The 72,089-nt window shown below is 36.6% G+C and overlaps 2 protein-coding genes across 2 annotated transcripts in view; one reads left to right on the top strand and one right to left on the bottom strand.

Annotated features, from left to right (window-relative positions):
* GPR65 (G protein-coupled receptor 65) overlaps positions 1 to 880 on the bottom strand; it is a 7,927-nt gene extending 7,047 nt beyond the window's left edge. Inside the window, exon 1 of the mRNA XM_010371316.2 lies at positions 793 to 880. The gene's annotated coding sequence lies outside the window, so the exon portion shown is untranslated. The remainder of the gene's footprint in view (positions 1 to 792) is intronic.
* A 10,755-nt stretch (positions 881 to 11,635) lies between these two features.
* On the top strand, positions 11,636 to 70,901 carry GALC (galactosylceramidase). Its single transcript, XM_010371317.2, has 17 exons — positions 11,636 to 12,219; positions 16,688 to 16,756; positions 17,003 to 17,066; positions 18,628 to 18,741; positions 22,131 to 22,270; positions 24,458 to 24,496; positions 30,256 to 30,386; positions 37,936 to 38,091; positions 40,845 to 40,969; positions 42,883 to 43,010; positions 53,118 to 53,207; positions 53,935 to 54,021; positions 56,003 to 56,153; positions 58,155 to 58,335; positions 62,306 to 62,469; positions 63,881 to 63,957; positions 69,033 to 70,901. Exons 1-17 carry the CDS (start codon positions 12,025 to 12,027, stop codon positions 69,177 to 69,179), a joined length of 2,058 nt encoding a protein of 685 aa, XP_010369619.1. The 5' UTR covers positions 11,636 to 12,024; the 3' UTR covers positions 69,180 to 70,901.
* The last annotated feature ends 1,188 nt before the right edge of the window (positions 70,902 to 72,089 follow it).

Raw genomic sequence — 72,089 nt, 5'->3', positions numbered from 1 at the left:
ATAATTCCTATTATAGTATTCATATATCTTTTCAGATATTATTTTGGCTCCTTTAATCAAATTTTGAGAAAATTGTTTTTAGAATCAGAATTGAGAAATTTTGGTGAGTTTTTAAGTTTTAAATTTTTACCAGATGTCAAAAAAGACAATCTACAGTATATTAAAGTGTATCTATTCTTGAACAGCTCTAATAATAGTACACATCATTGATGATGATCAAAAGTAAAATATTTTCCTACAGTGTTATAAAAAATGCTTGCTTTCATTTATCAGTTTAATAGTTACTTATTAAGACTCTACTATATATTTCAGGCACTGTGGTAGTCACTTATTAACTAATAAGTATTACTTGACATTTATTAATACTGGAAATATCGTTCCTAACATCACATTTTTTTCTGATGGATATAAAAAATATTTACTGGACCATTGTACAGATGAGGGATTGGTGCCAGATAGCTCTAAAGCCAGGAGGTGGTAGGCTTCTTCCTAAATACTGAATCAAGTTTGCCAAAGCACTCTTTCCTGAAAAGAAAATAAAGTATGAACAACCCCCTTTTTCTATATCTATAGTTTTACCTAATTAGTTCTAAATTTAAAGTTTGGCCCTTTACCACTGCTCAAAGTAGAGGAAACCATGTGTCTTCCTCACTTCTTTCTCTCTTATAATAATTTGCATTACTACATTTATACAGCCTAAACCAGGTAGAATGTTGCGAACATCGCTGACAATTATGCCAAAGCATGTTATCTATTTTAAAATCTTATTTTATTTTTTAATCTTATACTTACCCATGTTTCTTCGGGTGATGCGTTTGTTGACCGAGGAGCTTGATAAATCTGTGCCTGCATCAAGTCAAGAAGAGAAACCAACACTGCTGAGGGGACAGGAAATTGCACTCATATTTCATCACAAACCAATGAGGAAGTAGCATCTCAATGAGAAGGACGTGCATTATCCAAGTTTGAAGCAAAAACTCTCTTAAATACTTTTAAAGATGTTTCTATTTATTGTTTACTGTACTGTAATTTTTATAACTCACTTGTCTCATTCCATCTTAATTACAAGTGTGTACTGATATTATATGCCCCTTACTTAATGGAATATATGTTAAATATTTTATTTATTTCTTCATTCATTAATTCAATCATTCATTCACTCATCATGCCAGCAGTGTGCGGGGAGATGTATAAGAACTGGCTATCAACCAAAAGGAGTTTTTTTTTTTACCTAGTAAAGGAGAAAGACATGTTTAATAATGATTGTAATGCAATGGCAAAATGAAGAAGTACTTCAAGAGGGGTACAGATAAAACAGAATGAGCCATTTGGATGTGTGAGATAGGGGAGGATATTGTAGACAGATTCAGGGTGATGAAGTTCCTGGGAGAAAAGGGAGAATTGAGGTTGAGGGGTTTAATGATGGCTATTGTGCTGTTTAAGGCTGGGGTTAAGGTAGCCAACTTCATGCAGTCTTTTTTTTTTTTTTTTTTTTTGAGACTAATGGGATTGGATATATAGTATTTGATTGTAGAACTATTTTCTCCTTTGATTCTCCTCTTGGAAACAGAGATGGCTAGGAGCAGTTGAACTAACTAGCTGAGACAAATAATTTTATGAAACTTGAAAATTTTATTTGAGAAAGATTTTTATTGTTATTACAAAAACTCTTGTACTTTAGCAAGTTAAAGTTAATGCCAAATCTATAAGCGGTTTAATATGAAGTGAAATTAGCTCCTATAACTTTCTTGCTATTGATATATAAAAAAGTCAGAAATATCACTTTTGAATCTTGCCCTCATAAACTTTTATTATAAATGAAGGGAAAATATTATTTAAAAGAACATAATTGATTTTGGATGAAAACATTTGACCTAATTTTAAAGATGTAATCAGGACATTTTGAATCTGTGTTTGTAAAACGACATTAAGGGTTGTTGTTGTTGGTGGTGGTGGTGGTGCTTTTTTTTTTCTTTTCTTCTCCTACCCGAGATGGAAGAGATGAGCCTGTATATAAGCAAGGCTTTTCGTATTGAAGTTGATCAGGGTGTATCAGGAATGTAAAGATTTTCAATACTTCCTTTGTAGGTCTTTCTTTAAGAATAATAAAACTAATACCTTACATTTATAAAGTACAGGAAAGCTTATAAAGTAATTTAGCATATAGTAAATCATAAATCAGAATATGTTATTGAAATAATAAAAATTATAAAGTAAAAAATTAATAATAAATGTCTTGAACTTTTACAAAAATGAAAGTAATGATTTCAGTTTACTCGAGACTCTAATTCAAAATTCTCATTTTCGCTTGGTTTTGTACATCTGCTTATCTGTGGTTTCTATACACGGGATATCTTTTTTTAAGTTCGGGGTACAAGGGCATTGTTATGTAGGTATTTCATTACTCTCATAATCTCTTATTTTATCTGAATAGACTATACTTCTGCTTTTAGGGAAAGGATATTTTTTCATGTCCATATCACATATGTATGTAGTTTGCTTTTCAAAAAAAAAAAAGGTTGTAGTTAAGAAACATAAGAAACACAAACTTTCATTTCTCCTGATTTAACAGGAGAAAAAGCTGGAGCTGAGCTATGCTAACACCTTGCCAATTCTATACAATAAGAAATTTACCAGCTTTTAAGAAATTTGCTTCTTAATATGGAAAATATGGCAATACTGTATTTTCAATGATAGGGCTACCTTTTATAATGAATGGTTACAAATTTTAAATCATTGAGTCACTGTGACATTTTAACAATGTAACGATGAGATAAAGACAATAAGTAGTTATTCAGAACACTGCCTTAAAGGGGTTGGCATTTCTGACCAGTCCATTATTTGGTCTTCTTGTGGTCACAAACTGGGGACCCAACACTGGCCAGTTGGGCTACTCATTGTGTAATGGGGAGGAGATTGTGGATCTACCTGGTTCCAACTTCTCCATGGGGCAGACAGTGCAAGAGTGTGTTCTACTGATGAAGGCGTCCTTTGTGAGACCACACTATCTGCTAGGTGTAGTTTCACTAGTTAAAGCAGCAACTAAATATGGCAAGGTAAGATTTTGAAATCATGCTATATTTTCCCAGCCACATTTCTTTTCACTCTAGCCCTACCCTGACACTATCAGTGAACCATTTTGCATTTATTGCCTCGAGGAAATTTCTGGCACAAGCAGGGAAAAAAAAAAAGACAATGTGAGTTTTGAGTTTCAAAAGATTTAGGGAACTCAAGGCCATGGAAAAGACTGAGGCACAGACACTACGCTTGGGAGAATATGGGTTGAAATAAAGTAAAACTTCCCAGCCCCCAAAACTGAAAAAGATTGTCCTGCTTGGTGGGGGTTGGGTTTACCGTTGTGAGAGAGGAAGTATGTTCAAAAGCTTAGATGTGGTCAGTGCTTGAGAATGGGGCCCTGCATCTTGATTGCTGTCCTCACTTCCAAGCAAGCCCTGAGGTAGGGGTGGGTGACAAACACCCTAGATGAGTTGTGTGATCTGCGGAGGAGAGTGAACCTGTTCCTCATTTCCAAGGAGAGACTCAGGAGTATGTACCTGAGAGACCTCACTGTTGTAGTTGGGTATGGTTTGTTTGCTTTTACAAAGCTGGTGTTGATTTGATTCCCAGTGTGGCAGTAGTAGGAGGTGGGGCCCAGTGGGAGATGTTTGGGCAATGGGGGTAGATCCCTCCTTAATGGCTTGGTGCTGTTCTGAAGTAGTGAGTGAGTTCTTTCTCTGGATTAGTTATCTCAGGACTAGATTAGTTCTCCAGAGAGTGGGCTGTTGTAAGTGAAGGGGTGGCCTGCCCCTCCACACCTGTGGGCATTTCTCGTTAGGTGGAACCAGAGACTTGAGAAAAGAAATGAGACACAGAGACAAAGTATAGTGAAAGAAAAAGTGGGCCCATGGGACCGGCGCTCAGCATACAGAGGACCCACGCCGGTACCGGTCTCTGAGTTCCCTTAGTATTTATTGATAATTATCTTTACCATCTTAGAAAAAAGGGAAGTAGCAGGATAATAGGATCATAGTAGGGAGAAGGTCCGCAGTAAGACATATGAATAAAGATCTCTGTGACACAAGTTTAAGGAAAAGTGCTGTACCTTGACATGCACATGCAAACATCTCCATAAACCTTTTTAGTGCATAAAGAGCAGCATTGCGCCAGCAAGTCCCACCTTTCGCCCTAAGGCGGTTTTCTCCTTTCTCAGTAAACAGAACATACAATCAGGTTTTACACGAGATGTTCCATTGCCCAGGGACGGGTAGGAGACAGATGCTTTTCTCTATCTCAACTGCCAAGAGGACTTCTTTCCTCTAATACTAGTCCTCCTCAGCACAGACCCTTCACGGGTGTCAGACTAGGGGACGATTAGGTCTTTCTCTTCCCACGAGGCCATATTTCAGACTATCACATGGGGAGAAACCTTGGACAATACCCAGCTTTCCTAGGCAGAGGTCCCTGCGACCTTTGGCAGTGTACATGTCCCTGGGTACTTGAGATTGGGAGAATGGTGATGACTTTTCACAAGCATACTGCCTTCAGGCACTTGTTTAACAAAGCACACCCTGCATAGCCCAAAATCCTTTAAACCTTGAGCCACCACAGCACATGTCTCTTGCAAGGACAAGGTTGGGGGTAGGGTCACACATTAACAGCATCTCAAAAACAGAACAAGATGGAGTCTCTTATGTCTACTTCTTTTTACATAGACATAGTAACAGGCTGATCCCTCTTTCTTTTCCCCACAGTAAAAGCCTGGATACCTCTCTGGCCCTCTTTGCATGTGTCCACTTTCCTTTGGATTTTCTCTGCCATGCTGTCTCACACCATATGCAAAAATTAACTCAAAATGGGTTAAGACTTAAATGTAAGACCTGAAACTGTAAAGCTGGTAGAAGAAATCATAGAAGAAAACTCCATGACATTGGTCTGGGCAATGATGTTTTGAATATGGCCCCTAAAGCACAGGCTACAAAAGTGAAAATAGACAAATGGAATTACATTAAACTAAAAAGCTTCTGCATATCCAAAGAAACAGTCAACAGAGTAAAGAGACAACCTACAGAATGAGATAAAATATTTGCAAGTCGCCGGGTGCGGTGGCTCAAGCCTGTAATCCCAGCACTTTGGGAGGCCGAGACGGGCGGATCACGAGGTCAGGAGTTCGAGACCATCCTGGCTAACACGGTGAAACCCCGTCTCTACTAAAAAAATACAAAAAAAGCTAGCCGGGCGAGGTGGCTGGCGCCTGTAGTCCCAGCTACTCGGGAGGCTGAGGCAGGAGAATGGCGTAAACCCGGGAGGCGGAGCTTGCCGTGAGCTGAGATCCGGCCACTGCACTCCAGCCTGGGCGACAGAGCGAGACTCCGTCTCAAAAAAAAAAAAAAAAAAAAATTTGCAAGTCACATATCTCAGGGGTTAATATCCAAAATAAATAAGGAACTCAGCTCAATAGCAAGAAAATAAATAACCTGATTAAAAATGGGCAAAGGAGCTGAATAGACATTTCTCAGAATACATATAAAAGGCCAACAGGTATATTAAAAAATGCTCAAAATCACTAATCATAAGGGAAATGCAAATTGAAAACATAATATCACCTCACACTTGTTAGAATTGCTGTTATCAAAAAGAGGAAAGAAGATGTTGTCAGGGATATAGAGAAAAGGGAACCCATGCACACTGTTGGTGAGAATGTAAATTAGTTTAGCCATTGTGGAAAACTTGCAGTTCCTCAAAAAATTAAAAATGGAACTACCATGTGATTCAGCAATCTCACTACTGGGTATATTTCTGTTGGAGAGCATTGTAATAGATGTTTCAAAAATATTTTGAGTGGTGAGAACCTCTTGTACAGTCATTTTCTTCATGCCTGGGGCCTGGAGCTAGGTGGATTCTAAAATTCTTTTCCTGGCAGGAGTGCAATAAAGTAGGTATTTGCAATCCAAGGAGGAGTAGAAATATTATAGGTAAAGCATAGGAGGACAATACAATTTCCTGGAATTCCTTTATTTGAGCAAATCTATGCTGTAACAATTACCAGCAAAAGGACTACAGGTGGTGAAGGCAGTTTTTACAGTGGAGAAATGCAGACAGAGACTGACACTTCTTTGCAATTATCACATCAGCTTTGGATCATAACCTAGTGTGTCCATCAGGGTTCCTTGCTGCAGGTAACAGAAACCATCTGTGGGTAACCTGAGAAGAAAATGAATGACTCAGAAAGAAAGAAATCAGGATATGGAACAAATCGATGCAGAAACTTCAGAATAAGACTTGTAAAATGGGTTAGAGTCAAAGGACCAAAAGACAGCCAGGTCACTCTGTCTGAGCATTCAGGTAAGAATGGCACTGCTTGATCACGCTGCTTTAGGTATCTGAGGCCACCACTGACGAAGCCTCTATGCAGCTGCCTCTTCTGGACTCTGATATGGCTCTTGTGGGATTTCTCAACTGTGCATACATCTAGTTAGTCTTCCAAGGTCAAATTTGCAGGTTCAAGGAACTGATTGAGAAAGCCTGGTCATTGTCAGAGCCTGTACTGCTAGGGACAGTAAGAGAGAACATCTAGTTCCTTTACTTCTGAAGGAGGCAGAATTCTCCTTCACATCAAGATTCTCACTATGAGGAATCAGCCACACATGACATGGATTTGGATGACTGTAGACAACAACCCAGAAAAAGAAAAATTGAGACCAATAGAAAGACAGGAATAATCTGTTTTTGCAGAATTAATTGTGGGGAAAGCAGTAAACTCAAAAGTTACACTATAGTTACATAGGTATGTCATTTGTTATTATTTATATAAGCACTCATATAACACATAGGATGTGTGGGTCACTCTTCTAAGTGCTATATAAATATTAGCTTGTCCAATGTTCACATTAATGTATTGCCATCATTATCTCTATTTTATGGATGGGTAAATTGAAGCCCAAAGAAGTTATGTACCTCAACCAAAATTGCACTGCTACAAAGCCATTGGAGAAAGATTTGAAGCCAGGCAACCCGGGGCTCCAGGGCCAATATTCTAACTACTATACTACATTGCTCTTTGCTATAGAAGTTTTTATTTGTAGTTATACTTAAGAAAATGTTCAGTAAGCAATTTATAATTTATTTTATTAGGTGGATTCTGTCCTCTGAATTATTTTCATTTTGTTTATATAAAATTCTGAATTAATAGAGCCTTATAACAAATTTTAGAGAGAAGTCACTGAACAGGGCAGTGTAACTAACAGTTGCAATCAAGAAACATGTCCAGAGTTGAAAGACCAGACAAATGGCAGATGTTGAATATATACTGAAAGGAATATAAGTCATTCTCCCATAAAGACACATGCAAGTGGATGGTCATTTCAGCACTATTTGCAATAGCAAAGACATGGAATCAACCTAAATCTCCATCAATGGTCTATCAGTGAATAAAGAAAATGTGTTACATATACAACGTGGAATACTCTGCAGCTATAAAAAAGAATGAGAAGCCGGGTGCTGTGGCTCACACCTGTAATCTCAGCACTTTGGGAAGCCGAGGCGGGCAGATCATGAGGTCAGGAGTTTGAGACCAGCCTGACCAACATGGTGAAACCCTGACTCTATTAAAAATACAAAAATTAGCCAGGCGTGGTAGCAAACACCTGTAATCCCAGCTACTCAGGAGGCTGAGTTAGGGGAATCGCTTGAACATGGGAGGTAGAGATTGCAGAGAGCCGAGATCACACCATTGCACTCCAGCCTGGATGACAGAGCAAGACTCTGTCTCAAAAAAAAAAAAAAAAGAAAAATTAGATCACGTTCTTTGCAGTAACATGAATGGAGCTGGAGGTCATTACCCTAAGAAGACTAACACAGGAACAGAAAATCAAATACTACATATTCTCACAAGTCAGAGCTAAACATCGAGTACATAAGGACACAAACAACAACGAAACAACAGGCACTGGGGCTGACTTAAGGGTGGAGGGTGGGGGGCAGGGGAGGATCAAAAAACTACCTATCGAGTACTATGCTTATTACCTGGGTAATGAAATAATCTGTACATCAACCCTAGGACATACAATTTACCTTTGTAACAAACCTGCACATGCACCCTGAACCTAAAATAAAAGTTAAAAAATATAGCAGATGTTACAGGACAGTTCGAGAAAACACTATACACTCTTATGTCCCAGGGGATTCCTACTTTAAGAACTCAACTATACTTGAAGGTCAAAGCTCTGGGCAATCCAATAAATATGCACATCAGGTCCTCTGATAACCCTGGGTTCTTAATGTACATTAGCTATGATTTGTCTTTAGTTCAATTCAACTAAGCATAGTTAGCATAGTTTGGGCACTGTGCTTAAGATGTACAAATAAGAAATAAACCTGGCCTCTGCCCTAGAATTTCTGACAGCCTAATACCAAAAACATGGAATCAACCTAAATGCCGATCGATGGCAGACTGAAGGGGAGATAGACTGATTTATAAAAGGAAAGCCTTTTCCTGAAGTGAGACAACAGACTACTATCCTACTGTTTTATGACAGTCTTGGGGAAAGAAAAAAGAAAAAAAATATCCAGACTGCTATTAGAGTTTATCAATACATTTTCATTAAAAGGCAAGATCTCTGATCCCTCTCAAGAGACTATTTGATTTTGGTCACATTATTTTATTTAGACAAAAGGAGAGATGTGGGGTGGCCGAGGTGTAGTTGTGATACTTAGAAAAATCATCGTGTTTCCTTTGGCAGACCATTTACGAACACTGGAATGGTACAGAGGTCGGGGTGGCCCCTGAGCAACGATAACATGCAAATTCTTGAAGTGTTTCAGATTAAACAGAGAGACAGAAATACTGTCATTTAAAATCTGAAAACCGGGACCTTCCTTTCTTACCATCTTATCTCACTGACCCTGATCCACAGATGCAAGGGAAGCTAAGCATATGATCACTTGTGGGGTAACTGTCATTTTTCTTTATCTCACATCGTGAGCACATTTGAGGGCTGTGCCCAGCACTCCAAGGATCTCTGTCAGCTTGTATTTATCGGCCTTTTATTAGAAACTTTCTTGCCTCATGTCTGGTCTCATGAATATAGATCAGAAATTAGAAACAAAAAATATTTATCTGGTAAGCAATTTCTTTGGTAACTGAACTAACAGGAACTACTGGGACTTCCTGGGAGTGAGGCTACCTTTTCCCTTAGAGTTTGTTTCCTCTTTTGTAGATTTCACACATTGCTCAAATATTTGTGGCATGCATTCCAACTACAAGGTGCAACTGAGGGCGGAGAAAAGGGAAAACTTAGTTGGGCAGACAGCTAAATCTGGTCTTTGGTAAAATTCTTTTAAACAGAAAGACAGCCTGAAAAATCAAGCTACAGGCACAAATAGAGTGGCCTGGGGAAAACTCAGGCAACAGCTGCACTGATAAAGAAAGGAAGGCCCAGCATAGAAGCCTTTTGTTCTTTGTGTGATTAGCAGGTTCCCAGGAAAAAGTTTCTACCCTTTTTCAGGCACACACATGGTGGGCTCTGTGGGAACTTGCATGGGGGTGGAGAGGGTGCTTACCTAGAACCCACCACAGTCACACAAAAAAGAGAAGCTGAACTTTATCCTTGCCCAAGACATACCCACAGCTGCACAGATAAGGGGAGTTGCACAGATAGCTTTACAGTAAGTTACACGAACAGCTACAGAGATGAGAGGAGTTTCTTATAAAAGCTTTTGGATTCAACTGTAATAGTGGCAACCCATCTGGGACCCCTCTCCACTGCAGACAGCTTTCTTCTTTCATATAATAAACTCTCTCTTCAACATCACTCTGGTGTCCACCTCCTTCTTTTGGTTGTGAGACAAGAAGCTTGGATAACACCTCAGACAACGAGACCACTGACCACTGACCCGTTTGACAATGATGTGCTACAGGATGGTGTATGCTGGGTATTCATACATCATCATGCAACTTCCTAATTTTATGTGTAAGGTAGTTTCCTCTGTTATCACCTTGGTATTTCCCATCTAGTCACGGTATTACATGGGTCTTATGCGCTTGTTAAGAGCTGGTAAGAGAAGCTTAACATTCACTTGATCGAATGGTTACTATGGCTTGTATCCACAGGAGCTCCAGCTCATGCTTAATATATTGTGTCAGAACAAATGGATCAGAGTGAATTCTGTAACAGTAAATCCACAGAACTGGAACATTACTGACTTGCATCATAAACTGGTTGCAGTGGGAAGGCAGAGAGTTCAGATTCGTGTTGTACTGGGGAAAGAAGAAACCAAAGAAAATAAGTGGTTCATACACAGGGGACTATTTAACTGATTCAAGCCAGAAGACTACTGAGGGTGAAGGGAGCATTATCAATAATTACGTTCAGACAAAAGTTGTGACTGTCCTTAGTAAACCAGGATAGATGTAATTTACAAAGAAAGAAAGAACAAACATAGCTAATGTACATTAAGAACCCAGGGATATCAGAGGACCTGATGTGCATATTTACTGGATTGCCCAGTGTTTTGACCTTCAAGAATAATTGAGTTCTTGAAACTTAGATTTAGGTTTGTGGTTAAGGGGCAAAATAATCAGATTCCAAACAGGGTTCTGCAGACAAATCCCACAGATCCTAAAGTCTCTGGGTCTTTTCCTTGCCATTGTGGTATCTCAGGGGCTTGTGCAGGCAACGACAACCAGCTCCATACTTCTGCTAAGAGAAATTTGGGGATCAGAAAATCTTTCTCTGCAGCTCTTCAGAGTCTCTTTAATTTACTTCAATAACAAGGAAATCAGAAATCTCAGGACAGTGCTGGATGTGGCAAAAATTCCAGGGCAATTCACAACTTTCCTACCAATTTAGAGTTACCTGTCTGGAATCACTTCAACTGACAGTGGAAGATAGTTTATAATATTGTAGGGGAGGCAAAATTTCACCTTCATCCCTGTAGGGTCCCAGCAGGGCCCTAGTATTAAATTGATTTAAGATATTAATAGACTGACAGGAGAGAACCACACGAATTTATTTTAAATGGCACGGGGGGCCTCATTAAAAAAACCAAACCAAACAAAAACAAACAAAAAAACAAAACCTAAAGCAGCAGTTAAGAGTCAATTGCTTATAGAGTGAAATGGACAAAAAACAATAAGTTGTGAAACATAAGGCAAAGGGGCTTGCGCTAGAGTAATTAATTGGGTAGAGAAGTGACTAGAAAGATAGGGATTAACAAATTTTGTTTGGACAGATTTCCCTCGACTTCAACTTTCTGTTCTTGAAGATAAGAATGTTATTTTATAGGGAAGACATGTTTCACATGGGAATTTCATCTCCTCCTTTTAAGACACATAATATCCATGAGAGTGATCTTGCACCTGCTGTTTTTAAGTGCCTTTAATTTAAAATAGTCAATATGCCACAGCAGCATATTTTGAGGTGGTATATTATTAACTCCTTCAAGGCTAAAAACCTTGAATATGCCGGGGTAGTTTCCAGACTGGAGAACCTTCTCAGCTAACATTTGCCACTTGTGGAATGCATTCAATGTACTGAGTGCTTATTAACTTTTCTCTCAGTCCCTCACTGCTGCTCTTCTCGCCTCATCTCATATAAGGGAAAACTCAGGCTCCAAAAGCAAATTGATTTCCACCAAGATAACAATGGAGCTGGGACCTGGGGTCCAAGCCTGGTCCTCGCACAAGGTAGATACTCCCTGAGATGCTGGGCAAGAGCCATGGTAGAGCCACTCATTGCCCTCTTCCCTGGGCAGACCTTGGACATCCACCTTCCCTGCGTTAAAGTGCCCCACCAGGTGACGTCGGAAGAGAAGTACATGTGAAATCCCGTGGCTGACCACAGACAGGCGAGCAATAAGAAAAAGCTCGCCGCTTCCTTCCTCAAACCTGCGCTGGCTGCGTCAGTGGCCCTTGACCCGCACTCAAAATGGCGGCGGCGGCGTCAGCGTCGGCGGCCTCTCGCCCGTATCTATCGTGGCGGCTACGGGACCCGCCTCCCTGGGCGCCGGAGTCATGTGACCCACACAATGGCTGGGTGGCTACTCTCGGCTTCCCGGCAACGCCGAGTGAAAGCCATGACGGCCGCCGCGGGTTCGGCGGGCCGCGCCGCGGTGCCCTTGCTGCTGTGTGCGCTGTTGGCGCCCGGCGGCGCGTACGTGCTCGACGACTCCGACGGGCTGGGCCGGGAGTTCGACGGCATCGGCGCGGTCAGCGGCGGCGGGGTGAGCGGCGAGTTGCGGGGATACGCGGGGGGCGACAAGAGCCCGCCCCGTGAGGCCCGCCCCACAAACCCCCGGGGCGTTGCCCTGCGTTTCGACCCGCTCCACCTTCGGCCGCACTCTCCTAGGGTGCCCGTCAGCAGGCGGTTGGGGCTTGTGCGCTGCGGGGCTGGGGCGGGTGCTTTCTCGTTTAACACGAACCACAGAGGCAGTTAGGTTTGAACGAATGAGGATCCGGAGGTCCAGAGAGTAAAGTGACAGGTCTAAGCAGTGAAGAAGCCGGGGCTGGAACCCTAGTCCCAGGCAATGGGCCCCAGGCTGTCTTCATCGCGGAGATGGCAGTCGGGCAGCGTCGCTCCAGAAAGGGCCAGGGAGTGCGGGAGCGTCCGTGTGCGGAAGAGAACGCTCCAGCGGGATTCTTTGGCTGTGTCTCTTCCTTTTGGGGGAGTTGGTGGGTGGTGGAGTCGTAAGTCTCGGGCAGTTGTTAGTGCAGGGTAAGGATGGGCTTCTCCAGAGAGGGTAGCGCCGAATAGGATGTTGTTTGGAGGCAGGACTGGTGCCTCAAGGTGTCTTTAAAAGGAATATAAGCGAGCGGCCTGAAACTACCAGGTACTCCCTCTGGGCCCACGGGCTTCACGGTGGCCAACCTTTGGGTGAGAAGGGTTTTGTTTTTTGGTTTTTGTACCCGAAATTACATCTAGGGCTAATTTTTTTTTTTTTTTGAAAATGTTAACGTTGAACTCGGGTTTTTGGGGTTGAGATGGATGGAGTTTGCATCCTTACATTCAACTCAGAACAAGCTTGAATGCCTGCTGCAAGGATGACCTGGTCGGTAGTCTGACCACATGATATAACTTGCTAGGGGAAATTTTTTTTCCCCTGGAGTTAGCTGGTCCTTTTTGATTTTTATGTTTTTTTTTTTTTTTTTAATTTATTCCCTAATTTGCAATCTCTCCAGCAGTGCTGATGTGTGTTTCAGGGGAAACCTGTGGGTCGATGAGCTAATGCATTTATTCTTTGCTACTACTATTCTCCTTTTTATGTTTTTGGTCTAAACCTGAAACAGCCAATATTTCATGAAATGGGGCCCCATCTTTTTTATAGCTTTACTTGTGATACTAAATCTAGCGTGAGAGCTTACCGAAAAATGGAAGTCTTTGTTTCCATTAGATTTATTAAGCCCAGTTTAAAATTACTAAGATGAGAAGAATCATTTCATAATTCAGAATAGGAAACTCCTATCCAATCTGATAGAATATACAACAATTATTAGTATCCCTGTATAGTGAGTGCATTACTCCTCGTAGGAACTCACTAAATAATGAAAATTCTTGTAACATTATATTTGCATACCACATTAAACTTCTTTGTGGAGTCCTTGGTCCCTAGCCCAATTTATGGCAGTAAGTGTTTAGAATGCTGTCATTTAATCTTTATGTCAGAGAGGGAAAGCAGTATGGTACAGTAAGTAGTTAAGAATGTAGGGCTGGGCGCGGTGGCTCACACCTGTAATCCCAGCGCTTTGGGAGGCCGAGGGGGGCGGATCACAAGGTCAGGAGATCAAGACTACACTGCTAACACGGTGAAAACCCGTCTCTACTTAAAATACAAAAAATTAGCCGGTCACGGTGGCATGCGCCTGTAGTCCCCAGCTACTTGGGAGGCTGAGGCAGGAGAATCGCTTGAACCGGGGAGGCAGAGGGTGCCATGAGCCGAGATCGCACCATTGTACTCCAGCCTTGGCGGCAGAGTGAGACTGCGTTCATAAAACAAAACAAAACAAAACCCAAAAACCCAAACCAAACAAAACGTAAAGAATATAGACTAAAGAGAAGATTGCCAAGAGTGTATTCTGGGTTCTGCCAATTCACTGTAGGACCTTGGCAGGTTATCTATTATAACTCCTCTCTGTCTCACTTTCTTTTTTTGGGATACAGTTATACTTGCATGGTAGGAGCATCGTGAGGATAGACCTAAAGTACTTAGGATGATGTCTTGCACATTACTGATTTTGGTTAATAACCAGTTTCAGGGATTAGGGAAGAGGAAGTTATTTCAAGGCCACTGGGTGATGAAATGTTCCCAGGGCTTTTTTCCTGGGCCTGTAAACAGTTCCAGGCCTCATTCAGGCAGTGTGGTTGGTAATCCTATGATTTGTTATTGCTTGATGGTGCATTTTAACATTTGGTTATATTGCCTTTGACTTATGCTGTTGTGTTAGGTGTGGCTATAGGTTTGTAATAGCATAATTGGTGTGTTTGCCTAAAGCCGATACTTTCTCTGTTAAATGGGAGTGCATAGAGGGCAAAATAAACCCTAGACAGCAAAGCGCACAGTTTTAATGGCATAGTGCAGGTCAGGAAGCATTGTTTACCTAGGGTCAAGGATATATTAATGTGCCTATACAGTGTTCATTTAAAGATTGCCTATTTTGATATTGGAGCCCCTGCTAGGTTGTAAGCTCTTTGAGAAATATTTATTTTAAAAATCTGTATATATAACACTTGCCTTTATTGAGAACTTACTATGTGCCAGGTAATGTGACAAGTCCTTTACATACATCTAAGTTTAGTCTTACAACAGCTGAATGAGTAAGATAGCCCACTTTACAATAATTTGCCTATGATTACATAGCTTATTAATGATGAAATCAGGGTACAAACGCCATTTGACTTAAAGAGTCAAATGGAGTTGTTATGTTGCCTGTACCAGTGCAACAAAAGACCTACAAAATATTTAATAAGTGTTTATTGAATAACAAAGAATGAGTGTACGAACTTGAATAAGATTCAGTCCATGTCCTTAAGGAACTAAGAGCTGAGTCAGAAAAGTAAAGGAGTGATGAGGATGCAGGGTTCAAAGTGTTATAATAGAGATATGGATCTGGTGCCAAAGGAGCCCAAAGGAGAGGCACTTACATCAAATCAGTGAGCAGGGTCAGAAGGCATCCTTCCTTGAAGAGGTGGAATTTAAGCTGAAAGGTGAATTGGAGTTGTCCAAGAGAGGATGTGGGGTGCATTCCGGGCGTAAGAATAGAAAACATTGTTTGATACACCTAGATAGAAGGTGTGAGAGTGATAAGGGTTAAAGTATCAGGGTTAGGAACTGAATAATTAAGGGATTTGGGTGCAAAATTGAGCAATTTGAACTTTATCCTGAAAGCTTTTAGGGAAGGGAAGATCTTAGCATGTTTACACAGAAGAGTTTCACGATTACATTTGCGTTTTGGGAAGCTTGCTCTCGTAAGTAGCATGGGAGATAGAATAGAGGGAGAGGCAGAGGGGATGCCCTGAGACCACTTAGGCTTTTCTCATAAGTGAGGAGGGCCTAGGTAAGTCAGTGGGGTTGAAGAGAAGAGGAAGGATTTGAGAGCTATTAAGGATATCTTGGTGATTGAGGGTGCATGGGAAGTTTGGACAAAAGGTGGCCCAAGTTTATGGTGTAGGCAAGTGTTCGTTACTGAGACAGCAAGCTCAGGAAATGGAGCAGATAGGTGCAAAAATGCTATGTTTGGTTTGGGATATATTGAGGTAGATGAGTGACTAGAGAGCAGCTCCATGGGTCTTTGCCTCACTGGTAGGGACTGGGGATGTTTTGGATGTGAGAACAAGTAGATATGGGCACTACCAGAATGTCAGTGGTAGCATATGTGAATATAAAATAGAAAGTTAAACCCCATAAAAGGGAAGTATTTTGTCCCTGTCATCATACACACACCTGGCAAAGTGTCAGCAGTTTGAACCTAGGACTGTCTGGTTTACAGGCCTGAGGATGTGCTACTGTTTCATGCCAAAAACCGGCCTCTTTTTATTTATTTTTTGATTATATTGCCTGCCAAAGGATAGATTATAGGTCAATTATTGGTTTTGTGATTTCTTTTTTCAAATAGTTGTATGCCATGGTCCAGGCATGATCCAGTATTGGTCCCTGCACTGTCCACTCTTGTCTTTCCATGCATTCTGATGCCACTCTTGGGTTAAGTTTCCTTAGTACAGCCTGGTCTGGAGATTATTGCTAGTTATTCTTAATAGTAACAGGTAGAATTTATGAGGATGGGGAAAGTGGTGCTTCCTTTCAGCACTGCTGCTTGTGATGTTTTTCTGGAAGATGTTAAGGGGCAAAATTTCCTGACATTCATCCCTCTCATCTTAGCCCTGAGATATTGTTGCCAGTTGGTTTCAAGATAGAAAATCTGAGTGTCAGGATAAGTTTGTGATTATGAGGTTAGCAAGTTTACCTCCCAGTTAACCCTCATCCCAGAAGAAGAGAACCTTTTAGCTGTTGGACAAACAGCAGCCCTACTTGCCCAGTGATTGGCACAGAAAGGCCAGATAAGCAACTTGTGAGGTGTTTTTCCACAGCCTGATCTTGCCTGAGGCTAAATATGTGTATACCAGGTGGTGTGCATGAACACAGTAGACAAATATTCATGATTTCTTTTATTCATACTTTTAAAAACTTATTTTTTTAGGCAACCTCCCGACTTCTAGTAAATTACCCAGAGCCCTATCGTTCTCAGATATTGGATTATCTCTTTAAGGTAATGAAAATATAATTATTTCTTGATACCTGTGATATTTTAGAAACTGTAGAGTGAATTTCACCTATAATTTATTAGCCTCAAAATTCTAGTTTTTGAAAAAATGGCTCATTACTTTTGGAATAAATTGCTATTTGAAGTTTTACTTTTGTTTTTGCGCCTGTAAAACCTAAGGCAGTAATTAGTAATTGTCTTGAAGCATCATACAATACAGTACTATGTTAATACTGTTAATTCTTTTCACAGCCAAATTTTGGTGCCTCTTTGCATATTCTAAAAGTGGAAATAGGTGGTGATGGGCAGACAACAGGTAGGAGAATTTGGGACATAGGATTTCTCCCGTCAACATTTTAATCTATACCTCACCATATGGACTGTGATTTCAGAATATGTGTAAACAGTACCAACACTTTTGAGATTGATTGTTGCTTATTAGAGTGTTCCTCATTTTTAAACTGTAATTATTTTAAAATATTATATAGAATATGGTCCATCTAAAACAACATTCAGACTTTAAATTGCTTATTTAGTTGAAGTAATAGGTAGTAAACAAATCCACAGTTTTCTAAAATCTATATATACAGGACAGAGCATAGGGACAATTTTGAATTTTATTGAGAAGTTAGAAAGATTTTAATTTTATGTAGAGCATATAAAGTGCTATTAACTTAAAATATGTGGTAAAAATGTATGTAACCAGTGTTTCAGAGATACAGGTTTTTTTTCTTTTGAAAACAAAACTTTAATCACTAAATCTTCAGTCTTCGTTGTCACTATTTTGATTGGCTTTGTGTAGTCCATGTTATCAATTGGCAGTTTATAGGCCTTTTATTTTTCAGGAAGAAGAAAAAAATTCTCTCTATGATTAGATATAGCTTATTGTTTATAGATCAGATTCCATTATAATGAACTCTAGTGTATCTCCTGCATACTTGTATTCCTGCTAGTGATCTGGAAGTAATTCTTTGTTGAACAGATATGTCTATGTAGTGGTATTAGTGTTTATGTTGAAATAAAAAATACAAAGCAAAAACAAAAGAAACCCCTATAACAGAAACTTTCCCCAAGCTATTGCATTTTACTGTTAAAACCTTTTAGGCAGAATTGACAATGATGGGCTAATTTCACTTGCTGAAGCTAAATTAGAGGTAGAGATACATAAACAGGCAGTTCTTGTGAATTCTGATGTTTACCTTTAAGAAGAAATGTGCAAGGGCCTCTCGGAAGGCCCAACTTAGCAGGGGCAGATATTTGTGAACTGTGGGAATATATGAGGACTTTAATAGCAGTTACCTACCTCAGGGCTAAGATAATGTAACCTCTACTAACTGCAGATGTTAGGATAGAATTTTGTTATTCTTAGATTGGATATGTATACTTATTCCTTTTTTTTCCTCAAAACTCTTCCTATATCAAGAATTATTATAGGCTAAAGGTGTGGGTTCTGAGAACAGGGCTCAGGAGCCTGGGGATTCATATCCAGCATTGATAAGCTGAAAGTTGAGGTAATGAGAACTTAAAGTTGGACATGGGGATTTGAAAACCAGAGAGAGATCAAAAGCCCAGAAGAATGAATACTGGGAATTTTTAGTTATATGAGGTGATAACATTTCTCTCAGTACTGCTTATGATAGAAGGTTGTGGTTTTATTAAGACTTTTACAGTGCTTAAGATAATGAAAAAAGGATGAAGTAATGTGCTTTTATCATCCATCCTTAAGTTGTGTAAGATTACGATTTGCCCAACTTCAGGATTAGAACTGGAATACCGCTTTTGTGAAGTGGGTGTCGCGGGTGGGAGTGGGGAGTGAGATGGTCCTAGGAAGTACCATTCATGGATCATTACTTCCGTTTTTGCTCTCCTCTATTCAGATGGCACTGAGCCCTCCCACATGCACTATGCACTAGATGAGAATTACTTTCGAGGATATGAGTGGTGGTTAATGAAGGAAGCTAAGAAGAGGAATCCCAATATTACACTCATTGGTAAGAAATGAAGTTTGCAATGCTTCTTCAATCTCTTTTTCTTTAACTTTTAAATTCTGGATCATGTTGGTGGAATCTCTATTAGTATGGAAGTGCTCGTAATGTCATTAATACTACCAGTATGCTACCAGCAGCAAAGCATGTGTCAGGGGTGATCCTTTCTTTGCCCTTGTATATTATGTTGAATCCTTCTAATACCTGTGAAGTAAGGCATGATTCTTTCCATTTGGCAGGAAGAAGCAGGAGAGGCTTAGAAAAATTATGCCACTGACCTAAGGTCATAGACAGTTAGTAAATGGCAAAATCAGTTTTAGCACATAATTCCATGTTTCTATGATGCTAAACTACTTTTCTTCACAAAATCTGTCATCAATATTCATAAAAGGGTAATAGTATTCACAAATCTGTCATCAGTATTCGTAAAAGGGTAATACTATGCAGTAGTACACTTAACTAGTTACACAATTGTATATTACATGTAGTAGTAAACCCATTTTTAGAAAAGGTACATACAAAAGTGTTTTTTGTTTGTTAGTTTTTGAACTTCAATAATGTGCTGGTTACTGTTCTAGGGACTCAGGAAGCCAATCCCATCCCCAATCCCTGCACCTGTGGAGCTTGGGTTCTTTTGGAAGGATCATTGGCTAGTTGCTTCAATGGGACTATGTACATTTCACAGTTCTGTGAGAATGCGTACAGAGCCTGTGAAGTATTTCAAACATCAGAGTGATGGATACTTTCATCACTTGAAATGAATTTGATTTTTTGAAACAGGCTTAAATTCAAACTAAGTTAAATGAAATTAATGATTCATTTTAAAGACCTGATTTCTAGTTATTTAAAAAATAATTTTCTCAGCAATCAAATTAAAGGATAAGAGTAATATTTTCTAAGTTAAAAGAAATTAGGAGTAAGTATGTTCTTTGTAAATGGGCTTTTGTAAGATTCCAGAAATGCTGTTTGCAGTAAAAGCATCACTGAATTTAGTAAATATCCGCCAGACTGCTTCCAAGGTCAGACCTCATTTAAATGTAGAGAATATGGCAGGCAAAACCATGTCCTAACAAAGACTTACACATGGTAGGCCTTCAGATTGCATTTAGCATTTCATTGTTTTCAAGAATTCTATTACCTCTGGTACCAAAACAGAGATATAGACCAATGGAACAGAACAGAGTCCTCAGAAATAATACCACACATCTACAGCCATCTGATCTTTGACAAACCTGAGAGAAACAAGAAATGGGGAAAGGATTCCCTATTTAATAAATGGTGCTGGGAAAATTGGCTAGCCATAAGTAGAAAGCTGAAACTGGATCCTTTCCTTACTCCTTATACGAAGATTAATTCAAGATGGATTAGAGACTTAAATGTTAGACCTAATACCATAAAAACCCTAGAAGAAAATCTAGGTAGTACCATTCAGGACATAGGCATGGGCAAGGACTTCATGTCTAAAACACCAAAAGCAACGGCAGCAAAAGCCAAAATTGACAAATGGGATCTCGTTAAACTAAAGAGCTTCTGCACAGCAAAAGAAACTACCACCAGAGTGAACAGGCAACCTACAGAATGGGAGAAAATTTTTGCAATCTACTCATCTGACAAAGGGCTAATATCCAGAATCTACAAAGAACTCAAACAAATTTACAAGAAAAAAACAAACAACCCCATCAAAAAGTGGGCAAAGGATATGAACAGACATTTCTCAAAAGAAGACATTCATACAGCCAACAGACACATGAAAAAATGCTCATCATCACTGGCCATCAGAGAAATGCAAATCAAAACCACAACGAGATACCATCTCATACCAGTTAGAATGGCAATCATTAAAAAGTCAGGAAACACCAGGTGCTGGAGAGGATGTGGAGAAATAGGAACACTTTTACACTGTTGGTGGGATTGTAAACTAGTTCAACCATTATGGAAAACAGTATGGCGATTCCTCAAGGATCTAGATCTAGATGTACCATATGACCCAGCCATCCCACTACTGGGTATATACCCAAAGGTTTATAAATCATGCTGCTATAAAGACACATGCACACGTATGTTTATTGCGGCACTATTCACAATAGCAAAGACTTGGAATCAACCCAAATGTCCATCTGTGACAGACTGGATTAAGAAAATGTGGCACATATACACCATGGAATATTATGCAGCCATAAAAAAGGATGAGTTTGTGTCCTTTGTAGGGACATGGATGCAGCTGGAAACCATCATTCTTAGCAAACTATCACAAGAACAGAAAACCAAACACCGCATGTTCTCACTCATAGGTGGGAACTGAACAATGACATCACTTGGACTCGGGAAGGGGAGCATCACGCATTGGGGCCTATCATGGGGAGGGGGGAGGGGAGAGGGATTGCATTGGGAGTTATACCTGATATAAATGATGAATTGATGGGTGCTGACAAGTTGATGGGTGTAGCACACCAACATGGCACAAGTATACATATGTAACAAACCTGCACGTTATACACATGTACCCTAGAACTTAAAGTATAATAAAAAAAAAAAAAGAATTCTATTACTTTAATGTCACATTTCTTATGTAATATACTTGGGTGTTCCTCCTGAGTTTAGAAAATAAGCATTTTGTCATTTTTATTTTTATTTTTTTCAGTGGTGAACTAGTTTGGTAATATATTTATTGCTGAGGAACTTAACTGTTGAGCTTATTTTAAAATTAGTAGCAATTTAAATTTAGAATTTTAATACGTACTTTTCTACTCTTCTCACTTTTTTACTTAAACATAATCAGGGTTATTGGAAGAATATGGACTTATTTGATGTGTATCACTTAACAGGGGTATATTTCTCTATGGATTCACTGTCATTTATATTGATATAAGAACAAACTAGTTTTGCTACATTACATTGCCTGACTGATTAATATTTTAAGGACCCTTAAATTATAAGAAGATGTACAAGTGAATGATAAATTTGTGTTGTACATAACTCGAAGGAGTGAGTAGTTTGGAATAAGCCTTTTAGAATTCTTTGGTTTGACCTTAAAAAACAAGTTGAATATTGAACATTCCAACAATGAGTGGAAATGTTAAGTTAAAACATATGGTACATTTCTTTCTATTGGTAAGGGTCTTGGATAGAGGTGTTTGTATTTGTTATTTTTCTTTTGCCTGGAAGGAACATTTGAAATTGTGGGACCTGACTCTAGGGATCAATAAGGAATTATAGTGTCTATAGATTGGAAAGGATTTCAATAATTTTTATATGGTATATAAACTTTCCTTTAGTCAGATCTGTGTTGGTTTTTTGCAAGTTGAATGCTTTTCTTAAAAAAAATTTGTTCTATTTTCAATAGCGCCAACACCGTTATACCTCCTCTACCTTTGCCTCCTCCCTTCTCTCTGCAGGGTTGCCATGGTCATTCCCTGGATGGCTGGGAAAAGGTTTTGACTGGCCTTATGTCAATCTTCAGCTGACTGCCTATTATGTCGTGACCTGGATTGTGGGTGCCAAGCGTTATCATGATTTGGACATTGATTATATTGGAGTTAGTAATATATTTAAAATATGATTCAGTTTTGGACATGTATTTGTATTAAAATATGATTTGGTTTTAAGGTACTTTTTGACTAACCATTTTATGTCATGAGACTAATTTGTTCTACTGGTGTCTGATAATAACACAAGCTAAGTATATGTGACCTTTAATTGCTCCCCTTTGCCCATCCCAATGTTGCCACTTTTGAAAACTGTACTAAGTGTATACCTCCTTCCTCTGAGCTGGTTTTTTTTTGTGTCAACCCAACTCAAATTCTTCAAAGCTTTCCCTGTTTTCTCTGGTTCCTACAACAATGTTGTGTTTCCTAGACAGCTTATGGGTTAGTCTCATTTTATTCTATTGTTGTCTTAAGCCAAAGATTGGCAAACTTTTTATTAAAGGGCCAGAGCATAGATAGTTTTGGGTTTGTGGGCCAAAAGGCAATATTGAGGATCTTGAGGTAAATATATAGCCATTTAAAATGTAACTATTTAAAACTAAAAGCACTTTTAGCTCTCAAGTTGTAAAATGACAGATGATGGGCCAGATTTGGCAGGCTGGCTGAAATCTGTGTCCACCTGTCACAAACTGTTATTTAACACCTTAACACCTTTTAAGGATTTAAAAAGTATGGAAAATGATATCATGTCCAGCTTGTCTGTTGGCTGGGTGGAGGCATGCCTCAGGCTGCATCATACCCCACAGAGCCTTAACATACACATATTGGGTCTCCATAATCAGTTGCTTATTAATATACACCATCAGTTAAAACTAATACTTAAACATTTTCATGCAATCATGACTTAGATTATCAGCAAACAATTATTGACCTCCTACTGTGTTGCAGGAACTGTGACTGTAATATTTTAGGGCTACTAAGATTAATAAGCTCTTGTATTCAGTAAGAGAAGTAGACACTGGAACATATTAACTGCAATACTACATGGTGATACAGGGCATGAGGATGAGCCAAGGGCATGAGGATGAGCCAAGGGCTGGAGGAAGCCAGAAGAAAGAATATACTAGCTTTTGCTATCCTCTTCCAAATTATGACTGAAAATTAGTTTATATTTGAGAACTTTCCTCTTTTTTTTTTTTTTTTTTTTTTGGCACTATCGCCCAGACTGGAGTGCAGTGTTGGGATCTCGGCTCGCTGCAACCTCTGCCTCCTGGGTTCAAGTGATTCTCCTGCCTCAAGTAGGTGGAATTAAAGGCACCTGCCACCATGCCCAGCTATTTTTTTTTTCTTTTTATTAGAGACGAGGTTTCACTATGTTGGCCAGGCTGGTCTCAAACTCCTGACCTCGTGATCTGCCCACCTCAGCCTCCCAAAGTGCTGGGATTACAGGAATGAGCAACCATACCTGGCCAGAGAACTTTCTTAAATGTCAGTACATTTATAACCTATAATGAAACTAAATGTAGGTTTGGTCTAATAGCTTTCTCTTATGGTAAAATCACAAGTAATGGGTGATTCACATCTTGTTTAGACTCATGATAACACATGCTATGGTGAGGAGCTTCATTGATAAACTCTTTCCTGTATCATTGGAGTAAAAAGACCTGCACCTGGATTCTAGAATCATCTCTTGTTATTAACAGTTTTCTCCACTGTGGAGTTACGGAAGTTCTTTCAATTCTAAAACCTCAGGCTTCATGACTCTAAACCTAATAGATATATATGTTCCTTTTATCCATCCTCATTCAGAGTTTGCTTTTGTGACTAGCGTATTACTGTGATTCTCTGTGTATGCTTAAAAATATGCCTTCTATACAGTGTACATATTAATACTTGGCTTTCAGGTGTGCCTATAGGGATCTTGTCATAATTGTTGTAACAGTTTCCATATCTATTAGTTCTCCAATGCCTAGTATAGTCTGTGGCACACATTGCACTGTCAACATGTGTTGAATGAATTAATGAATATTCCATTGTTGAAAATCTTTGGAATAAATTACTTTTTGAAAAATACCCATGAAATATTTTAAGGTTTTTAAAAATTATATTTTAATTCTAAAAAAGTTATGCTATCTTATAAGTATCTATAAATTCTATGGCAGGATATCCCATAAAGTTAAAAAAATGGCTTATCAGATAATATGAAAGATGATGAGAGAAATGGTATCTTAATGATAATCTACTTTCTGACATTTCATAACTTTCAATTCATACTTTTTTGACTTTTTGTTGTGCAGATTTGGAATGAGAGGTCATATAATGCCAATTATATTAAGGTATGTACAACTTTAGTATCTTTCTGTCTTTAACTTTTTAGTGAATAATTCCTTGTAGTTCCAAACACAGAAATTAGTAGGAAATTTGTGTTGGAAACACCATATTTTTTATACTACAGTTATTTATTTTGCTGGTTGTGACATAAAATTCAAGCAAAATCTTAACAATGTTTATATTCCTGATATTAAAGCATGTGTAATTCTTTGTGAGTCCTTAATTACCTTTGTCTAAAGAATTGTGTTGAATTTTTCTATTTTAAAACTCATTGGTTTTGCAATTCTGATGAATTTTATGAAACAATTATATCATTTTAGACTTTTAGGACTTCAAGAAATGTAGCTGTTTTTTCTTTGTCTTTTATCAAAATTTATGGCATATATTCTAATTCTTGTTTTCTATTGGAGTGTGTTATAGTACATGTTTCTCTTTGTGATTAGCAAAGAGGTGGCACTAACATCTGCCAATTGTGTTATTTTTGAGACACTTTTCCTAACTATTTATCTCCATTTAATTCTCACATCCTTACCTATGAGGTAACTACTATAATTGTTATTTTCCAGGAAAGGAAAAACAGAATAATAACTTCTGCCATTGGAAAAAAATGGTAGTTTTACTTTTCAGGTGGAGCTATTCTCTAGTTTACTTTTCACTTCCTTTTGTCTTGTTGTATGTATCTTTTCTCCAAGAAATATAATTTTGGGACAATATTTTATTTCAGGTTTTTAAAATTTTTTATATTAAAAAAATTTTGTTTTTATTTCCATAGGTCTTTGGAGAATAGGTGGTATTGGTTACATGAGTAAGTTCCTTAGTGGTTATTTTTGAGATTTTGGTGCACCCATCCCTGGAGCAGTATACACTGAACCAAATTTGTAGTCTTTTATCCCTTACCTCCTTCCCATCCTTTACCCCTGAGTCCCTAAAGTTCGTTTTATCATTCTTATGCCTTTGCATCCTCATAACTTAGCTCCCACTTATGAGTGAGAACATACGATGTTTGATTTTCCATTCCTGAGTTGCTTCTCTTAGAATAATAGTCTCCAATCCCATCCATCTTGCTGCAGATGCCATTAATGCATTGCTTTTTGTGACCCAGTAGTATTCCATTGTATACGTATACTGCAGTTTCTTTATCCACTCATTGATTGATGGGCATTTGGGGCTAGTTCCAAATTTTCACAAATCCATCAATCCTGCTACTGGGTATCTACCCAGAGGAAAAGAAGTCATTACACAAAAAAGATACTTGCACATGCATGTTTATAGAAAAAAATTTCTTTAAATTGGGTGTTTTATGTTCTTAAGTAGATAAGGTTCAATACATTTCTTTCATATCTTCATTCAGTTAATCATAGAGCATTTATTTGCTCAACACTAGTTTGTCAGGCATTGTGCACATGGTTGTAATATAAGGATAGAGAATGTGGTTTTCTGCCCAAAAGGATTTTTTGTATTGGGGAGGGTGGTATAGAGTCAGATATACACCTACAGTTCTTAGAAGGCACACAGAGGAGATGACAACTCTGCCTGGGTTGATTGGGAAGTCTTTTAGAAGAGGTGATGTATAATTTGAATGTTCAAGAAGGGATGGATAGGAACTCTCCAGGTTGCTAAGGAGGGGTATAGCATGTGCAAAGAACTGAAGATTGAGAGGTAAAGGGATATGGGAGAAAAACAAGTCATGAAAGATGGTTTAAACAACGGAGGAAGAGTGGGGGCACTGACCCCCATCAGTAAGCTGAAGTATTCACTGGAATAATGGCTTTTTTTTTTTTTTTGAGATGGAGTCTTGCTCTGTCGCCCAGGCTGGAGTGCAATGGCGCCATCTTGGCTCACTGCAACCTCTGCCTCCGGGGTTCAAGCAATTCTCTGCCTCAGCCTGCTGAGTAGCTGGGATTACAGGCGCCTGGCACCACGCCCGGCTAATTTTTTTTGTATTTTTAGTAGAGATGGGAATTCACCATCTTGGCCAGGCTGGTCTTGAATTCCTGACCTTGTAATCCACCCGCCTTGGCCTCCCAAAGTGCTGGGATTACAGGCATGAGCCACCGCACCCAGCCAGTAATGGCATATTTTAATTAATCTGTAGTTATAGGGGTGAAGAAGGCATAGGTTGAGAAGATCTACTGCAGCCAGAACTAGGTAACTCAAGGTCAATTCCAGTCTGAAGTATGCTGGTGAGACTGTGCTGGTGGGAGCAGAATGGGTTGGGGAGATGGGGCAGTGGAGCTATTAATAATATTGGAGCACAGGGATTGTAAGTGGAAAGTCATGTCTGCTATGAGCACAGGTCTGAGAAGAGTAGTAAGTGGACAGAGCAGAAGCCAAGTTGGTGCATGTATAGAGGATAACTCTGTAATCAGGTGGATGGCATTGCTACAGTATCTTCATAGTGAAAGGTGATGAACTTTTTAAATACCCAAATTTGACATTTCAAAGCTTATGTTTTATTTTCTTGTGATTATACATGTGTCTCTCTTGTGTTCATTTGAAGGAAGCATTAAAAGTATTAGTTTCCATTTTCTTTTAAACTAATGAAATAAGCCAGGGCTGTATTTTATTTTATTTTAACTTTTTTACTATTAAGAATCTGTTGCTGACTCCAGTGCATTCTAATTCAACTAACCTGATTTGAAAGACTAATTGTTGCTCTAAAACACATTTTCAGTGTTTCAGACACTTCAGACTTCATTTCCTTTTCTCTGAACCTTTAGTTTTCCTACAGTAAAATCTCTCAGGATACAAAACCTTTTACTTCGTGTTTGCCATTTTTTTCCAGCAAGATTTTATTGGGATCTGTGTTCCGTTTGTTGAAATGCCTATTGCAGGCCAGGTGCAGTGGCTCACGCCTGTAATCCCAGCACTTTGGGAGGCTGAAGCGCTGGATCACCTGAGGTCAGGAGTTTGAGACCAGCCTGACCAACATGGTGGTGAAACCCTGTCTCCACTAAAAATTCAAAAACATTAGCTGGGCGTGGTGGCAGATGCTTGTAATCCCAGCTACTTGGGAGGCTGAGGCAGAAAAATCGCTTGAACCTGGGAGGCAGAGGTTTCAGTGAGCCGAGATCGCGCCATTGCACTCCAGCCAGGGCAAAAAGAGCGAGACTCTGTCTAAAAAAAAAAAAAGAAATGCCTATCACAAAGAGTTCAATAATGACAGATGAATGTAGGTGCTCAGATTGGATAATTTTAATGAATATACATTCTTTTTGGGATAATAAGATGACCCCTGGAAAGAATAAAGATTTTTTTTTTCCTTTCCTTTTTTTTTTTTTGAGATGGAGTCTTGCTCAGTCACCCAGGCTGCAGTGCGGTTGCGAGATCTGGGCTCACTGTAAGCTCTGCCCATTTGTTTTTAATAGCAGAAATAAATATAATACAAAGGAGCAATTTATATAAAGATGACAAGGGTATTGTTTCTTTAAAGTTTTTTGTTTGTTTGTTTTTGTTTTTTGCTACTAGTATTTATGATTTATCCTGGTTTTCAGTGGTGTTCTTAAGTTTTCTAAATTGTGTCTAGAAAATCTCATCTAGGATCTGAGGATAGTGGATGGAAATGGAAGTATGGGTCTTTGGACCTTCATTCAGTTCAACCAGAAGAAGTTCCTTTCCATTTATCTTATAGAGCTTCTATTTAAGCTTTTTCTGGAGGAGAAAGTTCCAGAACAAAAACATAATCTGAAAATATATTAGATAAAACTGCTCAAAAGAATGCTGCTATTCATAATGACTTTGGGATGGAAACTTATTTAGAAATCATAGCATGAGACTTGCAAATTTTGGAATGTTATTCAAATACACTGTATAAAAAAGTAAGCAGTCTTACTGGGATTTTCTAGGACTAGGACTAGAAAGACTAGATCCATCCATAGTGAAAAATGCAAATTTGACTAAGTTGCTCTTCCTCTTCTCTGTAAGAAGAAAGAGGCGGAGCTCAGTGGCTCACGCCTGCAATCCCAGCACTTTGGGAGGCCAAGGCGGGTGGATCACCTGGGGTCGGGAGTTCGAGACCAGCCTGACCAACATGGAGAAGCCCCATCTCTACTAAGAATACAAAATTAGCCAGGCATGGTGCCTGGCTGGGATTCCAGCTACTCGAGAGGCTGAAGCAGGAGAATTGCTGAACCTGGGAGGCAGAGGTTGCAGTGAGCCAAGATCGCGCCATCATACTCCAGCCTGGGCAACAAGAGCGAAACTCCCATCTCAAAAAAAGAAAGAACTTCAGGGTGATGAAATTCAGGATTGATCTCCTGCTACAGGGATAGGGATTCTCAATCCTACTTAATCTTGAGAGTTGGTCTTGGTTTGCTATGAAGGATCTGTTCATGCTGCTTCTAGGGTGTCCTAGGACTCAACTGATCTGGTTTGAAAGATGAAATTAGATTGCCACCTCTAATTTTCACCACGTTTTCTAAAATCCTATAATATACCTGTTTTAAGAAACCATCTGTTGAAAAGTATACCATGAATTTAACTGGAGCTTTTATTATTTGCATCCTAAAAGAGCACATTATTTGGAAATTCCCCTAGGTCAGAGAAGTTGGAATGTGAAGAGAGAGCTTGTGAAATTCTTTGTTCTTTCTTAATTTCTTCAACCAGTAGTATTGGGCATCTGCTGCTATGTGCCAGAGATTTCCGAGTCCTTGGGGGGTATAGTGGTGGGTTTATTTGTATCCATTCATCAAGAACTGCTTATGGTATGAAATCTGATCTTCCTAATCCTGAGTAAAATGATGTCTCCTTTTCTCTGCTCTTGATTTACGTATAGGCAATCCATACGTTTTGGTATGTTACCTTCCCTTTGATTTTCTAGTACGTCCTGTTAGTGTTGGTGTCCTGTTGACTGTGTTTGCCACCTAAGGGTGAGGACTCCATCTCATACTTCTTTTAGAGTCTTCTTGGGGTCCAAGTATTGAGTACTAAAATAGGTGCTGTTTGTTTGATTTTATTTCCCGTTAGAATTTATCTTGTTACTTTTAATTTTGTGGCTGGACAGTCCTACAGGTAAATTTTATGTCCTCTCCTGTTTAATAATGGCAGAATATTTGAAGACATTGGAAAATACTTAAAATGATAAGTTAAAGCATTTTGCCAAATGGTATGATTAATATGTTACCCATTTTATTATTGTGTCTGCATAGGAAACTTCCTGGAAGAATGCATAGCAAAATAATAGTGGTTATTTCAGGGTAGTACTACTTGATTATTTTTGTTTCTTTTCCCCTGCATATTTCTATGGTTAAATGTAATTTTAAAGTTAAAGTGAAAATCCTCTAAAACGTTTTACCCCTTGTGTTTTTTTTCTTTTTACATTCCTAGTGAAGTAGGTTATCTTAATGATAATGCTTTTATTTTCCGTAGGAGGCATGTTTCTATTGAGAAAATATAGTATTGAAATGATCGTCCATGAGGTCAGGAGTTCAAGAGCAACCTGGCCAACATGGTGAAACTCTGTCTCTGTTAAAAAATACCAAAATTAGCTGGGTGTGGTGGCGCGTGCCTGTAATCCCTTTTACTCAGGAGGCTGAGGCAGGAGAATCATTGGAGCCTGAGAGACAGAGGTTGCAGTGAGCTGAGATCCTGCCACTCCAGCCTGGGCGACAGAGTGAGCCTCTGTCTGAGAAAAACAAAAACAACGACAAAAAAGCTATTATCCAGAATGCTGATTTGTAAAGATACTTTATCTATCTTGATCATAAATTCAACAGCTAAAAATCCATTTGTATCCTTTCATATTTTCTGTTTATTACTCCAAAAGATATTAAGAAAAATGCTGAACTCTCAAGGTCTCCAGCAAGTGAAAATCATAGCAAGTGATAATCTCTGGGAGTCCATCTCTGCAGCCATGCTACTTGATGCCGAACTTTTCAAGGTGGTTGATGTTATAGGGTAAGGCATGTTTTACTTGGAAAACTAGCAGTTTCTGATTGCTTGCTCTGTGTATTGACTGTTTCTTGCCTTCTCCCCATTTGATTACATTCTCAGAAGGTAGCTGTCCTGTATTTACTTATCTGAAGCATGCATGGCTCATGATTCATTACTTTCTCTTTTAAATGTATTTTAGGATCTTTCTGTGACAAACGTGTATTGATAACTTTTAAAAAATATACTGATGTTTGGAATCATAAAACAGAGCTTTGTTTTAGATTAAGGGGCAGAGTAATACCTGTGTTTAATTTTAGAAATTATAAAGGCAAAGTTGTGAAATTAATTTGTAACTCTCAGATATTCTGTGGCTGGAAGTTCTTACATGAACACTTTTGTAAGTGGTTCATTATGGTCACTGATGATAACTTTTGTCATGCCTTCTTAGTAGTATAGTTTTGACCCCTACCCCTTATTCCATTTCTGCCTTTTAGCCCTCTGGGCCCTGACCTCATTGAGTTCATTTTTTAAAAAAGTGAATTTACATTTTTCCTACCGTGACACAGGATATAAACATTTGAAAAATAGAATATGTGTGTGTGTGTGTGTGTGTGTATGTATATGTGTAGAATTTGTTCTTTATCCAGTATGAACATTGATTGATCTCTCCATATGCTTTATTTTTTAATGAAGAATTTTGAATGTACACAAAAATAGGCAGAATAATACAGTGAATATCTTTGTTCTTACCACTCAGCCTCCTGAACTGTGAACCCATGGCCAGTTCTTCATCCATGCGTGTATCTACTCCTTTTCCCTTCCTGCCTACATTACTTTGAAGGAAATCCCAGACATTATTTCTTCCATAAAAATATTACTGTGTGTCTCCAAAGATAAGGATTATTTTTCTACTTACCATAAACAATACCATTATTATACCTAAAATGTAATAGTTTTTTATATTAAATATCCATTATTATTATTTTATAGTTTTCTTTGATTGAATCTGGATCCATTTAAAATTCATACCTTTTGATTGGTTGATATTTAAATCTGTTCTATAGGTTCTTGCTCTTCTTTCTCTTTAATTTGTTGAAGAATAGGATTGTTTGTCTTATAAACTTTGTGTCAGTCTGGATTTTACTGATTTCACCCCTACAGTTTAATAACTTGCTCATCTCTCCTTTTTCAATGGTTTTTGAAATTGGTGAAGGTGTGATTAGGTTAGATTTCGGCTTAATTTTTTTTTGCAAGATAAATAAAATTTCTTCATTATATTTAAACATTTTATACATTGAAATTAAAATTAAAGTTTTGCTGTTGTTAAAACTTTCATAAATAGTTGAAATCTTGAAGGAAAACAAAGTTGTGTTCATCTAAATGTATTTTCTTAATATTAAATGAAAGTATGGGTTTTACTGTATCTTCATGAAGGACTTGGATATGTACTTCATTTTTTATTGATATGGGTATTTTAATGTAATGAATTTTCCTCTGAGTACTGCCTTAGTTTTATCTCATAGGGCTGTTTTATCATTAATTTCTAATTTTATTGCATTGTGGCCATTTAATACCAAATGTGTTATTTACAATTTTGGGGGAAATTTCTCAGGAGCTTATTTTTAAAAATCTGAAAAAAAACTTTCACATTTTTCTTGACTATCTCAAGAGCATATTTTGACTTATTGAGATGTATTATTTATTAGGATACAGAATTGAGTTTATACCATCTACCTTTTTGATTATATTGTTCAGGTGTTTGGATCTTAACTATTTCGTCCACTTGAACTGTTCAGGGCTACCAGGTGTGTTTGTTTCCTTGCGTTAGTGAGGTCTGTTTCTCCTTTCAATCTTAGGCAGATTTTGCTGTGTGGAAGCTTCTGCTTTGTTATTTGGTACATAAATACTGATGAATGTTTTATCTTCATTCTGATTTATTTCTTATCATTAGAAAATGCCATTCTTTGTCTTGTTTAAAGCTTCTTGGCCTGAATTCTGCTTTCTGTGTGATTAAGAGATCCCTGCTTTCTTTTTCATTAGGATTTGCCTAATATATTTTTGCCCTTCTGTTCTTTACCTTTCAAGGCCATTTTCTTTTATGCATTGCTTGCAAATAGCATAGAGTTAGATTTTGCTTTTTTAAAGCTCCTCTGAAAATCTTTATATTTTAATCAATGAGTTAAACTCATTTTTAAATATAACTGATGTTTATGTTTTCTATGCTATTTTGTTGTCTTTTGTTATTGAATAATTTATACTCTCCATGTACTAATACAAGCTATTCTGCTATGTGATTTGTTTACTTTGCACTTATTTAAGGAGATGTTTCTTTTGTTATTTAGCAAGTTTTGTTTTTTGTTCTATCAATTATATTTATACTGATTAATACAAGTATTTTCAACTGAGAATAATTTTGCCTCCCCGGGGGACATTTGGCAATGCCTGGAAATATTTTTAATTGCCACAAATAGGTAGGGTGGTGCCACTGGAATCCGATGGATGGAGGCCACGAACGTTTCTAAATATCCTTTAGTACACTGGATATTTTTCCCATAACACAAAATGATCCAGCCCAAAATATTAATAGTGCTGAGGTTGAGGAACTGCTTCATACTAATACTCTTGGTTTCCTCTTCATTTAGTTATTGTCTATTGGTTTACTATGAGCAATACTACAATTATTTGATAACTTCTTCCTCCCCTTTTCTCCCCTACCATGGAATTTTAATTACTAGAATTATCTTAGTTTTAATTTTTGTACTCTTAACATGAACTTACATGAACTTAAGCTTCTACTATATTGATTTGACAGCTACAAGTTTTAACTGTTTACTCCCAGATAATCTGCAAACTTAGTTTACATTTCACCTTCTTTCCCTCTTGTCCTATTTCATGTAGCTATATTAACTGTACTTTAGCCAAGTGTGTAATATTTATACATAATTTAATTACTATTTCTTTTAATCTAGCTCTACCATTAAACATATTAAATGCTTACCTTCAAGTCTTTTGCCGAAGTTTCTCCCTCAGTTTCTTGGATGTCAGAAGTGTTAATTATCTATTAAATGTCTCAGAAAGTGCTAATGGAAACAATATTTCTTCATGTGTTTAGATGTTTATTGATGTTTATATATGACCTTTATACCTGAAGGACAGTTTGACTGGATATAATCTTTTTTTAATCCTTGAGTATCATAAAATTTGCTCCATTGGTTATTTACATAAAACATTGCTATTGAGAATTTTGACTCCAGAGATATTTCCTTTTCCTTATAAGTAACTTGACACAATTCCTTTATGTCCAAAGAATATTTTTATTCATCTTTAAAGTTTAGTTGTTGTATACACTTTACCATTTCCAGATATATAGTATATGCTCTCTTAATGTCTATATTTAAGTATTTTCTTAGTAAGGTTTATTTAAGTTATAAGCTAAATCATTATTCCACTCCATTACTTTGGTTTTCTTTTTTGATGCCCCAGTTATACATCTTGCTCTTATTTGCATAGCCTTTATTTTGTATTTCTCTGAATTTTTCTCTACCTCTTTATTTACGTTTTCTATTATTTTATCCTTACTATTCTATATTCCTTACTGTGTTTTCCACAGTGTCTGTTCTGTCTAATGTTCCTTCTAGTTTAGCCTTCATGTCTAAAATGTGTTCTTTAAAATTATTCTTCTATAATTCTCTCATTTTAATTTCCTATATCGCTAACAATTCATCTTTAAAAAATTTTTAATTGAAGTATAGCATACAAACATACATACATAAAAGTACAAAAATCATCAGATTATAGCTTAATGAATTATCACAAAGTGAACATACCTATGTAACCACTACCCAGAAAATTATCAGTGCCCAAGAAGCTTGGTTATTGATATCTCCTCTTGGAAAGATTTTTCCTTGGAAATCTTTCTAATCATTAACCTCTGTTTTTGCCTTAAAGATAACTACTAATCTGACCTCTAACACCGTGGACTAATTTTGCTGGTTTAAAAACTTTATTTAAATGGCATGTTATAGTAGCTGTTATTTCAGTCAATATTATATAAATGAGATGAATGCATGTTGTTATATATAGAGGTAGTTCATATTTATTGTTTAGCATCCAATTGTTGGACGCTAAGTGTAGTATTCTACAACTTATCTGTGTATTATTTTTTAATGGTCATTTAGACTGTTTCCAATTTTTGGCTGTTGGAATTTTGTTCAGGAGATATTTCTTGGCTCACGTCTTCACAGGAAGACTATTCCTTCCTGCCTCATTCATGTTGTGCTTGGCCTGTGCTATATCTGAAGATTTTTCATGTTGTGCTTGGCCAGTGCTATATCTGAAGATTTTTGTTTTACAGTTACAGTACTTTCTAGAGTCTGTTTCTGCTGGGCCCCATTCTTACTGACTGAAAGTTGTTCTCCTTTACACGAAGTGTTCCTGCCTTATTCAACTTGTATTCTACTTCAAACAGCTTATTTTCATGTTGAAGCTCTGTCATTCCTCATTATTTGCTACCTTCTCCTGAAATTGTTATTGCTTAAACCTGTGTTGTTCAACACAGTAGCCACTAGACACGTATGTTTAGGAAGCACTTGAAATGTGGCTTGTTTGAGTTTAGGTGTCTTATAAGTATAAAATACACACTGGGTTTTGAAAATTGAATATAAAAATATTATTTACAATTGTTTTACACTGATTACATGCTACATGATAATATTTTGGGTATATTGGGTTAAATATATCATTAAAATTATGTTCTCCATGTTTTTCTGCTTTGTAAATTAAATTTTTTTCATTTATGTATTTTATTGTGGTAAAGACCTTTGCTGGTTTTTAATGTGGCTGCTAGACAATTTAAAATTATAATGTATGTGTGGTTCATATTATATTTCTACTGGACAAATCTAGTTTGAACTCTTACGGTATTGGGTTTGATCTCCTAGTGAATTCACTGTTTTGAGCATTCTCCCCTAACTTCAAGCCTGTGAAGATGTTCCCATCTTCCTGAGTTGGTCTTCTATTCTCCCACTTAGGATAGGGTCTACTCCTTTTGTGTGAGTACCAGCCAGTCCCCTTTCACTTCCAGTTTCCATATACTATCTGCTGATCCCGGGCCATTTCTGATGCTGTGTGGCTCCTGGGGAGAGTCCCTGTCACCTGGTTTGATGGCAGTGTTATCTATTTTTCCTTTCCCTTATCTGGTTGGTCTGTTTGGTTTCAGGAGGAGTACTGAGGAGCTTCAGAAACTGGCCTGCTGTCATGTTCTGCCTTGGCCCAAAATTCTAATTTTTTAAAGTACAAATATGTTTCTCTGTTAGGATAAACTATGAAGTTGGTTTACTTTCAATGATCTTAATTTTGTCTGTAATTGAAGTTTGAAAAATAATGCTGTGAAATGATGGAGAATGTTTGCCTGCTTATGTACATTAAAAATTTATATTCTTAAAGAGCCTTTACATTTTGTTGCACTAGGAATAAATATATACATAGAGAAAGACCCAGATTTTAGCATTAGTTCTGCCTTTCTTTGCTCAGATCATGTAATAAATCATTTGGGTTTTGAATGTAGTAACAGTTTCATTTTCTGAATGAAGGATATACCACCTATTCCTATAACTTCAGTAAAGTTACTTTTTCATTTTATAAATATAATATGCTCATTATAGAAACTTTGGAAAATGTAGAAAAGTATAAAGATAGAATTTACTCATAATCCTAACATCTACTGCTTATTGGTAACATGCTAGCATATTGCTTTCCAGGATTTTCTTTAATATAGAAATATATTTTAACCAAATACACCAAACATGCATTTGGCAACTAGACAACTGGATGACAACTAGATGAGTATTAAAAATTAACATTTGGCTGAGGTAACAAAGCTGAATTTCATGGAAACAGAATGAAGTTGTGGGATAGAAGAGTAAATCTAAAAATGTAGTTTTTTGAATTTATATTAGTTAAAAGACTAGTAGCCAGATTTTTCAGGTTGGGTGTTATAGTGCCAGAACAATGATTGCTTAACCCTGTTAGATGCTAGATTTCTGTTGGTATCTTTGTAGTGTAGATTTGCAATACTGAATAGATGCCTCTTTTCACCTGAGTTTAGTGACTCAGTAAAATCTTAGTGGAACCTCGTTTTTCTCTAATACTTCTTTTTGTGTTCTCCAGTATATATTGTATATTATTTTCTTACTCATGAAATCCTGGAATGCCAAATTGATATTGTGCCCTAATTCATCTTCACTAGGTATAAAGAATTACCAAATAGGATTTTTTTCCTAAAAGATTTGTGACCTAAAATGGAATTAAATAACTAAAAAATAACACAAGTATTCACAATCATTTTTTTGATGTTATAAATACTACTATACCAAACTACAAAGATCAGAATTATGGTATAACTTAATCTCCATTATTTTGCTTGTATTTTTTTTTTTTTTTATAAATAATTGTTAAACTAAAAAGTAGATGCCCTTATTCCTACAGTTATTTAGCTAGTGTGCTCTCTTATTGGATTGTCAATCTATTTTCTATTTTCTATTTAAAATTTATTAATTGTCCTTATTCTTATAATCAGTACTTCCACAGTCATCATTATGGGAGTATTTTACTCTTGCTTTACTTTATACTTTATACTTCCACTGACTGACTCCCCTCCCATCGAATGATAGGATGAAGGAGGCATTCATTTTCTGGGGCAGTTTCTCACCTGCTGCGCTATTGATACTTTTAATGACCAATTTTTTTGTTGTAGGGGTTGGTCCTATGCATTGTAGGATGTTTAGCAGCATTTTTGGCCTCTCTTCACTAGATGCCAGTAGCAAATATCCTCGACCCCAGGTGAGACAGTTGAAAAAATGTCTCCATATAGTGCCAAATATTCCCTCCAGGGACAAAAATCATCTGGGTTGAGAGCCACCTCTGCTCTGATACAGTAATTTCTAGTTTTCCCAAGGTAGTTTATTCTTTTTATACAAGAAATAACCATTTGTGGGTATTGTTTTTTGTTTTGTTTTGTTTTGTTCTTGGCCTGGGAGTAAATGCCAAGCTATCTTTCTGTGTTCTAAGGACAGGAGTAGAGGGGAGAGTACTACTTTATATAAAGGTTTCACTAATCTTATTTTTGGCCTCCTCCTCACTCATTTACTATTGCCCCAAGCTCCTTAGGTTCCCCTGGGAAGTCTGAATCTTATCTTTACTTCATTCTTCTCTTGGGGTGTTCTAGGCTGTGGCCCTCTCTGCTACTTCTATCCTTCAACATGCTTCCATCCACTTTGTGAGTTCCAGAAATAGACTGAAATTTCCTATCTATTGATGATTTTCCTTCCTATCCGGTATGCTGTTGTAGGTTTATCCCCTTTTGTTTTATTTGCTGTCATTTTAATGGCATGCTGAGACAGAAGGGCATAAAGCAGATGCTTACATTCATTATCTACCTGGAAGCTACCCAACTGTTTTGAAATAGAAAACCTTGGAGAAGACTTGTGTTTTTATACACTCAACAAATATGTATGTATATAAGTGCCACATTGTGACCTTTTGTCATTGACTCCCACCCTTTTTTTTTTTCTAGGGCTCATTATCCTGGAACCCATTCAGTAAAAGATGCAAGGTTGACTGGGAAGAAGCTTTGGTCTTCTGAAGACTTTAGCACTTTAAATAGTGACACGGGTGCAGGCTGCTGGGGTCGCATTTTAAATCAGAATTATGTCAATGGCTATATGACTTCGTAAGTTATTAAAAACCTTTTAGAGTTTTTATCACAAAAAATTTTAAAACACAGGAGTTAGAAAAAAGTGGACTTCCTTATTCTTCCAGCCTAGATTCAATGATTGTAAACATTTTGCCTTGTTAGCATCCTCTATTTTTATACCTGTACTTAATCTACATCTAATTTTCTATATTTGAATATGGTCTATATTAAATAAAGTCTGGTTTATTGAGGTATAATTTATATGTAGCAAAATACATGCAGCTCTCTGATTTTTGACAAGCTACGTATATTTTTAATAATTATATAGTAAATAGTGTATGTAAGGACACTTTATCTCTAAATATTTTAGCATGTGTCTCCAAAACATAAGGATATTCTTCCACATGATCACAGTATCATTTTTTCATACATGAGAGTGTTTTTAATACTCAGTCTATATTCACATTTTCCTAATTGTTCCTCCAGAATGTCATTTGTAGCTTTTTTAAAGAAAAGGAATAATCAAACACACACATATTGCATTTAAAAGTTACGCTCCTCAAGTCTCCTTTAATCTAGAGTAGCTTCCTTATTCCTCATTTTTGATGACAGTGATCTGTTTAAAAGACCAAGCTGATAGTCTTGTGAACTGTCTGCTTCTCAGCCTGTCTGATTGATTCCTCATGGCATCACTTAATGTGTGTAATCTTTTGTTTAAAAACAGATGTTCTTAAGGGAGAACGCAACTTTTTATGTTCCTAAGGGAACCATTTCTTAAATGCTTTGAAAAACACTTCAATTGTGAATAGATTGCAATTAACTTTCTTATCAATGAACCACATTTTGTTCTTAAATTTTGTTCTTTTTTGTTCTGAAAAATAGAACAAAAGCAAACCAATATTTATATATTTATTGTGATGTTAATGTGGGTTGCTATATATTGTATTTGTTCTTTTTCTTCTCCTTGTGAAAGAAAAGATACTTAAGGAAAGTTTGGTTATAACTTAATTTGGTCTTAAGGTAAGGCGTCTTCATGGCAGAGAATTTAGAAAACTGAAGATAGGTACAAAGAAAGAAGCAAAATCACCTACAGTCTTATGATCCAGAGCTAACTATCCTTAACAATTTTAGTGAATGTCCTCCTATTTTATATTGGCATGTATACATTTTTAATACAAAATTGAGACCATACTATAGAATATGTTTAAAAAACTGCTTTTCACTTGACATGACGTTAGGAACTTTTTCTCACATTTACCTATATTTCTACTTCATCATTTTTAATGCTGTAAATGCATTTTAAAATATTCTGTTACATAAAGCACCATTTCCCAAACTTGCCTTAAGAAGCACCCGAGGCACTTGTCGTTATACCTTCTCCTTGGCAGCTGCCCAGACATTGTGAATGAGAATCTACAGGGAAGGCTCCTGGGGTTCTGTCCATCTAGTCAGTGCCCCCAAGTGATTCTGCTGCCACACAAGTTGGGAAACACTGATGTGGAAAATGTATTTTTCCTTATTGAATATTCTCCTCTTTTTAGAATTGGAAGTTGTCTCTGTTTTAATTAATAGCTTTGTACAAACTGAAATGATCAATTGTATACCAATATCTTTGTACATACCCATGACTATTTTCTTAGGCTGTATTCTTAGAAATGGAATGGTCAGGGATATATAGATTTTGAAGGGTTTTGTATGTATTTTACAAAACGCCCTCCAGATAGCTTGTCTTGAGTGATACATCTATCACTAGCCAGAAAGGATACCACACATCTTGCAAACCATGGGCAAAATTACAAGAACTTAAAATATTCACTAATAGTAAGGTGTTTTGAAAATTAGGACTATTATTTCTACTTTGTATTGATAGAATTAGAAGGCTTTGATTTGCTAAGAATGTCAGTCTGTTTTTTAATGCTGGATGAGGACTTGATAAAAAAAATAAAATTCTGTGGGTAAGCTCTGGGCTTTTTTAATCTGTGAGAGACTCAACAAGACCAAGTTCAAGAACTTCCATTTTGCCCTTGGATTTCCTGAGAACCAGAAAGTCAAAGTTTTAGGGGTTAGCACCTGCTCTGACTGTTAGGGCCTGATCATCTGAGAAAGAATGGGCCACAAAGCAGATCAGCAGTCGGATCCAACTACTACTTGTAGATGAAGTGGAATCATATTTAATAGCAATACTATAGCCCAGACCTTGTTCCGTACTCTTCCTTATGCATTAGTACATGTAATCCTTACAAACTCACGTGAGAGAGATGTAATTATTATCCTCATTTTACAGAGAGGTTAAGTGGTGAAACTATGGTTTAAACCCAGGCAGTCTGACTCTTAAGAATTCTCAATTGTAAAACTTTGGAACAGTTCAGAGTCAAGTTCATAAAAATTATGTCATGAAACCGGGGCATTAAGAAGGCTGACTGTTGAAAGTAGGTATGCACAAAGCCTTTATTTGTATTTGACTCAAATTTGTGATGTGTCGGGTACTAGTAAGGCATGATTTGTCTTCTGGCTATACCACTTTTCAGTAAAAATCTTGCACATAATACATTTGTATTTTTTATCATGTGATTCACCATTAAAAATATTAAAATGTACCCAACACTGGATTTTTCAAAATGTGAATAAATTTAGACAGCTTATATTTTCTTATTTTGGGTGATCCTTTTATTGTCGTTTACATAGATGTGTATTACTATGATAAAGTCTTTTTACTCCAGGTTTTTAGACATTTACATTTTTATCACAAGTTGTCTTGGTGTTTCTTTTTTATCAAACACATCTTTTAGCACAATCGCATGGAATTTAGTGGCTAGTTACTATGAACAGTTGCCTTATGGGAGATGCGGGTTGATGACAGCCCAGGAGCCATGGAGTGGTCACTACGTGGTAGAATCTCCTGTCTGGGTGTCAGGTATGGTTCAGTTCCATCTCTCACTCCCTAAATTCTTCTCTAAGAGACAACAGAAAAACACTTAGAGAAGATTATATAAACTGTGTGTCTATGCGTGTTTTAAGTATGTGATCTAAGCAAGATTTGCCAGTGTTTTATAAGAATATTTTGGGTAACTAGACTACTCTCTGATTATTGTAAGACCAGGCTTTTAGAAAAGTGTAGGAGAGGAGGAGAGAGAGAGGGAAAGGAAGAGCTGTGTAGCGATAGAGACAGAAATTAATCATCTAAGGATATAATTACAAATGATGATAATTGCTAATAAAATTATGTATTTGTAAACAGTATCTAGAAGTCTTAAGATTAGCTTTGGAGACACTTTGTTCTTTTATATTAATATGGTTTCAATTAGAATAGTATGCTAGCAAAATCAAAGGTAGATGATTAAAAATACTATATTTATTGAATCATCAAATAAGTAAATATGAAAGTTATGTGAAATATGGCTTTATATTGTCCCCTAAGTCTGTGAAATGTGGGTTGTGAAAAGGTAAATTTCAAAATAGGTAACAATGTAAAGCTTATAAAGATTTAAAATGAGCATATACTGAAGATTTTCTGTTACCCATATGATATGAAGCATCCTGGCAAATGGCAGATGTTAGAAACAGGTCAAATGAAAAGTCAACATAGCACACATTTTTGTAGTGTAAGGGAATTGGAGATGAATTATCAATGGAGGTAAGTTGGGTTTCCCACAACAGGGAAGAAATTAATTAAATTTCTACCAGATAAGACATAATTTACATAGCTCAGAGACAATGAGCAGGGCTATAGATAATACATCCATTTTTTATTGAAATACGAAAGTTTCAGTACAGTATCATTCTTTAGTCACAAGGGAAGTTGAGATTATGCAGGGATGCATGGCATAGTGTCACTTTTTCATGGAGAGCTATAACCATACTAATAGTGAATATAATTTAAACAAAATAACAAAATCTGTGGCTGAATAATGTTGAAATTTTCTCTGCAGTTTTTTTTTGTAAAATATTAAACATTTATGACCATTTTGTTTAAAAATCCTAACAATCTTTCTAAGAAGCTAATTTCTTTATAGGTAAAATCCTTTCAGAAGGAAATTATGAATTTGGAGTGAATTTGTTTTTATTTTAAACTTAAATTTGGTGGTTTTCCCTTTTAGTTGTGCTCTCCTAAGACAGATTTGTAATCATATTAATCATGTAATCATGATATTATTCTAAACTCCTTAAATTGGCCTCCCAAAAATATGAGAAAATTAAGGTTAGACTTGTATATTAAACTTGTATATTCTAATATTGAGAATTATATGAGAAAATTAAGGTTAGATTTGTATATCAGCCCCTTGAATGTTGAAATTGTTGGCCCCACATTATCTAGATGAACTAATGCTCTTAATTTTGTGACTTTTCCAAGGGTTGGGACATGGTATATTGCTTAGTGCATTTTCAGGACGAGCTTAGGAGGTGACCAATAAATGTACATGTGGTGGAAATAAATATGTTTGAAACCATAAAGTTAGTTTCTGAAATTCATTATTAACTTTTTTAACCTTTTTATTGGTAGCTATTTTAGGATGGGTTAAATAGTGAGGAACTAAGGTTGCGGGGGAATAACTATTGTGTTCTTGAAAAAAAGACTGATCATATTCTTGAACGGACAGGTTCATTTGTTTTTACCTATCATTCCGGGAATCTTCTTGTAATTGTTTCATTTATCTAGATTAATTATTTAAAAATGTAAACACGAGGTTGACAAATACATTCCTCCAAAATAGAAAATAGCTTGTTTGAATCAATCAGACCCAAACTGATATACAGCTTTTTTTTTTTTCCCAAAAGAAATACTGTTATTGCCATTTTTATCTTATTTCAAACTTTGTTTTTCTATAGCTCATACCACTCAGTTTACTCAACCTGGCTGGTATTACCTGAAGACAGTTGGCCATTTAGAGAAAGGAGGAAGCTATGTAGCTCTGACTGATGGCTTAGGGAACCTCACCATCATCATTGAAACCATGGTAAACTTTTGTTGTTGCTATTGGGTTAACTCACTTCTTTACTATTGGTAAAATAACATTATACAAAACTGAATACTTTTTTTTACGTGTAAATACATAAGCATACAGACAGATGCCAAGATCTTATGGCTTTTATTTAAAAAATTTTAGCCATGAGTCATAAAACATAGCACACAACTCACTGATTGATACAAAATAGTCGGCTCTCATCTTTTCTCCACTTTGTTTCTGGCAATTGGGACAAAATTAAGGTTACCTGTTTACCAATATTTGTGGAGAAGACCTTCACGACCTTCCCTTGCCCTGATATGTCATCTTATGGAGGCTGTGTTTTCCTTTTTCATCCTCAGGTTGTTTTGGGTTGTTTTGGGGAGACCTTAAGTCTGTTGAGAGCAAGGAGCTTAAAATTCAGATGATTGAGGGGCTTGAGTAGGAAGGGAATAGGTCTGATAGGTGGACAGAGGCATGGGAAGAGGTAGGAGCTTGAAGGCAGACATATCAAGGATTCAAGAGAACTGAATGAAAGAATGAAGGTGAGAAAAGATGGATGGAGAAGCAGAAGCAAATGGAGAGAAGAAGTCTTAGAGGTACCAGTTTGGGGAGATCTCAAGCTTCCCAAAGAGGTCAATGAAGTTCCAACAAGAAGGAGGTAAACAGAATGGGAAGTGCATATAGTCAGCAGGGCTTATGTGAAGAAGGATTTCTAGCAATTAAGTTCCCATGGGAGAAGTAAGATCCAAAACAGAGAACAGAGTAACCTTTAAAAAATATATGTGTGTGTGTGTGTGTGTGTATGTGTATCATATCAGGTTCTGAATGTCAGCCTACAGTTTGTCCAACTCCTGACCATAGACTCTTAAAAAAAATTCTTTCAAATAGCCTACCATCAGGTTTGAGCCAGGACAAACAGTAAATATTCCTGGCAGTATTGATTTTTTAAACCAAAGGTATCTATTAAGTGACTCACAACGCAAACCAATAAGCCTTTTATGTCTTACCATGGATGAAGAGGATTCTCAAAAGAGGGTGTAAAAAGATGCAGCCCTCCCAAAATCTACACTTGATCACGGAGAAAGGATGAGAGCTGACTATTTTGTATCAATCAGTGAGTTGTGTGCTATGTTTTACGACTCCTGACTAAAATTTTTTAAATAAAAGCCATAAGATCTTGGCATCTGTCTGTATGCTTATGTATTTCCATGTAAATACAAGTTGTGTGCTATGTTTTGTGACTCATGGCTAAAATTTTTTAAATAAAAGGCTGAGAAGTGATCCTCCAAAGACCTAGAACCACTCCCAAGGATAGTCAAAAGAAAGACCCAGATAACCTCCCTACTCCCCACTCCCCGTCAGAGCTGGCAGTAGTTGGTAAACTAGCTGCAAATGGAGTGCAAATCACATTTTTGTCCGGTTATACTCTTGGGGCCCCCACCTTGAAGTTGGCTGCCTGTATACGCAAAACTGACAGCTCACACATCCCTGACAGGTGTGAAGTCAAGCCAGGTTCTCAGTGCACAAAATGAGACAAATAGGAAAGCAATAGCTGACCCTGGGAGGGAAGGGATCTACAGGTAATGAGTACCCAAAACTAAATTTATATAAGAGTCACAAACCAAACAAATGTTTTTCTTCTGCTAGTCTGAATTTGGAGAGGAAGGGATAAGTTTTTTGTTTGTTTGTTTGTTTTTAAGAAGTTTTTTTTTTGTTTGTTTGTTTTTAATTGTCTTCTTTTAATCGAGTACTTCAGGCAGAGACCCAGAAGAGCAGGACTTGGTGAGAATTCTTACCTTTCTGCCAGCTTTTTGTCGGTGTCTCAGGATCTCATCTGCAGGCTCGTAGAGTGAGTAGGCATCTCATCTTCACCAGAAACTGTCTTCAGAGATAAGGAATATAGGGAGAGCACCTGTTGAATGAGGGTCTTATGACCTGCTTCAGAGGAGAAAGGAGAAGGTCAGAGAGTAACCTTTCTGCTTCTGCATTTTTCTCAGATTACTGCACTTTAAAATATTTGGGGGCAGTGTGTCTTGAACCCCATCATGGCTGTTATGACTAATGATGTGGATTAGCATGTGTGTACAAGTTTTTCTGTGGATGTGTTTTCAGTTCTCTTGGGTGTATATGTAGGAGTGGAATTGCTAGGTCACATGGTAACTCTGTCTTTAGGATTTTGAGGAACTACCAAATTGTTTTCCAAAGTTACTGCACCATTTTACATTGCCACCAGTAGTTTATGAAGCTTACAATTTTCCACATCCTCCCCAACAGTTCTTATTGTCTATGCCTTTTATTATAGCCATCCTAGTGGATATGAAGTGCTGTTACTGTAGTTCGATTTGCATTTTCCTAGGGACTAATGTGGGGATCTTTTCATGTGCTTATTGGCAAGTAGTATATCTTCTTTGGAGAAATGTCTGTTTAAACTCTGCCCGTTTTTAAATTGGAATATTTGTGTTTTTATTATTGAGTCATAAGTGTTCTTTATATAAAAATTCCTTATCAGAAATCAGAAATATAATTTGCAGATATTTTCTCCCTTTGTATGGGTTGTCTTTCATTTTCTTAATGGTACCCTTTGAATTAAAAAAAGTTTTAAATTGTGATGAAGTCCACTTTGTTTTCTCTTTTGTTTCTTGTGCTTTTGGTGTCATATCTAAGAAATTATTGCCTAATTCAAGGTTCTGAAGATTTATGTTTATGTATTCCTTTAAGAGTTTTAGAGTTTTAATTCTTTTTTTTTTTTTTTTTATTATACTTTAAGTTCTAGGGTACATGTGCATAACGTGCAGGTTTGTTACATATGTATACTTATGCCATGTTGGTGTGCTGCACCCACCAACTCGTCAGCACCCATCAATTCATCATTTATATCATGTATAACTCCCCAATGCAATCCCTCCCTCCTCCCCCCTCCCCATGATAGGCCCCAGTGTGTGATGATCCCCTTCCCGAGTCCAAGTGATCTCATTGTTCAGTTCCCACCTATGAGTGAGAACATGCGGTGTTTGGTTTTCTCTTCTTGTGATAGTTTGCTAAGAATGATGGTTTCCAGCTGCATCCATGTCCCTACAAAGGACGCTTCTTAAATTTAGATTTTTGGTCCATTTTCTTTCTTAACTGGGGTTATATGCGTGTCCAACTTGATTCTTTTGCATTTTGATATCCAGTTGTCCCTGCACTATTTTTTGAAAAAACTATTCCTTTTTCATTGAATTGTCGTGGCACCCTTGTTGAAAATCAGTTGGCAATAAATTTGAGGGTTTATTTCTGGAACCTCAATTTTATTCTGTTGGCCTATATATCTATCCTAATGTGAGCACCACACTGTCTTAAGTACTGTATCTATCTGGTGACTTTTGAAATCAGGAAATTTTTGTTTTTTATTGACACACGGTACAATTTGATGTTTTGATACATACATGTGGGATAATGATCAACTCAGGGTATGCCCATCACCCCATGAATTTATCATTTCTTTGTGATGAAAGCATTCAAAAGCCTCTCTTCTAGCTGTTTTGTAATACACAAAACCTTACTGTTAACCATCTTCACCCTAGTGTGCAATAAAACACCAGAGCTTATACCTCCTGTGCAATAGGTACTTTGTACCCATTGACCAACCTCTTCCTGTCCTTCCCTCCCCAGCCCTACCCAGGTGTCTGGTAACCACTGTTCTACTCTCTGCATCTGTGATGTCAACTCTTCTTTTTTTTAAATTCCACATATAAGTGTGATGAGGTGTTTGTCTTATTGTGTCTGGCTTATTTCACTTAACATGATATCCTCCATATTCCTCCATGTTGTTGCAGATATCAGGATTTCATTCTATGACTAATAATACTCCACTGTGTATATATATCACACTTTCTTTATTCATGCATTCATTGTTGAACACTCAGGTTGATTCCATATCTTGGCTATTATAAATAGTGTTTATTATAAATAGTGTTTTAATAAACATGGGAGTGCAGATACCTCTTCAACATACATATTTTATTTGGTGGATATATACACAGTAGTGGGATTATTGGATCATATGGTAGTTCTTTTAATTTTTTTTTTTTTTTTTTGAGGCAGATGTCACTCTGCACTTCCAGGCTGGAGTGCAGTGGTACAGTCTCAGCTCTCTGCAACCTCTGCCTCCTGGGTTCAAGCGATTCTTCTGCCTCAGCCTCCTGAGTGACTGGGATTACAGGCGCCTGCCACTATACCTGGCTCATTTTTGTATTTTTAGTGGAGACGGGGTTTCACCATTTGCCAGGCTGGTCTCGAAGTCCTGACATCAAGTGATCTGCCCACCTCAGCCTCCCAGAGTGCTGGGATTGTGGGCGTGAGCTACCACATGCCCTGCCTATTTTTAATTTTTTAGGAATCTTTCATAGTGGCTGCACCAATTTACAACCCCACCAACATTAAGTATTTCTTTTTTTCCACATCCTCACCAACACTTGTTTTATTTTTGTCTTTTTGGTGATAGCCATTCTAAGTAGAGGGAAGTGGTATCCCATTGTGGTTTTGATTTGCATTTCCCTGATGATTAGTGATGTTGAGTATTTTTTCATGTACCCGTTAACCGTTTATATGTTTTCTTCTGAGAAATGTCTGAACAGTCTTTTGCCCAATTTTAAATCGGACTATTCTGTTGTTGTTCTTATTGTTTAAGTTCTTTATATAATCTAGAAATTAACCCCTTGTCTCATGTATAATTTGCAAATATTTCCTCCCATTTTGTAGGCTGTTTTACTTTGTTTCTTTTGCAACCTGCTTCAGAGGAGAAAGGAGAAGGGCATAGAGTAAACTTCCTGCTTCTGCATTTTTCTCAGATTACTTCACCTTAAAATATTTGGGGGCAGTGTGTCTTGAACCCCTTCATGGCTGTTGTGACTAATGATGTGGATTAGCATGTGTGTACAAGTTTTTCTGTGGATGTGTTTTCAGTTCTCTTTGGTATATATGTAAGAGTGGAATTGCTGGGTCACATGGTAACTATGTGCAAACGCTTTTCAGTTTGATGTAATCCCTTTGTCTGTTGTTTGTCTGTTGTTGCTTTGTCTGTGCTTTTGAGGTCTTATTTAAAAGAATTCTTGCCCAGCTCATTGTCATAAAGCACTTTCCCTTTGTTTTTTTCTAGTTTCCTAGTTTCGGGTTTTATATTTAAGTATGTAATCAATTTTGAGTTGACTTGTGTATATTGTGAGAGGTAGGGGTCCAGTTTCATTCTTCTACATGTGGCTGTCCATTTTTTCTCAGTGCTGTTTATTGAAGAGACTGTCCTTTTCCCAGTGTGTATTCTTGGCACCTTTATTGAAAATTAGTTGGTCATAGGGCATGAATTTATTTCTGGACTTTCTATTCTGTTCCATTTGTCTGTGTGTCTGCTTTTATGCCAAAACCATGCTGTTTTATTAATAGTTACTATAGCCTTTTAGTATATTTTGAAGTCAGGTAGTGTGATGCCTTCAGCTTTGTTCTCTTTGCTCAGGGTTGCATTGGCTGTTTGTGGTCTTCTGTGTTCCTATATAAATTTTATGGTTGTGTTTTCTATTTATGTGAAGGATGTCCTTGGCATTTTGATAAAGATTGCATGAAATCTATAGATTGCTTTGGGTAGTATGGTCATGTTAACAATATTAATTATTCACTATATTTTTGTGAGTTATTTTTTAGTGATTATTCTAGGGCTTACCATATGCATCTTAACTTACTGGACTCACTTCAGATTTAAACTAACCAAATTCCAGTAGATTATGCTGAATTCCCTTGTTGGTCTGTTCCCTTTCCCCTTTTTTTCTGTTATTAGCATACATATCACAACACTGCATGATGCAAACTCAGTAGGACATTGTTACTTTATATATAAATTTATGTTTTTAAACCAATAACATGCTGTTTTGGTTACTATAGCCTTGTAGTATAATTTGAAGTTAGATAATGTGATGCCTCCAGATTGTTCTTTTTGTTTAGGATTGCTTTGGCTGTTTGGATTCTTTTTTTGGTTCCATATGAATTTTAGGATTGTTTTTTCTAATTCTGTGAAAGATGATGTTGGTATTTTGGTAGGAATTACACTGAATATGTAGATTGCTTTGGGCATTGTGGTAACATTTTCACAATATTGATTTTTCTAATCCATGAGCATGGGATGTATTTCCATTTGTTTGCATCATCTATTGTTTCTTTCAGTAGTGTTTTGTATAATAGTTCTCCTTTTAGAACTATTGGTTCTTGGTAAAATATATTCTTATATATTTTTTGTAGCTATTCTAAAAGAGATTGAATTATTGATTTGATTCTCAGCCTTGTCATTATTGGTATATAGCAGTGCTGCTGATTTATGCACATTATTTGTGTACATTGATTTTGTAACGTGAAACTTTCCTGAATTCGTTTATCAGGTCTAGCAGTCATATATCAATAGAGCACAATAGAGAACCCAAAGATAAAACCAAATACTTAAAACCAACTGATCTTTGACAAAGCATTCAAAAATATAAATTTGGGGAAAGGACATCGTATTTAATAAATGGTGCTGGGAAAATTGGATAGCAACATATAGAATAATGAAACTGCATCCCTACCTCTCACCTCAACATATACAGAAATTCACTCAAGATGGATTAAAGGGTGCAATCTAAGACCTGAAACCATGAAAATTCTAGAAGAAAATCTAGGAAAAATTATTCTGTACATTGACCTAGGCAAATAATTTATGACTAAGACCGCAAAAGCAAATGCAGCAAAACAAAAATAAATAAATGGGACCTAATTAAACTAAAAAGCTTCTGCAAAGCAAAGAATCATTGGAGTAAACAGACAACCTACAGAATGGGAGAAGACATTTATAAATTATGCATCTGACAAAAGACTAGCATCCAGAATCTATGAGGAACTCAAACCAGCAAGAAAAGCACAAATCGCATTAAAATGTGGCAGGTGACATGAATAGACATTTCTCAAAAGAAGATACACAAATAGCCAAAAAACAGATGAAAAAAATGCTCAACATCACTAATCATCAGGGAAATGCAAATTAGAACCACAATGAGATACCACCTTATGCCAGCCAGAATAGCCATTAAGAAACGTCAAAAAACAATAGATGTTGGCATGCATGTGGTGAAAAGAGAGTGCTTATCCACTGCTGGTGAGAATGTAAGTTAGTACAACCTATATGGAAAACAGTGTGGAGATTTATCAAAGAACTAAAGTAGATTGGTCTACCATTCATTCCTGCAAACCCACTACTGGGTATCTACCCAAAAGAAAAGAAGTCATTGTATCAAAAAGTCGCCTGCACACATATGTTTGTTGTAGCACAGTTCACAATTGAAAGATATGGAATCAACCTAAGTGCCCATCAACTGATGAGTGGATTAAAGGAAATATATATATATATATATTTTCATGATATATATATATATATATTTTCATGATATATATATTTTCATGATATATATATATATTTTCATGATATATATATATATATTTTCATGATATATATATATTTTCATGATATATATATATATATATTTTCATGATATATATATATATTTTCATGATATATATATATATATTTTCATGATATATATATATATTTTCATGATATATATATATATATATTTTCATGATATATATATATATATTTTCATGATATATATATATATATTTTCATGATATATATATATATATTTTCATGATATATATATATATTTTCATGATATATATATATATATATATATATATATATATACACCATAAAATACTCCAGCCATAGAAAAGAATGAAATAATGCCTATTTCTTTGAATGTCTTACTTTTTTGTGTGTTGTTGGAAACTGGATCTTCTATATAATATATGGTAGCAACTCATGTATAATATATGCTAGCAACTCTGGGCATTGATCCTCTCCTGCTTAAGGCTTGTTGTTGTTTATTTATTTATTTAGTGATTTGCCAGAGTATTTTAGTTAAGTCTGTTCCCTCCCTCTCCCCCCATACACACGGTAAAGCCTGAAATGTTGCTCCTTGGAGAATGTGGCTTTGGGCATATCCACAGTCACCCTGGGATGACATTGGTTTTTCCAGGACTCTGTCTGGTTCCTTGATCACACCTCACTATAAGTTACACTAACTGCTGGTGGATTTCTGTATTGTTTTAAACAATGCCCTGGTGGCTTAAATTGTTGCAAAGACTGATCCAATTAAATTCCAGCTCATTTTCCGGGGGTGGTTTGAGGTTAGTGTTTCCGTTTTCTTCTGACCACAGGAGATTTTTTTTTTTTTTTTTTTTAACTGTCACTTTTTTTCTTTTTCTTTTTTTTTTTTTTTTTTTGGTTCTCAACAGGATGCTGGGCTGGGCTGTGGTTTAGCTTATGCCTATAGTGAAGCTACTGGTCTCTTACTTTCTTTTCACCACAACCTCCATTATATTTCAGAGCAACATTAGTCTTAAACGTCTCTATGCTCTGTGTCAGATATCAATTCCTTTAAGAAAAGATTTGAAGCTATTTCCTGCCTTGCCTCTCCCCTTAGGTAAATCTCTGATTTCTAGTGATGTCACCTTTCTTATTGTTGAAATGTATGTGTTCTGTCAACCTGATCTTTTATTAGTCTGGCTAGAAGGTTTTCAACTGTTTTGATCTTCTCAAAGGATCAGCTTTTGGTTTTATTATTTTCTTGTGATTTTTAAATTTGTTTTTGTTTAATTGATTCTTCTTTGCTCATTATTATTTTCCTTGCTTATTTTTGTTATTTTATTTTTTATTTTTATTTTTACTTTTTAAAAAAAATTATTTCCACAGTTTTTTGGGGAACACGTGGTATTTGGTTACATAAGTTCTTTAGTGGTGATTTGTGAGATTTTGGTGCACCCATCACCCAAGCAGTGTACACTGAACCCAATTTATAATCTTTTAAAATTTGCTCCTATTTTTCTAGTATCTCAAGACAGAAGCTGAACTCTCAAATCCTTTCTTGATTTCTAATCTAGGTATTTAGTACTGTAAATGTCCTCCTAAGTATTGCTTTAGTGGCATATCACAAATTGTGATATGTTGTGTTTTCATTTTCATAAAGCTGAAAATTCTAATTTCTCTTTTTATTTTGCCTTTGATCTATTGATTATTTAGAAATTTGATAGTTTGTAAATATTTTTAACTTTTCTAGAAGGTTTTCAGTTATTCATTTCTGATTTAATTCTATTGCGGTTAAAAAAGTACTTTGTGTGACTTGAATCTTCCTGTATTTATGAGGACTTGCTTCATGGATCAGAGTATGGTGTAGTTTGGTCAATGTTCCATGTGCACTTGAAAATAATTTGCATCCTGCTATGGCTAGATGTAGTCATTTATAGATGTCAAGGCACTTTGTTTGGTATTGTTGTTCAAATCTCTTATATCCTTGCTGATTGTCCATCTAGTTGTACTATCAATTACTAAGAGATGGGTATTGAAATCTCTGATTATGGAAGTAATTTTTTAATTGTCTGCAAAGCCTGAAATAAAACTGTGTACTACTGTAAGTGTTCTGTGACTGTGGAATCTCTTAAAGTAGGGATTATATCTCATACTTCTTTTGATCCCAGCCCATAGTAGTGACTATTTAGTAAAAAATGATGGCAGTGTGAGAACTATGTTACATATATTTAGCTGACCTTAGTGTGTATTTGATATCTATGTATACTATATATATACACATCCATTATATATATATATATTTGTACTTCTTACATGAGAACGAAAGTTATATGTAGATGAGATATCTTTTCAGTGAAAACAGCCTTGCTTTTGCTTTTTATTTGATGTATTTTAGTTGGAAAACAGTTATAACAAAAAATTAATCTGCGTGCCATATGTTTCTACAGTTTAGCTATGAATTCAAAATTTGATCCAGTTGAAATGCCACTGACCTTTGCATTTGACTAGGAACATACAATACACATTCAATAAAGATAATATTATAAGAAAGTCTTTAAAAATGTGAAATAAACTCATATTTGTTATCTAGTATATATTAATTTCTGTTAATCTTGGGCATTAACTATTGAACTTTTTTTCCCCTAAGGTAGCTTGTACATCATTTGGATAATGTATGTGATTTTTTTTTTTTTCAGAGTCATAAACATTCTAAGTGCATACGGCCATTTCTTCCTTATTTCAATGTGTCACAACAATTTGCTACCTTTGTTCTTAAGGGATCTTTTGTAAGTAAATATGTTTAACTTTATTTTGGTTTTGATTTAAGAATTTGTATATTCTATCACAGGTCAATAGTTCTTAAGTGAAGCCTTATATTATGAACTATTAACAGTTTGCATATGAATTGACAGAGGCCCTGGTGTCTTCTATCTTCTGACTTGCTTTAATCTAACAGGACAGAAGCCAGTAGGAGGTAAAATGCTCTGTGACTTTGAGGAAAACTTACAAAAGTCACTTGCCAGAAAGTTGTTCTTGGTAATAGAAGCATTGTATGGTCTAGGGAACTTTCAAGCATTGATATTTACAGTATACTATGCCAAAAATATTTTTAAAAAGTACCAGATACTTGCTATTTCTGTGAATTGTTAGGTTTGAATTGAGAAACTGCAGTACCCTTTCTGATTACTAATGACCTAAGAATTGTTTTTTAATGACAGAAAGTTATTTTAATTTAAAGGTTTTTACACAGGTACAGTAATGAATGTTTTTGAAGCAAAGACACTGTGATTTTTTAATCATTTGCCAAAATTCTTTAGTGTTTAGAGAATAAAGTATTTGCTTGAACAATGTTTTCCTATTTTAAAAAATATTATTATTTAATATTTGAGGTGGTTCTCCTGATAAATAGAGATAATATTGTCATTGGTACATTCTTGCTGGTACTGAATTTGGAAATCCTCAAAGAGGATGTGATGAATTACTCAGCTGTGCTTTTTTGTCTTTTCTTCACAGAGTGAAATACCAGAGCTACAGGTGTGGTATACCAAACTTGGAAAAACATCCGAAAGATTTCTTTTTAAGCAGCTGGATTCTCTATGGGTAATTTTAAAGTAAATTGTTGTATTTTGGGTATTACAACAGTAAAACAGTAAAAGGGAACAGAAATTGCATTAATTAATAATTTTTATTTTTATAAGTTTGTGTGTTTATACATGTGTTCAGCTCTTAGACATTTAGTTTGTCTTGGTGGATGGTGACACCATCACCTGACTGCCCAGGTCGGAAATTTAAGTCCCATTTGAGACTCTCTGTCTTTCCCAGTCACCCTCTGTATCCCACCAGTGGTCAAATATAGACGATTGTATCCGCAAATTTCTCTTACTCCTTATTCTCCATTACCACCGTTACTTCTTGTTTCAATTCTTCATTCTCTCTCTCCTGGATTTCAGAAACTGCCTCTTGTTTTTCCAGTCTGAATTTCCAGGTCACCCATCACACTGCTACAGAGTGAAATGTCAAAAATGCAGATCTGATTTTTGTGACCACCGTGCTCAGACGACCTCAGTGATTCTTTTCTTAGAAGTTCACATTCCTTAGTGTAGCACATGACCCTCATCATCCTCCCAGGAGGTAGAAGACTGGTCTTCTTCCTAGATGTGTGTCCTACTAAACTGACCTCTCTTCACAGACTAAACTTAACATTTTTCAAAGCGTAGCATGCTTGTTGATTTACCTCTGTGACTTTGTGCATACTGTTTTCTTTGCATAGAATGACTTCTCCTCATCTTTATCATCTTTTGAGACTCAATTTGAGTGTCTCTTGCTCTGAAGCTTCCTCACCAGTCTTAACTCATAGTCACCTGGGGCCATGTGCTTATCTAGTTAAACACTTGTCCTGCTCCACAAGACACCTTGAAGACTGAGCCTTGCCTTATTTAGCTTTATATCTCAGGTGCTTCCCACAGGGCTTCATCCATGGTGGTTTCTGGGGAAAGGTTTCAAAGAATGAATTGACCCAAGCAAGCACATTATTTCACTTAATTGACACAAGTCTACCACTTTTTCTGGTTATTATTAATGTTCTGATAACCAACTAGTCACTAATAGTGATAAAACACCTTATTATATATTAAGTTCTGAAAAAAACGTTCCAACTTTTTGTGTAATAAATTGCTAGGAATAGCATAATAGAATTGATTTTCCCCACAAGAAAAATAATGCCATTTGGGGTTATTCTTCAACCTGAATATAACATCAGGTATTTCATAAATCTGATCATCAATTTACCATTAAAACAAGGATAATAACTCCTTTAATTCAAAGTAGAGAAAACCGGTTCAAATTTCATAAAATGGGCATAGATTTAATGCCTTCAGTGATTATGCAAAGGATTCCAGTGTCTTCAGAGGTCTACATTTAGCATAGAGCAGCTTTGATATTGGGAGAGTTTCCCATTGGTCACACACGGGGCTTAGCACTTTAAAAGCAATATCTGGTTTAATCATCACAACTGCTCTATGAGGTATGTATTTTTTCCTCATTTTGTAGATGAGGAGATTGTGGCTTAAAGAGATTAAGTTGCCAAGATCGTAAGTGTGACATAAGCCTAACTTGCTAGTTGAAATATATATTGAACATAAAATGAGCAGGGTTTTCCTCTCTTAATTGTAAAAGGATTTCTGTGATTAACAGCTGGGTCAACAGTGATATTTTGTGGAGTTTTCTACCTTAGTAAAACTACTGAGAGGGAAAAAAGCAGGTCTCTTAGTTGCATGTATTGAATATATCCAAGCTTTAAGGAGCTTACTGTGTAGTGGAAAAGAATAGGCTAATATAAATAGATTTTGAGATTATTTAGTCCTTCCTTCCATGAAGTAAGGTTGTTTAAAATTATAAAGCATAATTTTATAAAGTTTTCTAAAATACTTAGGAAAAAAAGATTCCAAGGGCCTTGGTATTGGTGAGTTTTCCACAAATGTTTAGGAAGTTCTAACAGAAATGATTTGGACTTTTCTTTAAGCTCATTTTTTACAAAAGCTATTTTGTCCAGTCTTGAATACAGTAGTGTCTTCTTTTTCAGCTCCTCGACAGCAATGGCAGTTTCACACTGAAACTGCAAGAAGATGAGCTGTTCACACTCACCACTCTCACCACTGGTCGCAAAGGCAGCTACCTGCTTCCTCCAAAATCCCAGCACTTCCCAAGTACCTATAAGGATGATTTCAATGTTGGTGAGTATTTTTCACTAAAACTTAACTTCGTCTCTATATTTAACAGTAGTGTGTTGATTTCTACCTGTCATACTGGGTGCATGATGGAGTGGCTGTCAAAAGCACATTCATTTAGCTCCTACATCTCATATGTGGTAAAAGGAGGGCTAATTTTTTATATTACTTTATGGTAAATCTAAATTTGAGGACCCTGTATTTTTCAGTTTCAGAAAAAAATATAGAGTTCATTGTTAGAATGAAAGTTATAATTCTAATTTGTTTTTGGTGAAACTTAAACTTTGTAACTTTGCTACTGCCCCATTAGCCATTACTGACACCTTCCTTCTGTGTGGAGGTTAAGACACATTTATATGTGTCTTTCCGCAGTGCTAGTGAACTGAGTGCTTATGGGCAGTCATGTTGTCCTTGGGTGATCCAACTCATATACTGTCCCGTGCCTCCGAGTTTTTTATTGAGCTCTCTTGGTTTTCTAGGAAAATCTATCCTAAAGTTGTTAGAAAAGTTTTTGGTTATAGGTGATTTAGGAAAACCACTTGGAAAAAAGTTAGAAGATATGGTCACTGTAGTTATATTCCTAGTCAGTAAGGAACAAAATTTGTTGACTAGTTGGTAGTGTTCTATATGTTTATGGGTCTCACAGACAGGGTCAGGTGGCTTTGTAATCTGCTCCTACAGTCTGTAGCAGGAGAGTAATAGGGAGGGAACTGGCATTGTTGGAGCATCACTTGAACCTCCTGTTTGCTGCAGAGCTGCTTGTTCCACCAAAGATGGACACTCCTATCACTCTTTCCCAGTCACTGCTGCAGGGTCTCACCTCTCTTTCTCAGGAAATGATCTAGTTGGCTAGAGTAGAAGGCCTTTTGGACTGTGTAGTGGAGTCCTCTCAACTATAATACAGATAACAGTGACCCTCAGGGGGAGCTTGGTGGTTTGTTTTTCTCCAGCTCTTTGAAATGGCCTCTTAGATAAACCCATTAATTTTGTGAAACATAGGTCTTTAAAATCTGTTGCTTGGTTGGTTCTCTGTTAGCAAAGGTGACTTTTGCCTTCAGTAAGTGAGGAATTTGTGTGGGATATGGCCTAGTTGATGAGATTGAAGAACTTCTGCCAGCACCAAGACCAATATTTTGTGACCCTGAAGACCAAGAGGCAATTCCAAACCTTCAGATATAAAATGTAATACTTTATAAGCTACAATATAAATTTAAAACTAAAGTTAAATATTATAAGCTAGGCTCTGGAGATTCTTGTTAGGGTTCTAAATGTCTCAAATGAGGTAATGAATGCAAAAACATTTAGAAAAGCATGAGGTATAAGAGCTATAAGATATTACAACTAAAATTTCTCCTCTACAGCATTCATTATTGTTAAGACTAAAATTTAATTTAGTAAAACTAAAAAGGGATTGATAACTTAGGCCCAAAACTGGTTTTTGCTGCAGTTTAGAAGTAGAAGAAAATTTGTAAATTTTATGCTTCATATAGTAAGCTTTTCTTATGCTCTTTTGGCAGATGATTGTGACCCATGATTTGGCACCTTGCTTGACAGATATTAGAAATAATAAAGCTATCCCTTATTTAGCCCTTGCCAGATGCTGGCTTATGTACACGTTATCTTTTCTTTAATTCTCTTGTCCTCCTGCAAACCTAGAAATGAAGAAACTTCAGATGCAGGGCAGTTAAATAACTTGTTCAGGGCAACATACTGAGCTGGAATTTGAACCTAGGTCATACTTACTTCAGAACTCATGACCTTTCCTCTACACCAGATGCCTGGATTAAGTATTATGCAGCATCTATATGTCAAATTCATCATTTTGATATTTAGTAATGATGATACAAAAATTAATATATCTTTATTAGACGTAGGCCCTAAACTTTGGTTTAGATTTTATTTATTTATTAAAAACTTTCAGAAGTGTTTCGGACATACTGTAAAATATCAGCAAGGAGAACTTCTGAAGGATTTGATACTAAACAGAATTTCTTATATTCTGAACAGATTACCCATTTTTTAGTGAAGCTCCAAACTTTGCTGATCAAACTGGTGTATTTGAATATTTTACAAATATGGAAGACCCTGGTGAGCATCACTTCACGCTACGCCAAGTTCTCAACCAGAGACCCATTACGTGGGCTGCCGATGCATCCAACACAATCAGTATTATAGGAGACTACAACTGGTAAGATTGACGTTCTCAGTGTGGATCTGGCTGAAATACGCTTGTAATATTGTCAGGTACATTTTGAAGTGAAGAGCTTTCAATAGTCCTCCTTGTTCAAGAACCTAATAGATGTGTAATATGTAATATTAAGGGTTGTTGAATATTATGGTGATGACCACAAACCTGCAAATTGTTTTGCTGCCTCAGTGTCCTTCCCTCGTCTTTGCCCTATTTAATAGTGATTATTACAGGAACAATTTTATTTCAGTATAAAAACTGAGGACTTTTGGACCCAATTATAATTTAATATTTATTTATAAATAGACGGATTTGTGAGGTGTTTTTTTTTGTTTTGCTGGAGAGTTGATTTGTTGATCTGGTGTTGCCATCTGGTGGACCAATCATAGAATTACACTGTCTTAGCCTTATTAAAAAATCTATTTACCAGGTGACAGTAGATGGCAATAGTAAAAAGCAAATCAGCTTTAGTTGCCTAGTGAATTTAACTTTTTATTTAGTCATCTGGTAAAGAGACAAGTTATATTATTCACATAAAATATAATGCTAAACTAAAACTTTCCTTTCCTCTTTAGTTTAGTTACAGAATTTCTATGTGCTGACTTATTATACCTGTCTTATGTGTTTCTTTTTCATTTTTTCGTATAACTAGTATGATTCCACTGTGGGAAAAAAACACACAAACATTCCAGGTTTCGAGCTAGTACTAAGAATACCAAGCCACCAAAAAGCCATATCCAAAGCTTGGAAACTGGAGAGGGAAGAGAAAAGAATTCTGAAAAGGGCCTTGAATTGCTTGTCTGTGGAGTGTGCAGGAAGTGTTTATCCCTCCTGAAGTGCCTTACTCCCCGTTAGAAATCCTGATTCTAGTCCCAAGCTCTGACATAAGTCTCAAGAAACTTTCAGTTATCCAGAGTCCTGGAACTCTTATAACACCAGGAAGAGTCATTGAGGTGCAGTGAAGAATTCTTTCCTAATTTAGGATGACATTTGTGGCTTGTGTTTTTACACAGCAGAATTTCTGCTTGTGCCATTGTCTCTGAGGAGGAAACTTTACCTAGATTTTCTGATTATGGCAGTGGAGTTCGTGGCATCGTCATTTGTGACGATGGTCTTATTGTAAGTCCAGTGGCTAGGTTTAAGTATCCAAGGCATAGGTCCCATTGTTTTGATCTCCAGTTTTGAAGTCACCATATAAGAAACTTTTTTTTTTTCTGTGATGTCCCGTATACCCTATGCACTTGAATACTATAGAGGACTCTTTCTAAACTCAAACTCAATCTAATTTCTGGTTGGGACTCCAGAAAGATTGAGAAGCCCCTTAATTGTAGTATAGAAATGAGATATAGCACCGTTCAAAGATTTACTCCCCCACATCTTCATATATTTGAAGATTTTTACACAATTTAAGTAGCAATACTCCATTTTTACTAGGATATATTGCAGTGGATAAGGAGGTAGGGATGAGGGATGGGGAAGGGTGTAGAAGAGGAAGAGAGTGACACATTCTGAAAGGAAAGGAACCAGGAAGTTGCAATTAGGTGTGTCAAGAAAGGATTGCCTTCATCTTTCTGAATCCCTGTTTTCATCATGTTATTCCCCTGCTCAGGAAGATGCGGTGACTCTCCCCTGCTACCTGTGTTTTTCACTTCTAGGCCTGATTTCCAAGACCCTTTAGAATTTGGTCTCATCTGTTATGGGTTATTTTCCAGTATTCCACCCTCTATCTGAGGCAGCCAGATCTGCTCAGAGATCCACACAAATCCCTTGTTCATTTCTTTTGTCTGGCTGCTGTGCCCACTTATTGTGGGAAAAGGAGGGAATAAAAATTGGATAATAGTAGGCACTTTGATGGATTTCCCACACAACCACTTTGTGGTGGAGATATCATCGTCCCCACCTTGCAGACTGAGAAACCGCATCTTTGGAGTAAGATTTACCCAAGATTTCACTGGTAAGTGGCAGAACCAGGGCTAGAAGCCGGGTCTGTATGACTCACTAGCCCATTCTCTTTGGAGTATATCTCACAGCCTCATTTTAATTGTCTTCTTCCTAAAGGTAGGAAATGGGAAATTTGTCTAGTTTATCTGTAGTGCTATTTTAGTAAATCTGCTCTCAATGTGTGCACATTACTCACAGTTTTTAGAGTTGTGTTTTGAGTAGAACTTCCTCTCTTATACCTAGATTTAGTTATTTACCAGCACAGTAATTTGATTATACTGGGTGGATTGTAGTGTAACTGGCTATTTCTATCTTGATAGTGAGCATTGGTTGGAATTCTTTAAAGACAATCACAAAATTACCTTTACCTGCACACAGCTGAACTCTCTCTTTGATAAAATTTGCCTTATATTGGATAGTTTTTGTTCTTTCAGCACTACTGAGAGATTGTGGCTGTGGAAGAATAAACCACACTTTTATTCTATTTCATTCATTATCTATGAAATTGCCTGGCAAGTTCTGATGCAAGAATCACTTTTTCTGGAATGTGGTATATAAAAAAGGAAAAAGTTTGATCTTCTCTCATTCCAACTCTAAATGGAATAATTTTATGGTGCTGATGGTATTTGTAGCACTTTCAAACTTACGATGAACCAGAAAGCAGGTAAGGGATATAAGAACCAGTGTTGATTGCTAGTGGTTTCATGCTGGTGATAATCTGTGGAGAGAAAACTCCCTCTGATGTCAGAGGACATACAAGAGAGACTGGGCTTGAGTTACTCAGCATTTGATCTTCCTGTAAAGTAGCCCAGCTCTGCTTAGATAATTAAGTGTGGATTGTCCTCCCTGTGTACCTGATGTAGGTACTTTTGTAATATTTTCCTTTACATAGTAAAATTTCACTGTGCAAAATTCACTGATAAGATACAAATGTAAAAGCCATATAATTCTAGATCTCATTCCCCCCAACCCATTTCTGGAATAGATTTATTGGTGTTTCCAGTCTTATGTGAGATATGTTGCTTGATTTGTGTGCAGACTTTCTTTTTTCTTCCTACTTGCAGTTAGATACTGAGTAGGAAGTAAAATCTTTTCAGAGATCATGTTGGTTTGGGGTGGTTGTAGCATCCCAGAAGGAAAGTGTTGTACCTGGTAGCATTTGTAAGAGGAAACCTGGAGGAGAGCTCACTGTAAAAGCTCAGTCCCTGGACAGCTGAATCTTTTTCCCATTTTTGATAGACTGCTGTGGATCAGTGAGCCTAGAACCAGGATTTTATTGCTTCCTTATAGACAGATACTTCATAGGGGAAAATGGTCCTCAAAGTGGCATTCCTGGATAAGCAGCATCAGCATCACCTGGGAATTTGTTAGACATGCAAATTCAAGGGGCTGCCCCAGTTTTACTGACTCACGCTGTGGGGTAGGACCAGTGAACTGAGTTTAAGAAGCCCTCCTGGTGATTTCTGTGCTGTTCAGACGTGAGAAGCCCTCCTAGAGAGTCAACTCTGCGGTCTTTGCAGAGAAATAATTTTAGATCTTTTCTTCTGGAGTTTTAAAGTTTTGTTAGATTTAAATGTAAAAATTGGCCCCGGAATAGCTTATGTTCTCCCAGAGGCTCCTAGCATTGCCTTAATTACCTCTCTTTGTTGCTGGAAATTTGAATAAACATTTTCCCTCAGAATTGTGTGGAACTTTTTACTTTTTATGTGTTCATAGACAATAGTGGCTTTTTAAAATATTGTATTCTTAAGATGAGAAGTTGTTTTATTGTAGAAAAAATATTTTCTCAGGAAACTTAAAAATCATAACTATTATTGTCCAGTAATCATTTAAATAGGCAATGAAATGACTTAAGTCATGTAACATTTAAAACTGTTGTCAATAAAGATTCTTGAAGCCCATCTCTGCTACAGGCTCAGACTTAGCAAATCACATTCTCACCTCAATTAGAAGTTTGTGAAATGACATATCTGTACTATGTTACAAAGGGCATATTTTAAGAGTACTAGTCAACCGTTTTATTTTGCAGGACGAATCTGACTATAAAATGTGATGTTTACATAGAGACCCCTGACACAGGAGGTGTGTTCATTGCAGGAAGAGTAAATAAAGGTGGTATTTTGATTAGAAGTGCCAGAGGAATTTTCTTCTGGATTTTTGCAAATGGATCTTACAGGGTTACAGGGGATTTAGGTAAGTGCCTTTTTTTTTTTTTTTTTTTTTAAATACCATATGACTTATAGGCTATGTTACTTTGAGCACCTACTTGTTATTTGTGGGAGTGATAAAAGAGTTCATCCCAAGGTGTTCAGACATCTAATTGGGAAGAGATGTAACCAAATACCAAATAGTTTACAATTACAGAAAGTTATTTAATTCCTAGAGATGCGGGCAACTCTGTGGAAGGGAAAATAATTGTACAAAGCTTTTTAGGGTATTGTGAGGTTGAACTGGGCTGTGAGGATAGGATTTTGCATAGATAGTATCAAAACCATCTGAGGTAGTGGTGGTAGGGGGAGAATGCTCAGGAGGCACCATAAATAAAAGCAGGAGTATAAGAATGTTGCTGCTGTACTTATAGGGAGAGGAACTGATCTGTTTAAAATGGAAAAATCTCATTTTTGAATTTAGTTAATACTTGAAAATAGCTTGACTTTTCTCAGTCATCTTTACAGCCCTTGTGTTAGGTAGGATGATAATTTTATCCAGAATAGGTGCTTCAAATATGTTCACATTGAACTGTGTCCACTTCAGATTGGTTTTGGTATACACCACTCCTTTGAAACTAGACCTTACTAGTGGTGACTTTTCTTGATTCTCAGTCTCTTGACTTTCCTCTTACCTTAATTTAAAAATATCTCTTTTATAGTTTGCTGCTCTTTGCTTTGACTCCATAAATAAAATAAGAATTAAAGAGGAAGTAGGTAGTAAGGATATTAGAACAAGAGTTACCTACTCATAACATTACCAATCTGAAGTTACCTCAGTGATACTGAAATCAAAAACAGAACCAGTGAGGTTAATTGACTTGCCTAATGACTCAAAGCTAGTTAGTGGCAGAACTGGAACTAGGAATTTAAATCTGTGTCTGCAGTCCCCACTGTCTGTTTTAAACTGCCTACTTGAAATTTTATCCTGGGGTTCTCATAGGCATTCAAATAACAGTAATTCCAGAAATTAACTTATTATTTTCTCCCTCTAAGTGAATACTATTACCATGTAACCAATTTGACTGGTTGGAAATTTTATATTCTCTCTCTCTTGTCTTCCATATTCAATCCAGTCATGTATAAATATGTACTTGAACTATAGATGCTAACACTTCATACTGTCACTGGCTTTTAAGTTTATTTCACTGGTTCTGTTGTGAGCTCACATATAGCATATAGCTTAGAGTAGGATCTCAGTATATGCTATTAAATGCATGGCTAAATGAAAAATGTTTTGGCTTAACTCAGTTGTAGATCTGGGAATGAAGGGAGAGCTCTCTATTGAGGCTGACTTTACTACATACAGATGACACTTGAGAACCCTACTGAATTAAATGACTCTGTGATTGAGATCTCAAAATTATATCTATTAGGATAATCTTTTTGTGTTACAGCTGGATGGATTATATATGCTTTAGGACGTGTTGAAGTTATAGCAAAAAAATGGTATACACTCACATTAACTATTAAGGTAAGTATTGCTGATTGGAGGATCTGGAGGTAAAATACTCTTTTGTTGTGCCTTTCTAGAATTTTCTGTTATAAAATAGGAGGGGGAAAGTGTGACATATAATGAAGAGAGACAAGGAATCTGCCTTGGTGCTGGGAAGCCACTCATCCCTAGGGTGGTTAGGTGTGTGAGGGTAAGCTACGCGAGAACCATCAGCAGTTGACTTTATCGGGTCACTATTTTTTTAAAAATTTGATTTTGTTTTTTAAACTGAGGCATAATTGATAAAGTCAATAACTGAACTATTTTTTCAAGTTTGCTTGAACCAAGACTGTACATGGAGCTTATAGATGTAAGCAAAGTCATATACATTTATGTTTGATGGTTAAGAATAATTTGCTTTTCAATTATAAGCATAGTTTTTTAGAAATTGGTTTCCATGAATATTTTTGTCAGAGAAAATACCAGATTAATTTCAATATAATAGAAATATAAAAATATTCCTCAGAATCACTGGGTGATCATGAGTTACTGCTTGACAGTGCTTCCAAGGGATGCTGTGCAGAGAAATTTTTTGTGTATAATATGCTGGTCTCTCCCAAGATAGCTCCCTCACCGTTTTGTTTAGGGTGCAATAGAAATTAAAAATCAGATTCCAATAACTTTGCAATTTGTTCTCTCCCCTCAATCAACCACCAAAATGACAGCACTAATTTTTTTAGCATTAATAATAATGTATATTGAAGATTTGTTTGGATGTAGCATAGATTATTTTAACTATGCTACACTAGCCAAATTGTAGCCATTTTATAGCAATTATAATAATATTCACTATTACTGAATTTGAAGATTTTTTCCAAATTCATAGATATGATTTGTATTTCCTTGATAATTAGGGAGCTTGCACATGTAATGTTTGTTGGCTATTTATAGTTTCTCTTCTCTGAAGTTGCCTGTTCACTTCTTTCTTCATTTTTCTATCGTGTTGTCTTTTTCTGGCAAATTTGTGTGAATTTAATATGTATTCTGGATAGTAACCCATTGTCTGTTACACATGTCACAGCTGTGCTCTTCTATCTTGTGTATTTTAATTTTGCTTATGGTATTTTTGATGACTATAAGTTTTATATTTTGATGCTGTCAAATGTTTTACTTTTATTCATTGCCTTGATGTTTCATGTTTTAAATAAGGCCTTCTTGTGTCTCAAGGTTAGGAACATTTCTACCCCAAACTAAAAAAAGTTTAGGATTTATTTTTATGTGTAAGTTTTTAATACATCAGAAATGTATTTGTGAATTTTGAGGGGAAGTATTGAATATAATTTTTTAAAAAATGGATAGCCATCATTTATTACAGTAGACTATCCTTTTGCCCATAATTTAAAGGCTACCTTTTTGATGTAACAAATCAGCACATGTGCATATACTTGTTTCTGAGCTTTTTTCTGTTCTCCATATTGCTGTTTGTCTATTATTATCCAAAATCACACTTTTAATTGGTGTTAACATTCTAAAGGCTTTGATGATACAGTTACTCCCTTGCTTCCTTCAGAGTTTTCTAACCTGACCACTTGATAGAAAACATAGCCCCATCTCACTCTCTAACTCCTTTCTGTTGCTTTAGTTTTCTCTAAAGCTTTTGTCCCAAGCTGACGTCACACATATTCTGTTGATTGTTAATGTGTTTTCCTACTCCCTTCACTAGCACATAGCTCCTTTAGTAACAGGCCTTTCTCCATATTCCTCACTGCTGGCTCTGTAGCACCTAGAAAAGTGCCTGACAGCCAGGCAGAGCAGGAGTCCAAATAATACTTGGTAAATGAATGAATGGATATCTGGTGGGGCAACTTCCTCATTGTTTCTTTTTCAAAATTATCTTTGCTATTCCACTATATATATTATTCGATTTGACTTTAAAAAAACAAACTTTCAATTACTTGGAAAATGGTGCTGGTATTACATTAAATTTATACATCAATTTGGGAAAAAATTACATTTTTTAAAATAATAATGTGTTTCCCCATGAGAGAACATAGGAACAAAAGCATGCTATATTTCACCATTTATTAAGATTTGCCACTAGGTCCTTCAGTTTTATTTTTGCACACCTTTGATTACGTTTGTTTTAGTAACTTTATGAGTTTTTTTTGAAATCGTGAATGAGATTTAAAAGATTTTCTTAATTTTCTTCAGGTACTTTGCATACCTGGTTAAAATGGCAACAGGACTTATTGAAAACAGCTGTCTCCTGCCTCACATCCTGTTCCTTCTTCTTGACCCCCATTCTGTGTTCTGTACTTCTGATACAGCCACTCCTCACTATTCTAGCTGTTTTTTCTGGTGTGTCTTTAATATAATGTGATTCACTACTTTTAGAAATTGGCTCTTGTCTTGCTTCTAGGATGGATAGGACTTTGCTGGCTTGCACCCACCTCACTCCCCTACTCCTGTTATTTTGTGTTTCCTCAACTATGGGCATTCTGCTTCCTCTTGAATCTCAACTTTTGCCACATACTCTGAGGGTCTTCTCCAACTATCAGCAGTAAAGTAGTCTGTCAGGCACCCATTGTCACTTTGACCTGGCTTAATTTTTACATGCTGCTTATCCTTTAGCTCTCACTTTGTGTGTGTGTGTGTGTCTGTCCATCTCCTCCTACTAGAATATAAGCTCCATAAGAGCAGGGACCTTGTCTTTCTTGTTCGTCTTAAATTCCCAGTGCATTAAACAGTATTTGACATATAAATCTTCTTTGCATAAATGAAAAAAAACAAAACATCATCTTCTATGTTGCCTATATTCCAAATTTCAGCTAATGCGAGGATTTTGTCACTGACTGTCAGCCACATGTTGAATTCTTCTCAACATTTGTCAGGTGACGTGTCCCAGCTCTGTTGCATAGTGGGTAGCACAATGGACTTTGAAGTCTACTGTATTCTACTTGCAAGTATTTTATATTGTGCAGCTTCAATTTTCCCATCCATTGTATCATGAAGAACACTTTTCTTATGAAGATTCAATGAGAAAAAAAAAAAAAAATATATATATATATATATATATACATAATACCTGATATGTGGTAAGCACTTAATGAGTCAAGTTAATATTCTTATGCGTAGGAGTGTTTGGAACCAGAAGAACAGCATTAGTATTTCCTCACTAACATATACTGAGACTTCTAGCAAGTTATTCCACCTCTTTGAGTATCTGTTTCCTTATCTGTAAAATGCACATAACTTCTGTGAGGTTGTCTTGAGGGTTAAATGTGTTACATTCTTACATTCAACACATTTTTATTAAGCCCCTACTATATGCACTCTACTAAGTCCTAGGGATACAGCAGTGAATGAAATAGACAAATTCCTGCTCTCTTAGAGCATATATTCTTCTAGGACAGGAGTTGGCAACTTTTTCTGTAAAGGGCCAGAGAGTAAATATTTTAGACTTTGTGGGCCATGTGGTCTCTGCTGGCACCACCCAGTTCTGCTGTTGTAGTGAGAAAAAAGCTGTAGACAATATGTAGATGAATGGATGTGGTTGTGTTTCAATAAGATTTTGTTTATATATAAAAAAAAAAGGTCATTGACATGTAGGTCATAGTTTGCTGAGCCCTATCCTGAGATAGTAAACTTGTAAATAAGTTTATAATTATGAAGTTTATAATTATGAAATAAGTTTATGATTATGAAGAAAAAATAGAGTCATAAGATAAAGTAGCTCTGTTACCCTGATTCTCTAACCAGGGAGTTGAGGAAAGACCTCACTGAGTGGGTGGTACTTGAGTGCAGACCTGAATGATGGGAAGAACAATTTGAGCAGACCACATGGCTGGTTCAAAAGGCAGGTGTAGCTGACAATGTGTGAAGAGCAGCCTGGAGGCTGGGGTGGCTAAGCCTGGGGAGGCAGGAGTGATGAGGTCCTCTTAGACAGGTTTTGTGCTTAATGTGATTGGTGATATGAGTCCCTTGGCTCAATGTTAATACTGAGTGTTTGATGGCAGCAGAAGATGTTCAGTAAGCACTTCTAGAGCTGAAGATAGCTGTGCAAGTCTGTAATAACAGGAATGTGGCTCCAAATTTGGAGCTAAGTGACTTGGAGCAAAAATCTGTGACTTTGAGTTTTAATCTATTAAGCCTCAGTGTTTCCATGCATAAAATAAAAAGAACTACATTAAGGTCCATTACATTATCCTTCCAAGACTTAAAAGCAGATTTATTCTGGTTCTTGGCCCAATGCTTTGAATTTTGAGCTCTTTACCTTTTGAGAGTAGCTAGTTTTAATTGATTGGCTGTAGTTAGTATGCTGTGAATATATGCTCATAAATGTACTATCATAAAGATAATAAGAGCTGAGATTTATTGTTTACCATGTGCCAGGCACTGAGCTAAGTAGAATGGCAAGCTTCTGAGGAAGGCGTAATTTTTTCTTTCACTGTCAGTAACCAGTAAGTAACACCTTATAGATGCCTCCCTTCTTCCACCCACTGCACCCTACTCCATCATCACTTTAACTGATGGCTACTGTTTTTTCAACTTAAGGGTAGGAGCTTCATATGGCTTTGAAGTGATATTCTGTTCATGGCAACACAACACAAAAGCTAAGGTTAATTATTTTTCTTCTGGCTGGGCAGAGGATCCTTAATGAAAACCTTAGAGAAGCAATGAGGTAGAAGCAGATGTTTTGGCTCCAGCACAGTCCTGTCTGAAGAGTTGGTGGCTGTTAGCCACAACACTTGTACATGTGACTACTTATAAATAATGTTTTTTTTATTTTAATGAGCCTTTGTCTAAAACTTTATAATAATGCATGAAAAGTTTTGCATTTTTGTTGGTTTTACATTTTCGTGGAGCACAGGAAATATTGAGGTATTCCTTGTACGTTGGGAACAATTTAAGTAGGTAGGTAAGAATTTCTTCCCAGAGTTTTCTTCTTTATTTTAAACTTTTGCTCAAACTTGTGGATTTGTGTTTTGCTGTGGTTAAGTCTTGAGTGAGAAGTACATTTGCTCCACTAAGTAGTGGGCCATACATGATCAAGAAACAGACTTCAGAGGACCATTTTCATATGGTTTCAAGGAATGCGTTTCTTTCTACTCTAGGGTCGTTTTGCCTCTGGCATGCTGAACGACAAGTCTCTGTGGACAGACATCCCTGTGAATTTTCCGAAGAATGGCTGGGCTGCAATTGGAACTCACTCCTTTGAATTTGCACAGTTTGACAACTTTCATGTGGAAGCCACACGCTAATACTTACAGGGCATCATAGAATACTCTGGATTTTCTTCCCGTCTTTTTGGTTTTGGTTCAGAGCGAATTCTTGTTTCATTGGAACAGTATATGAGCATTTCGAGGCTAAAAATAATGAAGAGTAAATGGGGAGAGAAATTTATTTTTAATTTATCCTGGAAGATTTTATTAGAATTAATTCCAAGGGGAAAACTGGTGAATCTTTAGCATTACCTGGTGTGTTCCCTAACATTCAAACTGTGCATTAGCCCTACCCTTAGGAGTGGTTTGAGTAGTTCAGACCTTGAAGCCTTGCTGCTAACACTGAGGTAGCTCTCTTCATCTTATTTGCAAGCAGTCCTGCAGATGGCAGTAACTTAATCATCACCGAGATGTATTTATGCATGCTCTGACCATGTGTCCAAATGAGCCAATGTCTTCAGCACAAGATGATGCTGCCATAATAGAAAGCTGAAGAACACTGGAAGTAGCTTTTTGAAAACCACTTCAACCTGTTATGCTTTATGCTCTAAAAAGTATTTTTTTAATTTTCCTTTTTAAGATAATACTTTTGAAATGCAGGATATGATGAGTGGGATGATTGAAAAAATGCCTCTTTAATAAACTACCTCTAACACTATTTCTGCAGTAATAGATATTAGCAGATTAATTGGGTTATTTGCATTATTTAATTCTTTTGATTCCAAGTTTTGGTCTTATAACCACTATAACTCTCTGTGAACATTTTTCCAGGTGGCTGGAAGAAGGAAGAAAACCTGATCTAGCCAATGCTGTTGTAGGCATTTCCTCTGCCTCATCTCACTGTGTTGTGGTCTGTCCTCACATGTGGCACTGGTAACAGACTCACACAGCTGATGAATGCTTTTCTCTCCTTATGTGTGGAAGGAGGGGAGCACTTAGCCATTTGCTAACTCCCAGAATTGGATCATCTCCTAAGATGTACTTACTTTTTAAAGTCCAAATATGTTTATATTTAAATATATGTGAGCATATTTATCATGTAGTATGATTTATACTAAGCATTAATGTGGCTCTAAGTAGCAAATCTGTTATTCATGTGGGTAAAGTAAATCTAGAATTATTTGTAAGAATTACTCATTGAACTAATTCTACTCTTTACGAATTTGTAAGAGTCTAACATAGGCTTAGCTACAGTGAAGTTTTATATTGCTTTTGAAGACAAGAAGCTAAGTACTAGAATAAATAAGGTTACAGAGAAAAGTTTTCAGTTAGAACCAAGTGATTTCCAGCTGATGTATCTAGTATTTTTAAAACTAACATTGTAGAGTCATAATTTATTTATAATAAAATGTTCCCACTTTCAGTATACAATTCAGTGAGTTTTGATAAATGGATATACCCATGTAACCAACACTCCAGTCAAGTTTCAGAATATTTCCATCACCCCAGAAAGTTCTCTTGTATACCTGCTCAGTCAGTTCCTTTTACTCCCAATTGCTGGCAGCCACTGATACGAATTCTATCACTATAGGTTAGTTTTCTTTGTTCCAGAACATCATGAAGGTGGCATCATGTACTGTGTATTCTTATGAATGGTTTCTTTCCGTCCGCATAATGATTTGAGATTTGTCCATGTTGTGTGATTCAGTGGTTTATTCCTTCTTATTTCTGAAGAGTTTTCACACATTGTATGAATACACCACAATTTGTTTCCTCCTCACCAGTTTCTGCTATTACAATTAAAACTGTCCACATTTACAATCTTTGTGTCAAATATATTTCTATTTCTTTAGGATGAATACAGAGGAGTGAAATTTCTGGGTCTTATGTTAATTGTATGTTTAACTTTATAAGAAACTACCAAACTGTTTTCCAAAATGATTGTATGGTTTTACACTTCTATCAGCAATGTTTAAAAGTTCCAGTTACTCTGCATTCTTGTCAGTGCCTCGTGTTGTCATTCTTTTTAATTTTAACCCTTAATTGTGGGTGTATGGTATGTACATTTCTCTGATGACTAAAGCTGTTGAGCATATGTCATGGACTTAATAGACATTTATATACTTTGTTTTATGTAATATCTATTCAAATCTTTTGCTCATCTAAAAAAATTCTGTTGTCTTTTCTATTGAGTTATAAGAGCTCTTTTACATCTTCCAGATACATTTTTTTTTTAAAAACAGTGTTTTGAAAATTATTTTCTCTATTTCTACAAAGAACCTGATGGAATTTTCATTTTGATTACATTTAAATTATAGATATATCTGGAAAGAACTGATATCTGACTAATATGGACCCTTCAAATCCATGAGCAGTTACACCTTTTTAAAAAATTTTATTTTACTTTTAAGTTCTGGGATACATGTGCAGAAGGTGCAGGTTTGTTACATAGGTATACATGTGCCATGGTGGTTTGCCGCACCTATTAACCCATCCTTTAAGTTCCCTCCCCTCACCTCCCACCCCACACCCCCCAACAGGCCCTGGTATGTGGTGTTCCCCTCCCTGTGTCCATGTGTTCTCATTGTTCAACTCCCACTTATGAGTGAGAACATGCAGTGTTTGGTTTTCTCTTCCTGTGTTAGTTTGCTGAGGATGATGGCTTCCAGCTTCATCCATGTCCCTGCAAAGTACATGATCTCATTCTTTTTTATGGCTGCATAGTATTCCATGGTGTATATGTATCATGTTTCCTTTATTCAGTCTATTGTTGATGGACATTTGGGTTGGTTCCATAACTTTGCTATTGTAAATGGTGCTGCAATGAACTTAACATGTGCGTGTGTCTTTATAGTAGAATGATTTATATTCCTCTGGGTGTATACCCAGTAATGGCATTGCTGGGTCAAATGGTATTTCTGGTTCTAGATCCTTGGGGAATCACCACACTGCCTTCCACAATGGTTGAACTAATTTACATTCACACCAACAGTGTAAAAGTGCTTCTAT

Source organism: Rhinopithecus roxellana, chromosome 5, assembly GCF_007565055.1.
Source record: "Rhinopithecus roxellana isolate Shanxi Qingling chromosome 5, ASM756505v1, whole genome shotgun sequence".
In the NCBI taxonomy this organism is placed as follows: domain Eukaryota; kingdom Metazoa; phylum Chordata; class Mammalia; order Primates; family Cercopithecidae; genus Rhinopithecus; species Rhinopithecus roxellana.
The sequence above is the reverse complement of the archived record's forward strand: the minus strand, read 5'-3'. Positions and strand labels throughout refer to the sequence as shown.

Bases quoted from the DNA above. Each gene is read 5' to 3' on its own strand.
- GALC (XM_010371317.2), top strand. From the start codon at position 12,025: ATGGCTGGGTGGCTACTCTCGGCTTCCCGGCAACGCCGAGTGAAAGCC. The intron at 24,497-30,255 runs GTATGTACAACT...TTACTCCAAAAG, and splicing joins ATAATGCCAATTATATTAAG to ATATTAAGAAAAATGCTGAA. The intron at 38,092-40,844 runs GTAAGTTATTAA...CACATCTTTTAG, and splicing joins GTCAATGGCTATATGACTTC to CACAATCGCATGGAATTTAG.